We start from the raw sequence: 72,089 nt of genomic DNA, 5'->3' as shown, positions 1-72,089 counted from the left end.
AAAACTTTTTTTGCAAATAGAGAGATATTAATAAGACTAACAAAAATGTAATAAAATATCAAAACATTTTTCAAAAGTTTGGGCGTGGCAGTTTTGGGCGGTTTGTGGGCGTTAGAGTGGCGTGGCAACATGGGTCAACAAACTTATGCTGCGTCTATGTCTCTTAATCTCAACTTTCTAGCTTTTATAGTTCCTGAGATCATGACGTTCATACGGACAGACAGACAAACAGATTTACGCTACGAGTAACGGGAATAATAATATCGGATCACATGTCCCTCAATGGCGTCGAGAGCCCGTCGAGATCGTAAGGAATGATTTTGAAATTTCCAATGGGATGGGCCAGATAATTCTCGAGGCGGACGCATGTCAGAAAGGACGACAATACTACTTGAACTGGAGTGGGCGGAATTAGTTGTTGTTGCTGCGGCTGCTGCTGCTAAATCCTCCAGAAATTAAACTCACGGGATCGACTTCACTTCTGACCTTTATTATTACACTTGTATATTAAGACTAACTTAAAACTAACATTGGAAATACCGCGGGACCGCGGAGTGGTGACGGTCCATCCGAACACCGTGTTCTGCGCGACGGGCAACCCATCCTCAATTTTTAGGATCCCCGGTTGGATCAAATTGGCATATACATCTGATCCCAACACGAGGGAGATGGAGGCCGGCCGGTGGAAGCGCTCGTCCGCGAGACGAACACCGTCAAACTTGGCCCTGGCGGCGTCGCTCAGAGCTCGGATGGGTGTCCGGATCCTTAGGCTGGGTTCGATCTTCAGGACGACGTTGAGTCGGAAGGTGCTTGCTTGGGACCGGAGTGTCACCGAGCAGACCTCGTCGTCTCCCAGCCGGGTGATGGGCAGCCGGAACGCAGCCGCCAACGACCGGTCGATGCTGCTCACCGGCATGCATGGGTCGATCATGGCCCCGGTCTCGAAGGTCTTCGAGCCCGTGTCCAGCACGACGATGGCTGTAGGCTGGATGGGGACAGCCTTCTGCTGCCCCGTTGCCACCGCCGGAGACGCGACGGAGACCTTCGGACGCGGGCGATTGTTGGCGACTGGTGGCGGAGTGCGGGAAATCCGGACCGGACGAGGTGCAGCGGGATGGCGCTCTCTGCGCGTCGGAGCTGGTAGCGCTGCCGGGGTCGGAGCGGGGAGGACCTCGTGCATGTGGAGTAGAGTGTGGTGGTCTCCTCCACACTTCTTGCATCCCTCTTGGCTGCGGCAGTCTCCTCCTGAGTGCTGATGGGCGAGGCAGTTCGAGCAGTACTTATTAATAAGTACTGCCCGAAGGCGCTTTTCAGCGCTCAGTTTGTGGAACCTCTTGCACTTCCGAAGAGGATGGATTCCAGAGCAGACTCGGCAGCGGTAGGATTTAATACCTCGAGTACGTCTGCTCTCCAACGACTGGGTGGCACGAGGACGAGGAGCCATTTTTGTAGGAAGTGAATAGTAAGTCTGCCAATAAAAGAAATAAAAAGCTTAGTATGAGCCGACTACTATTTGGGCCCCGGAATGGGGGAAGTGCCCTAATCCCTAGGAACGGAGGACTCTTTGTCCTCCATCGGTAGAAGAATAACCTTGTGGATAGGGCGTTTTATGGTGCCGCGAGACGTACGGATCTCAACGACTCGAATGCGGTCGTCGGCTCCTGGAAAGGCAGAAACGATTCTGCCGAGCCGCCATTCGTTCGGTGGTAGATTGTCCTCCTTGACAACTACCATATCGTCGGCTTGGTCGGAAATTGCCATTTGTTACTCCTCTTTCCACCCTGCACTAAACTGCTGATGTTGTGCCTTGAGGTGTTGCCATCGATTTATTATCGACTTGGCTTCGCCCTTTATCTCGGGTTCCGCCGTGGAAAGCAACGGCCCTCCAATGAGGAAATGGCCTGGTGTGAGGGCCAGCAAATCTGAGGGATCTTCGGACATAGGGGAGAGGGGTCTAGAGATGAGGCAAGCCTCAATCTTAGCGAGAAGCGTCGCCAGCTCCTCAAATGTGTATTTGCGGGCTGACGTCGATTTAAGGAACAGGGTTTTGAAGCTTTTCACCCCTGCTTCCCACAAACCCCCCATATGTGGAGCCCCTGGTGGGATGAACCGCCATACGAGTCCCTGATGGCTATATGCATCAGTCACGGACTCTTTGGTAGCTTGGAGAAAGTCCCTGGAAATCAAAGTTGCCGCTCCCACAAAGGTCTTACCATTATCCGAATGGACCCGCTGAGGACAACCGCGCCTTGCTACGAAACGAGCAAAGGCCGCTAGAAATTTCTCGGTTGTTAGATCGGAAGTGGGTTCCAAATGGATAGCCTTCGTGGAAAAGCACACAAACACACAAACATATCCCTTCGTTATGAGACACGCTCTCCCTGTATAATTTTTTATTTCGAAAGGGCCGGCATAGTCGACCCCCGTGTAGGTGAACGCCCTCGAGAAGGAGACTCTATTTGTCGGGAAATCGCCCATCAGCTGTGTTTGGAGTCTCTTCTTGTAAATCGTGCAAATCTTACACGGATTGACCACAGCCCACAGACCACAGAATCTGGTGAATTCTTGATTTTAGGAATCTAATACTTCGATCGGATCAGGCGTACGATCAATTGACTACCGCCATGAAGAGTAATCTGGTGGGTAAATTGGACGATGAGGCGCGACAGTCTACAGTCATAGGGGTGAATAATCGGGTGACGTTCATCATATTGCAGGGTTTTGGAGGCAGTGAGACGGCCGCACGCCCTTAAAAGGCCGTGTTGGTCAATGAACGGGAACAAATTCACCAAAGGACTTGACACTGAAAGAGGTCTTTTCTCGGTCAGATACTAAAGCTCTTGGCCATATGCTCTGCGCTGCGCAATGGAGGTCAGAGTTCGTTCTGCCTCCCGGATCTCTTCACTTGTAGGCCGTGAATTGGGCAAGAACGAACCTTTGCGGCAGCGTTTAAGGAAGCGTTGAACACAGACCAGAACTCGCAGGGCCTTTTCCAACTTGGAGAAACGTTCGAGAAAGTCGATGGACGGGGCCTTGACAAAATGCACTTTGACCGCGCGCTGCTCTAGCTCTGTCACTGGAAGAGTGTCGCTTTGTGCTGGCCATAGCTCTCGTGGCCCTTGCAGCCACTCTGGTCCGTGTCACCAGAGATGGTTTTCTGCCAATTCATGAAGGGATACGCCTCGACTGGCTAGATCGGCGGAGTTTTGTTATGAGCGAACGTGTGCCCAACAGTCGACTGGCGTCGCCTGCGTGATCTTGGCAACTCTGTTGGCCACAAATGTGGTCCAGTTGCACGCAGGCTTTCGTAGCCAGGCTAAGACGATTGTGGAATCTGTCCAGCAGCGGATATCTGAACTGGCGGAGGGCATGTGCGGAAGGATTGCTGTCACCATTTCGGTTAACAGCACGGCACCACAGAGCTCTAGCCGAGGAAGGAAGACGGTTTTTACCGGGGCCACTCGTGTTTTGGCTGTAAGCAGGCGAGTCAGGATCTTTTGCCCCATCTCGGCGCGGATGTATATAGCCGCTCCATAGGCTCTCTGAGACGCGTCACAGAAACCGTGGTGCTCTATGATTACCTCAGGCTGGTACCAGATCCATCTCGGAACGCGGATCTGGTTGAGGTCGGAATACTCGTCTAAAAACGATTGCCACCGCTGACTCATTTCAGTGGGAAGCTTATCGTCCCAGCCTAAGTTTTGCAACCAAATCTCCTGCATAAACATTTTTGAACGGATTATGAACGGCGCGAGCCACCCGGCAGGATCGAACAACGTAGCGATTTGGGACAAAACTTCTCGCTTTGTATAGGAGGGTTCCACAACTATTTCGGGGGGAGCGAAATAGAATTCGTCGGACTTTGCCCTCCACCGAATACCGAGCGTCTTGGCCGTGCTTTCGGCATCGATGTCGAGGAACTCGCTATGAAGGAGGTGTTCGGCCGGGACGTCTTTAAGGACGCTTTTGTTGTTCAAGGTCCACTTTCTTAGCGGAAACCCGGAGGCACTTAGGGCTGCTTGCAACTCTCGAATCGAACTTTGGGCTTCGTTTACGGAATTCGCCCCTGCCAGAACGTCGTCGACGTACATGTGCTGCTGGATGATGCGGCTGGCATTTGGAAATAGCACTTGGATATCCTCTGCCAGCTGTTGCAAGACTCGAATGGCGAGGAAGGGGCGCAGTTGACCCCGAAGGTAACTGTTTTTAGTTCAAAGTCTCGGATGTCTCCTTCCTTGTTTCGGAACAGAATTCTTTGAAACGGGGTATGCTTTGGATCGACCCAGATCTGACGATACATTTTCGTAATGTCTGCACTGAAGACGTATTGAAAATAACGCCATTTCAGGACCTGGATCGTTAGATCGGATTGTAGGACTGGACCAGCATGAAGGATATCATTTAAGCTGGTCCCATTTGCCGACGGACTTGAAGCGTTGAATACAACGCGAAGCTTTGTAGTGGTGCTTTCGGGCTTAACTACCGCGTGATGAGGAAGATGTTACGAGGGAGAATTGTGAGTCGGCGAAACTTCTTTCATATGACCCAGATCCAGGTACTCCTGGATCACGCTGTCATATTGCTCTTTTAAGGGAAAGTCTCTTTTTAAACGATTTTCGTTTCTAAGAAACTGAGCTAACGCAATGGACCTTGAATATCCTAAATCGGATCCGGTATTCTCGGGGTCCCGGAACGGGAGCGTCACCATGTACCTCCCGCTTGCGTCTTTTGTTGTTGTTTGGAGGAAGTTCCTTTCACAATAGGAGTCCGACTCTTTTACCATCTTTACTGGTAGATCCTCCACCTCCCAGAACTTGCTGAGAAGCGTGTCGAGCGAATCAGGGTCGCCTATTTGGTGCACCTGGGTCGTGAAGGATGCGACCCGTTTCGGCTTACCCTTGGAAATCGGCCCCGTTAGCACCCACCCGAAAATAGTTTCTTGGCCCAGGAGCGAGCCGCAAATATTTTGTCGGGTGCCATCCATCATTATGGATGGTAGAATGTCAGCCCCGATCAGTACATCAATTTGAGAGCTCTCAAAAAAGTTAGGATCTGCCCAGCGGAGTGCGGGCAGGTCCTTCAACGAATTCCGAGGGATCGGATAGGAGGGCAGTTAGCCTGAGAGCTCCGGCTCAGTGTCTAACTGTAGACCTGGCTTAGTAGGAGAGCGAATCCCGAAGTGACACAGCTTCGAGGATTTTGCGGAGACCGAATGATTTAACCCGGAGACTTGGGTCTGGGTGTTGCGGAATGGCAACTTGATGAGGTTGAACAGGCGTTCTGAAATGAACGTCGCCTCGGATCCCGAGTCGATTAAGGCTCGGGCTCGGTAGTTCGTCCCCAAATGGCACACGTCAATGATCGCTGTGCTCAGTAGGACGGCTGAAGTGCCGGACGCGAAAAAAGTTTGCACCGCTGAGGTGCTTGCCGATGCATTTCTGCTGGAGGGTCTCGGAGGTTGCTGTGTAGGGGGCGAGGTTGAGGAACTCGCATTTTCGGAATTTGGGGGGGACATTTGAAGAAAACGCGGGCGCAATCTTACCGGCGCAAGGGGGGGGGGTAAATGTTCACGCCAGAAGGGCGCAAACAGTTGAACGGCAGTGTAAGCGACCAATGCTTGTACTCAAAGCTCCTCCACGGCTCGCAAGCACCGCTGCTCGCGCTCTCCTTCTCTCCTCTCGCTCTCCTTCCTCCCCGCAAGGTATTCACCACTCCGCGGTCCCGCGGTATTTCCAATGTTAGTTTTAAGTTAGTCTTAATTTACAAGTGTAATAATAAAGGTCAGAAGTGAAGTCGATCCCGTGAGTTTAATTTCTGGAGGATTTAGCAGCAGCAGCCGCAGCAACAACAACTAATTCCGCCCACTCCAGTTCATGGTCCTTCGAGTCCGCGACACATCCTGATCCTGCCAGCGCTCCTTGCGGAAAAATCAAGATAAGTACGGCTTTAAATCCTATTCCGTCCGTGGTCGCCATTTTCGTTTTTCCAACGGCGTTTATTCTTTCCGTCCATCCGTATCAAGTGAAAAGTGAAAATTAAGTGAAAATATATAAGTACATGCGCCCAGCCACCGTGATTACTTCTTTTTTTTAAGTGCATAAACAAGCACTTTGCCAATACCGGCCCCCTAATTCGTCTCACGGTGATCCGCTGGTATCCAAGCGCATATACATATATATATATACATTTTTTAAAACACTGTCCAAAATTCACTATTATCGTCTGCTGCTAAACTGCTGTTTTTTGCCTCAATTAAATACAAACCACAAATTCAACTAAATTAAATAAAATATACATATACATATATTCAGCAAAATTTTACATACACATAAAATTATACATACCCATAAATATACATACCCATACATATCCATTGACATACATATAGTCCAATAAAATTTACATCTACATACATATATAAGAATCACTCCATAGATTTAACCAATTTAATACAAAAATAAAATATATTACCAAAAATAATAAATAATATCGAACCCGAACTGAGAACAAATTTTATCTCTTGGCTCAAAATAAAACACAAATCTCGACATACAGAATAAAATAAAACCTGACTTTTTTCTTCCGAGATTACATTACATATATATGTTTCTCCATACATAAATACATATTGCAAGTCCCCTATTAAACTCCAAATAATACATACATACATACACACAGTCGCGACTTACATAGGCTTGCCAAGTGCAAGTTCTTTCGTCTCCTCTTTGTTCTTTATTGCCCTGGCAAAAACCGGCGCATAGCGACGAGAGAATACCCTAGAATCGAAACATAAAATAAAATAAATAAGTCCGACGACAAAATTTAAGAAAAAACTGACCCGATTATTTAATAATTATTTAAGCAAAATAATAATTTTTTACAAGCTATTTCTGGCTCCTATTTGTGGTTCCTAAATTAAAATTTATCAGCCTCCCAACTTGGCTTTTTGGCGTGTTTGTTGGTTTTTTTTGGTGTTTATGTTTCGCATCCGCTTGTCGCGATTTTTTCGATGTGGTCCTAAATCTGGTAGCTATTTTTTAGCTATTTTTCCATAAATTCAAATTTATAGCTATTTTCTATATATTAGCTATTTTTTTTTCGGGATTTCCAATCGGTAGCTAATTTTTATAAATCATTGGCTATTACCCAGACTCCATCTGGTAGCTATTTTTCCATAAATTCAAATTTATAGCTTTTTTCTATATATTACCTATTTTTTTTCGGGATTTCCAGTCGGTAGCGATTTTTTATAAATTATTGGCTATTACCCAGACTCCATCTGGTAGCTATTTTTTAGCTATTTTTCTATAAATTCAAATTTATAGCTATTTTCTATATATTATCTATTTTTTTCGGGATTTCCAGTCGGTAGCGATTTTTTATAAATTATTGGCTATTAACCAGACTCCATCAGGTAGCTATTATTTAGCTATTTTTCCACAAATTCAAATTTATAGCTATTTTCTATATATTAGCTATTTTTTTTCGGGATTTCCAGTCGGTAGCGATTTTTTATAAATCCTTGGCTATTATCCAGACTCCAGCTGGTAGCTTTTTTTTAGCTATTTTTCTAGAAATTGCAATTCATAGTTTTTTTTATAAATTTGAGCTATTGTTTCTCTAGACTCCAATATAGCTATATCTTCTTGTGGACTTCACTCTAGCTGTTTTTTTTTGTGAATCCTCCTAGCTATTTTTTCACACTGAATTTTAGCTATATTGTGCTTCATTTAAGCTTTTTTTCAGTTGATTGAAGATCTATTGGGGCCTTATTTCACAAAAATTGGGATTTTTTTTCCTTTCGTGCTCCAATCTCCAGATCCCAAATGCAACTTTCTCCCGAATTCTGACGGGATCCTTTGTCCATCCAGATTTGGGTGCCCTCTGTGTCTGGTTCTTTTTCAATTCCACATTTTTTGCGGCGTGCAGGCCTTCTTGACTTCCTTCTCCTAGGGCATAGCTGAGCATGCCCCAAAAGGGAGACAAGAAAAAGACACCCGCACCTGGAAAAGAACAAAAGTTCAACCCGCAATCTCCGCTATCCACTCGCGGTAAGCCAGCACCCAAGTCCGTTAGTCCCAGGGTCAAAGCCGAGACTCCCACTCCGAAAGCAAAGGTTTTGCCATCGACCAGTTCGAAGACAACTCCTAGGTTGGTCATTTCCCGACCAGTGACGCGAGCGTCTAGTGAGTCTTCTCTATCGAGAAAATCCGAGAGTCCCTCCGCTGTCGGGACTGATTTCCTCCGCTAAAGCTATAAATTTGAATTTATGGAAAAATAGCTACCAGATGGAGTCTGGGTAATAGCCAATGATTTATAAAAATTAGCGTCACACGCTCTACCACAAAGAAAATGGCATCCTCTGAGCAGCCAACGCCCGCAAACGCAGCGTTGCATAAATTCATCGCCGTCAGCGATCGCGTAAGCCTTTTCGAAGCGAAGATTAACACTCCTGATCAAGCCTCTCCGTCCCTACACACGTTACAAGTCCGTCTGCAACAGGTGCGAGCCTTATGGGACAAAGTGGAAAGAGAGTACGAAACATGCTCTGACCTAATGGCCCAAGAAGGATCCCTCGACACAGTGCCTATTCTCCAGGCCAAATATGACTACTGCTACTCAGTATACGAGTCATGGCAGCACAAATGGCGAAACAATCGACAGAGCAACGCCTCAAGTCGCGCAAGCACCCTCTCAGCCGCTAATTTCGTCCGGCTGCCGCTTACCTCCATGCGACACGGAAGTCTTCGATGGCGACTACCTCCGATGGCCCACTTTCCGGGACCTATTCACGGCAATTTACGTAAACAACCCCAGGCTGACTCCGGTCGAGAAGCTATTCCATCTCCTTATGAAAACAAGTGGCGAAGCAAAAGCCATCGTGGCGAAATCTCCTCTCACGAATGATGGTTTTGCTTCGGCGTGGGAGGCGCTGCGAGATCGGTTCCAAAACAAGCGACTTTTAGTTAACAGCCAGCTCAAGCTCCTTTTTAACTTGAGTTCAATTTCGCAAGAATCTGGTCAGGCTCTAAAAGAGCTACAATCCACGATTCAGGGGTGTTTAACACCACTAGCGCATTCCCAGGTATCCACAGAAAACTGGGATTGTCTCTTGGTTTTCCTTTGCGCGAGCAAACTGCCCAAGCAGACCCTGTCCTTATGGGAACAGTCGCTAACTGTCAAATCCGAGATCCCAGCTTGGGAAGAAATGAATGCCTTCCTGAGCGAAAGGTATCGGACATTGGAAGCCATCAAAGATATGAAACCGACTCAGGCAGTTCCAAAAAGGCTTTAATCCTTCGAGACAAAGGTCAGCACCAAACAGAAAGCTTGATAGCGTAAATGCGAAGAGAGGTGCCACTGTTTCTGCAGATTTATTTGGACTATCTGGCTTTATGATGCAATGGAAACTGTTTATACCGTTGAGGTGAAAAAGTGCGATTTGGCAAAGCACAAAAAAACGAGAGAGTAGAAGTGTGGAATTACCTGCGAAATTGTAACAGATGCATGAAGTACCAGCCAAATAAACTTCAGGAGAAATGGTTAACCAGGTTCTTTAGATCGAACACTGGAATTGGGTGCTGCTGGATCGCTTCTCAGAATAGACTGAGATTGTGCCGATGCGAAAGCTAAAAACTGAGACCTTAGAGAGGTTCGCCCGCGACAAAATGATGAGAATCAACAACGAAGTGCAGACTACGAGCTGCGTATTGATCAATGATACTGGGCTCGATCAAAGGACGTCAAACATGAAACTGGCAGTAAATATGAATGTGTGAGGGCTAAGAAAGCAAAGACTTCCGAACGCGTGTACGTGCAAAAATGGGCGTGGTTGCTAATATTTACGCCCACCGCAAAGCAAAAACAGCAGAAGAGCACCTAAAAGTATTCTTTAAGTATGTTTATATAAACGTTTATTATTGTTCTCCACTTGTTGCTTATATTCGTTGTACCCACAACTCCCGTCAAAACCCCATTTTTCTATAAGTTTAAGATTGTTCTCAGAAGCAGCTGCAAACGGCTGCAGATTAACACATAATCTATAAACATTGACGAATATTTTAAAATTAATTTTATCGTTACCTAAGATTGATTTCACATTTAAAAATCTACATAAAAGGTAGTTTGTTTAGTAAACTAAAGGATGAATGCCAGAAACTCATCAATATCAAAAAGCTATAATAAATACCTTAAATTACAATATTACTGTAACATTGCAACAATACTTTCTTTTTAACGTGTTCCAATATTTAAACTGCGACCACCACGTGCAAAACCAAATGAATTTTAAGTTATCTGTTTTGCACTCATTCTTTAGGAGAATGGTTACATTAAAGCAAAACCACTAATACATTTTAATGTTTTGATCAATTATGTTGAAGGGGAAAACTACCCCATTTATGATGGGATACCCAACTAACCACTGTGCATTGGGGAACAGCGCGCTGCAGCGTGAGGCGAAATGGAGTAGAGACTTCGATTTCTATCTCCAGCTTCTGCCGCCCTGGTGTTCCGCTTCCCATCTCCGGCGGGATCAGAAGAGGATCGCGAAAAGGTTCCAAACGGAGATCTCCGACGAGGAACTGGCAACGAAGCCGGAGGATCCGGTGGACTAGGTAGCCCGAGTGCTATAATGAGGACGGCGGAGAAACTGTTACCCTGGAGGTCTTGTATCTTGCGCAACCCAATCAGAAGTAGGCCAATAAAAAAACGAAATATATAAAAGACATGGATATTAACAAAGATTGTATAACACAATTGAAAAGGTGAATATTAGCAAAGATTGTATTACACAATTAATGTGGGGGTTGAGCGCAGTTAATTTTGTGCTAAAATAATTAAACAAATGATAACGCAGGTGGTTGTGACTAAGATCTTGGCAAAAATAATGTTGACGCCGCTCGGCCTATCACGAGGAGATGAATTCAAACATCCAAGAAAAACACCTCGTGTTCGATAACAAACAGAGTAGTTGGAGTTGTTTTATTCTGTAGAATATACATAGGTTGAAGTTAACCTGAAATACCGTCTTAATCTTACATACCGCAGTTTCCCTTCCTTCTCAATGTGATAGCAAAGTGAGTGGGGAGTGATTTAGCCCGCCGAAATTAAGCTTGGCGTCACCCGATTTAGTGTGCCCTAATACGTAAACTTCAAAATCCTAACACAAATATCTCCAAGTTCTAGCGGCTCTAAATTGAAACTTCACTAACTATCGATAGCCCTAAACCGTTCCGCGACATCCCCACCCCGGTGAAGCACTCGCATTCACCACGTCCAGGACAGCTAGCTTCGAAGCGGGACGCATTGTCGTCTTGGCTCGATCGTTAGTCCGCACCGCCGCTCGACGAGGGATTCCATCTCTCCCGGTGAACACCTCTTCCACGACGCCTCGTTTCCACTCTCTTCGTGGTATGGCCGGATCACATATGAACACCAGATCTCCTCGACGAAAGGGCTCGACGTGCTTGCACCATCTCTCCCTGCGCACAAGTGTTGGCAGGTACTCATGCACCCATCTCTTCCAGAATCGATCCCGCATCATTCTTGCTATGCGCCACTGCTTCCTGGTAACGCATCTGTTGGACTCTAGTCCATCATCTTTGGGAAGATCCGGAACATCGGATACTTCTTTCAATAAATCGTTGGGTGTCAGTGGAGCCTCCTGGTCCACCGTCACTGGTAGATTAGTGAGCGGACGAGAGTTCACTATGCTCTCCGCCTCAATCAACAGGTTCTCCAGTACGTGCTCCTTGGGCGCGATCTCCTTCATTGTGTGCGCCAGCACCTTCTTGACGCACTGCACCATCCTTTCCCAAGCGCCACCCTCAGCTGGGTTCGCTGGGCGATAAAAGATCCACTCAATTCCTTTGGACGACAGCTTGCCCTGGATCCGTGCAGGCTCAAACACCTCGCTGAACATCCTGGCCTCTCTATCGGCTCCAACGAAGTTCTTCCCATTGTCGCTCCTTATCCTGACTACCGGTCCACAGCGGCTCATGAAGTTCCTCATGGCGATTATACAGGAATCTGTAGACAAATCGTGGGCCATCTCCAAGTGGATAGCCCTTGTGGTTAGACACGTAAACAATGCCACCCACCTTTTCTCCGTGTGACGTCCAACAGTCACAAATAGCGGTCCAAAATAGGCCAGGCCGGTATACTTGAATGGCCATCCGTTGGCCTCCAGCCGGTCCTCTGGCAGGGGACCCATCTCCGGCTGCGCAGGTCGCGCCTTCCGTAGTTTGCATACATTTCAGTTACTCATCACCTTCCGTAGCAGCCTTCGTAAGTTCGTAATCCAGAACTTCTGCCGGATCGCTCCAATAGTCGCCTCCACATTTTGGTGGCACATCCTCTCGTGGTGATGCTGTACAATTATCTCCTCGTGAGACAGTATGATCGGCCGTCGCGCGCTGTGTGGCACACACGCCGCGTCGTCGATCCTCCCGCTGGCTCGCATTACTCCGTCCTCGTCGAAGTATGGTGACAACCCATTCAGTCGGCTGCCTTTGGCGGCCTTTCCTTGGCTGTATTCAGCAAACGCTTCTCCCTGCGATTGCCTTATCAGTGCGCGCTCGGCCTCCGCGCACTCAATCGACGTCAGTCCGTGATTATCCAGTGAAGCACAGTCTTAGAATCCGTCTATAGCACACTGGTGCTGATCTCCACACCGTGCTCTTGCCTGACGGTGTCCATCAGCCTCGTGCCCAATACTGCCGCTTGGAGTTCCATTCGCGGGATTGACATAGTCCTCATCGGAGCGCACTTCGTCTTCGAACATATGAAGTGCGCCTGTACATCTCCGCTTGCGGAGGTGGCCCGCCAATAGGCCGCTGCTGCGAACGCCGACTGGCTGGAGTCCACAAAGATGTGCAGTTGTAGTGTCCGCACTCGTCCAGCGCCGAAGTAGTAGCGTGGACATCGAAACTCCTCAATTCTGTTCATTCCTTGCCGCCAGCTTTCAAAGACTGCGGCTAACGTGTCTGGTAACGGCTCGTCCCAGCCGACTCCTATCCACCAAATCTCTCGCATTAGTATTTCAGCGGTCACCATGTAGCAGCTCAAAAACCCAATCGGGTCGAACGTAGACATGACCAGGCTCAGGAACTCCCTCTTCGTGGGGACGCGTTCCCCTGTCATCACGTTCCTTGGAACTCGATGGTATTTGACGCCGAACTTGAAGTCATCTGTAGCTGGCTGTCAGTACATTCCTAGTACCTTCTCCTCAGCTTCAGTCCATCTGACGCTAGCGATGGATTCAAGTGGGTTCAACGCTCTGACCACACTTGCCGAACTGGAAGTAAATCGACACAAATCAAACCCAGCTTCTGTATGTATCTCTCTCACCCGTGACGAAACGGCGATAGCTTCTTCTTCATTGGCGAAACTGTCGACGTAGTCATCCACGTAGTGATACTCGTTGATCGCCAGGACTGCTCGCGGATCCGTGCTGCTATACTGCGAAGCATTCACGGTCTTCACATAATCCGCCGAGCAGGGTGAGCAGGCCGCTCCGAACGTCATCACCTGCATCTCATATATGTCAGGCTCCCGACGATCTTCTCCATTCCTCCATAGGAACCTCTGGGCGCATCTATCTATTGGCTGCATCAATACCTGATGAAACATCTCCTTGATGACTGCACAAACCCCAACTGCTCCTTCCCGGAAATGGAAGAGTACCGCTGGGAGGGGCTTGTAGCGCTGTGGGCCTTTCATCAGTGCTGAATTCAGGGACACTCCGTTCACCTTGGCAGCCGCGTCGAAAACCAGCCGGATTTTTCCAGGCTTGTTCGGGTTCTCCACTCCGAAGTGCGGTAGGTACCACACCTTGTCTTCCTGGGACCTCTGGGCTTCCTGGGGCTACAGTCGTCGTGTGTAGCCCTTCTTGACGTAATCGTTCATAATTCCATTGTAGGCCCGCGCGAAGTCCACATCGCGCCTCATTTTCCGTTCAATGTTGACAAGTCTGTTGAGTGCCATACTGTAGCTCTCTGGCAGTCTCACCTCGTCGTCTCTCCATAGCTGCCCGGTCCCATATTGTCGACCTACTCGCTTGGTCGTCTCCTCCCAGCTGCGACTGGCTGTGCCGGCTTCACTCCGAAATTCTCGATCTCGAAATAATCGCTGACCATCTTCTCCAGAAGATTATCCTGTGGCACGGCTAGGAGGCACTATCTCTGAAGCGATGAACTTGACTTTCCTTTCACCGGTCCATATACCACCCATCAAAGTGCGGTGGCTGCCCTCCAGATCCATAGCTTCTGGTTCTGAGGGGTATTCCTAGGTGCGCATGATCCAATCCAATTAGGATCCTTGGCGTCGCATTGTTGTACGGCTTTAAAGGCAGGCGGGCACTCGCCCCCACCGCCTTTACATCTTCCCAACGTAAGCTCTGCATCGGCAGTTTCAAATTGGTTACTCCGTATACGTTGTTTAGCCCATGGCGCTTTGGCTTGCCCGCTGCACTGATCTGCAGGCTAACCATCCTCGTGCGCTCCTTGACGGACTTTCCGCCAAACCATTGCAGGTTCAGTTGTCGACTCTCACCTTTCAGGTTCAGGCTGCGGATAAGTTTGTCGTCGATGAGCGTAGCAGACGATCCTTCATCCAGCAATGCGTAGGTGTCGACCTGCGTGTTCTCCCCGTACAACGTAACGGGCAAAATCCGGAATAGCAGGTGCCCTCCATCCGAATCGACACAACTCAAGTTCCGATGCGATAATTCCTGGCGATCGCATGTCGATTGGCTGCTCCGCTGATCCCTCCTGCGGCCTTCATCTGCGACTGGCGGCCGTCTGGGATTTTCAGCTGGGTCATGGAGTAGGTAGTGGTGCCTCATCCGGCATCCATAGACGTTGCATTCGCGACCCTTCCTGTAGAGCCGAGACATATGTCCATGCTCCAGACACGAAAAACATAACCTCAACTTCTTTACGGACTCGATCCGCGTTGCCATAGAAGCGTGGTTGAATTCCTTGCAGTCCTTGATCTCGTGTTGTCCCTCACACAAGGGGCAACGTCTGGGGCGGTCTGCATACCGCTCCTCCTCTCGAGCACTACTCGCGTGCAATACCCTTCGCTTCGGGTGCTCCTTGATTCCGACGTCCGTGACAGTGCACACCAATTTAGGGAATTCATGAAGCCACTCGCTTAGGTGCACCATTGTCGGATACGGCTGTATCGTAGCCGCGTGCTTCGCCCAGTCCAATCTCTTACTCACAGGCATCTTGGCAATCAGCTCCTCCATTAGGGTTGGGTTCCCTAAGTGCTGGCTGCCACTCGTGGTTGACTGCAGGAACGCTGCCAGGTTGCTCACCCATGTGGCGAACGGCACGGTCCTTGCGATGTTGGCCTCCTGAATTGGCTGCACATCGCGCACGCTCTCCAGTTGGCTACGGATCAGTAGGTCCGGACGCCCATACCGAAATCGTAGCTGCTCCATAACAGCTTGCACGTTGCTGGGGTGGATGAGCAGCGACTTCACTGCTGCTCGGGCCTCGCCCTTCAGTGCTTTCACTAGCCTCTGATTGTTCTCCAATTCTGTACACTGGTAAGCTGCCGTTGTCTCCGTTAACGCGCACAGGAATATTGGCCATTCCTCTGGCTGACCCTCAAACTCGGGAAGATCAGGCAGTCTGCGTGGCGTCCACCCAGGTATGCTCGTCGTCGTCGTTCTATATGATTGGGGCGATGAAGTTGATAACTCCAAATTGTGTGTTGGCTCCCATGGCGGATGAACATAACCTCGTTTAAGCTCACTGTTGCTGTTGTATAACTTCGTGTGACAGGTTGCCCATTTCCCCAATGGCCGCCGAGCGTCGGCGCCAAAATTCCACTCAATTGTGGCGGCAGACTTGCACTTAATTGTGCCGGCAAATGCGCATCCAAAGATGGCGTCACTCCAAGTTTCGGTTGCAGGTTCTCACTCGAACCCTGCCGTGGTGCTGCTCTCAGACATGGCACCGTTTCACTCAAACATAGCGGTGTATTCGCCGCACCGCTCACTCCGACGCCGCGTGCCCCGATTCCAACGGGATCCCTGGCGGCCTCTGCGTTCTTCACTCGCCCTTGCCTTCACCAGCTCCGCCTTTCCATTAGGGCCGCCACTTGTACAGTCGTGGAGACATCCAGTCTGGGGCTCCGCCGGGGCGAATGTTTAGTAGGCATCATCTCGCAGAGTGCGAATAAAAGAAAATGACGTCGCTCGGCCTATCACGAGGAGATGCCTTCAAACATCCAAGAAAAACACCTCGTGTTCGATAACAAACAGAGAAGTTGGAGTTGTTTTATTCTGTAGAATATACATAGGTTGATGTTAACCTGAAATACCGTCTTAATCTTACATACCGCAGTTTCCCTTTCTTCGCAATGTGATAGCAAAAACGGAGTGATTTAGCCCGGCGAAATTAAGCTTGGCGTCACCCGATTTGGTGTGCCCTAATACGTAAACTTCAAAGTCCTAACACAAATATCTCCAAGTTCTGGCGGCTCTAAATTAAAACTTCACTAACTATCGATAGCCCTAAACCGTTCCGCGACAAATGATGAGCTAATAAGATGTTTTATTAGCTGTATCTTGAGAAATGATGTGTGTAGCGATTTCAAATAATTATGTTTCATTTGTTGGTTCGAACTAATTTTAACATCGATGCGCATAAGAATAAGTTACAAAACCGAGTCTTAATTGCAGAGCGAAGCCACTAGTAAAGTGCGTGAGCACAAGAAAGAGAGAGAGGGGAGAGCTTGAATGCTCACCCAGCTGCTCTTCATAGATATCGAAAGATTATCGCGCAGCTGAGGTGCCGTACAGTTTAATTGTGTGTCCAATGTTTGCATGTTTACACTTAACAAAGATAGAAACTGCTGTCTGCTACAAGAAGCGACAGATTAAAACTAGAAAACAAAGTGCATGGTGAAGGAAACAACGAAAATTGCGAAATGTAACTGGTCAAGGCGGGAAAATAATAGTAAAGTCGGCGAACGCATCGGTCCATGCGAATGAAAAATCGGAGAAGGCAAAAGAAATATCGAAGAGGAAGGCAGAGTGACCATTATGTGGAAAACGACAGATGATGGACAATGCTAGCAACAGCAATTAAATGGGAATTGGGAATGGAAATCCAATTGTTAAATAAATTTTTTGGACAGACGTAAATGTATAGATGTTATCAATATAACATAGTTTTAGGTTCCTATCATGGCATAAATAATAGTTATTTAAAACCACACGGAAGAATTTTATATAATGTTATGAAAAATTAAAAAAAAAAATACCTTTTTTATTTAGTTATTGTGCCTTTGTCGGGAATATTTTAATGCATGTAATCGACAACTGGAAGTTGGTTATTATTATCTGAAAATGCTACCTCTCCGCCGTTCTTAAATGCTGGCCAGCATATACAGCGGCTGATTCCGACAGGGGTACTTCCCGAAGGGTTGGAAACGACCAGAGGTTATAGTCTTCCTCAAGCATGGTAAGCCTGAAGCCAATCTAGCCTCCGATTAGCTTTCTGGCAATCCTCTCCAAAATACTCAACTTTTGCGCAGAGTTTTGCCTGTACTGCACGAGGCCAGACTGATCCCTGATCACCACTTTGGCTTTAGACGCAGCCACGGAACAACGGAGCAGTGCCACCGGTTTGTCGAACGCATCCTGGAGGCTTTCGAGCAGAAGAAATAATGCTGTGCTGTAGTGCAGGTTGTAGAGCAGGCATTCGACAGAGTATAGCATCCGGGACTCCTCCATAAACTAATAACCTGCCTCCCAAGCCGACACTTTACCCTCCTTAGATTGTCCACCGAGGAAAGAGCATTCGAAGTGAGATTCGGAAGTGCAATGAGTTCACCCAGACTGATCAAGGCAGCGTGATCGGACCAAACCTCTACACCCTATATACCGCAGACCTTGCCATCATTCTCTCCAGGAACTTAACGATAGCCACATATGCAGACGACACTGCTTTTCTCGCTTCATCCTCTGACCCGCAAGAAGCCGCTGACATTCTACAAAGGCAACAGGACGCGCTACATTCCTGGCTTAAAAGGTTGAACATCGAAGTGAACGCGGAGAAATTTACCCAAACCACCTTTTCACAAGAAGAGGAGAGTGCCTACCCGTCACGCTAAACGGAGCCAATATTCCCAACGTGCTCACGTCTAAGTACATAGGGCAGACCTTGGAACGCAAGTTGAAATGGCGCCCTCATGTAATCATAGGCCGATGTACGATTAAGGCAGATGCAATGGCTCATTGGTAGATGATCCAATCTGAGGCAGAACATCAAGCTCCTGGTGTACAAGGCAAGCCAACCCACTTGGAAAAAAAATGTGGATGAAATGATTCTGAATAATAAAAAGCAGATGCTATTAGTAATGTTATTGATATATAGTGATAGTTAGCGGGGTTATTAGTTATGTTAATGGGGTAAATTAGAAAGATAGTGTTGTTAGTAGTACTGTTGGGGCTACACATTAAATAGTTAGTGATGTTATAAGAAAATTTTTAGTAAAAATAGTAAAAATAGGCAGATTAAAAAAAATGTAATATTATACTAGTCCAAGTGAATCAGAGCATGCCCTTTAGTTACGTACCAATCAGGGACTTTAGACAATTCGTGGATTATCAAAAGCATAATAAGACAATAATTATTATTTTAATTAATGATTATTATCCTTCACCTCTAATTGACAACAAATTGGAAAGTAATAGTAAAACAATATTTTATAAACTATATTTCAAGAAATAAAATGTGGATGAAATGATTCTGAATAATAAAAAGCAGATGCTATTAGTAATGTTATTGATAAATAGTGATAGTTAGCGGGGTTATTAGTTATGTTAATGGGGTAAATTAGAAAGATAGTGTTGTTAGTAGTACTGTTGGGGCTACACATTAAATAGTTAGTGATGTTATAAGAAAATTTTTAGTAAAAATAGTAAAAATAGGCAGATTAAAAAAAATGTAATATTATACTAGTCCAAGTGAATCAGAGCATGCCCTTTAGTTACGTACCAATCAGGGACTTTAGACAATTCGTGGATTATCAAAAGCATAATAAGACAATAATTATTATTTTAATTAATGATTATTATCCTTCACCTCTAATTGACAACAAATTGGAAAGTAATAGTAAAACAATATTTTATAAACTATATTTCAAGCACGCGTACTCTCTTGTGACTCAATCATATGTGTTCAAGCCAGAAGGGCGCGATCTTCTGACCGGCAGTGTGAACGGCTTGCGTATGAGCTTTCGCTTCACTCTTTTCTCGCGGTCGCGCGGCACTCTTTTGTTAGATCTAAGATTAGTATTAATCCGACCACCGAAGTGAAATGAAGTGAAGTGTATAAACGACCCGACGTCATACTTCTTTCTTTGGAATTGGAACAACTCCGACAATAACAAAAGCGAAGCGACGGCGACCAAAGGCGTATTTATTGAAATTATCCACCCCCTCCAGCTCATGGTCCTTCGATTCCGGATCTATCCAGATCCAGATCCAGATATCCGGATCTATCCAGATCCACCGGCACCCCTTGCGGATAAAATCAAGATAAGTACGCTTTTATTTTCCATTCCGTTCGTGGTCGCCATACTCATGTTTTTCGACGGCGTTTATTCTTTTCTTGCATCCGATTCCTTAATTGTGATATATACATATATACATAAACATACGTACGTCCAGCCACAGGAAAGTATTTTTTTTTTTGTGGCATACATAAGCACTTTGCCAATATTGGCAAACTTCTCCAAACATACATATATGTATATTTGCAAGCTCCCGCGCTAGCCGGAAATTCCATATGGGTAATTCTCTGATGTTGCACGCAACATTTGTACGCATTCAAACGAAAAAAAAAAAACATGTGCCAAGACTTAATTTTAATTTTTAATAATTTTAAGCTTATAGCTCTTGGTTAGCACTATAATTGGTGTTATAGTCGATTTCGGGCAATTGTTCGTTTTCAAGATAATTACAAAAATGTAAGATATTCGCACGCGACACAGACAGAAGTAACTTTTTCGCTAACCAGTTCAAGCCCTAATTTCAGCGAAACTTAATGAAAGATTTTTATGCAATTAATTTTAATGTGTTATAGATCAATTCATCCTAATATAATATTTGAGTTGACTTAAAAATATAAAGTAGTTTTTTTTTTAAATTGAATTTTTATCACTGTCGCACGCGACATTTTCTTCCATCATATTTTAAAATTTTTTAATACTTTTTAACTTGGCCTCGAACGTCGGCGAGTGCAGACGTGTTTCTTTCAAGCTACGAATAGAAAGTTCTAAAAACTACAACAGTATAGTGAAAGTTAAACACAAAGTGTAAAGTGCAGTTTGCACAACTAACAATTATTGACTATAGTAATTATTTACTAAAATAAATAATTATTCCATATTGTTCTGGTAATTGTTATATGTGGACTTAGAACAATGAATCAAAACGACATACGTTCTCAGCGACAATGTGAACAAGACGAGCGCCGGCTCTCTTTACAACGCAACAATGCATACTTTTCTTTCGTCTCACCGCAAATCGGTGATCGAGCACCCTCACCTTCAACTAACTCGAAACTTTTGCCCTCAGAGAACGACAGACCGCGTTCTTGCTCTCCCTCTCTGCCTGCTTCGGCTCACAAGTCGTGGAGCGAAGAGACCGCCTCTCCTACCCCGCTCCTCTCGCAGCGCCAAACGACCGTCCCGGGTAACTGTAACACTGCAATAACGAGTGCAGTGACCTCACTGGCAACTGTCACTGCTACCACTACAACAACTTCGTCAGCGGCCCAACTAATTATCGCTGTGCCAGCTGTAAATAATTCAGCAGCACTGACCGTTTGCAACAACAATAATGCACGCAAAGAAGAATCAAAACAAAAGCAGAAGTCGATTTCGACTGTGCAGACTGGCATGGATCGCTACATCCAAATCAAGAGAAAGCTCAGCCCTCAAAACAATAAGGCAGGTAATCAACCCAAAATCAATCGAACCAACAACGGCAATGAAAACTCTGCAGTAAATAATTCAAACCGATATGCTATCTTGGCTGATTCTGCGACCGAACAACCCAACGAAAAAACGGTAGGGGAACCAAAAAAGACCAGGCCTCCACCAATTTTCATACGAGAACAAAGTACAAATGCACTTGTAAATAAACTCGTTGCTTTGATTGGTGACAGCAAATTCCACATTATCCCACTTAAAAAAGGAAATATTCATGAAATAAAACTACAGATCCAAACAGAAGCAGACCACCGTATAGTGACTAAATACCTAAATGATGCTGGTAAAAACTACTACACATACCAATTAAAAAGTTGCAAAGGGCTACAGGTAGTACTTAAGGGCATTGAAGCAACAGTGACACCAGCTGAGATAATTGAGGCTCTGAAGGCCAAAAACTTTTCTGCAAAGACAGCTATTAATATTTTAAACAAAGACAAAGTTCCGCAGCCACTATTCAAAATAGAACTCGAACCAGAGCTCCAGGCACTAAAGAAAAACGAAGTGCACCCAATATACAATTTACAGTACTTGCTACATCGGAGGATCACCGTGGAGGAGCCGCACAAACGTATCAATCCAGTTCAATGTACTAATTGCCAAGAATACGGCCACACCAAGGCATACTGCACCCTTAAGTCCGTATGTGTTGTCTGTAGCGAACCTCATACTACCGCAAACTGCCCCAAAAACAAGGACGATAAGTCTGTGAAAAAATGCAGTAACTGCGGGGAAAAACATACTGCAAACTACAGAGGCTGTGTGGTGTACAAAGAATTGAAGAGCCGCCTAAACAAACGTATTGCCACAGCACATACATACAACAAAGTCAATTTCTACTCTCCGCAACCGATTTTTCAACCACCCCTAACTGTCCCAAGCACTACTCCAACAATTTCTTTCGCTAGCGCCCTAAAATCCGGACTAGAAGTGCCCGCCCCACCGACAAGAACTGCTCATTCCGATCATACTCCGACAAACATCCAACAAACACAACAAAGTGGCATCGAAGCTATGATGCTATCCCTACAGCAAAGCATGAAAGACTTTATGACGTTCATGCAAAATACTTTGCAAGAGCTCATGAAAAACCAAAATATCCTGATTCAACTTCTTGTATCTTCAAAATCCCCATAATGGCTTCCCTACGGATATCTCTGTGGAACGCAAATGGCGTTTCACGGCATACACAAGAGCTCACACAGTTCATTTACGAAAAAAACATCGACGTAATGCTACTATCAGAAACGCACCTCACAAATAAAAACAATTTTCATATACCAGGATACTTGTTCTATGGTACAAATCATCCAGATGGTAAAGCTCATGGAGGCACTGGAATACTCATCAGAAATCGCATAAAACACCACCACTTAAACAATTTTGACAAAAACTACTTACAATCTACGTCCATAGCCTTACAACTCAACAATGGTTCAACGACTCTAGCCGCAGTCTACTGCCCACCGCGCTTTCCAATCTCTGAGGATCAATTCATGGAATTCTTTAACACACTAGGTGACAGGTTCATCGCAGCGGGTGACTATAACGCCAAGCACACCCATTGGGGATCTCGACTTGTGACGCCAAAGGGTAAGCAATTGTACAATGCGCTTACGAAGCCAGAAAACAAGCTAGACTATGTATCCCCGGGTAAGCCTCCATACTGGCCAGCAGACCCAAGAAAAATCCCAGACCTGATCGATTTTGCAATTACTAAACATGTCCCCCGCAACATGGTCACCGCCGAAGCACTAGCAGATTTATCATCAGATCACTCACCTGTTTTTCTAAATATGCTAACTCGCCCCCACATCGTCGACCCACCGTATAGACTCACAAATTTTAGAACAAACTGGCCAAGGTATCAAAAGTATGTCTGTTCACACATAGAACTAACGACGGCATTATCTACAAAGGAGGATATAGACAAGTCAACGGAAACTCTTGGAAACATTTTAGTTTCGGCTGCAAAGGCTTCAACCCCGCCAGTGACGTATGCAAAACCAAACTACATCAAAACTAATCGCGAAATCGAGCGGCTGGTATTAGATAAACGACGCCTACGAAGGGATTGGCAGTCTAATAGATCACCAATTACAAAGCACATGCTTAAGATAGCCACACGCAGGCTTACCAATGCTCTCAAACAAGAGGAAAAAAACAGCCAACGTTCATATATCGAGCAACTCTCTCCCACCAGCACTAAGTACCCTCTTTGGAGAGCTCACAGAAACCTAAAGACTCCAATAGCGCCAATTATGCCACTACGAAGTCCCTCTGGCACCTGGCTTCGAAGTGATGAAGAAAGAGCCAGTGCTTTCGCTGACCATTTACAAAATGTATTCCGACCAAATCCCTCTACCAACACATTTATTCTCCCTCCTTTAATAGCAGCCAATCTAGATCCTCAAGAACCCTTTGAATTCCGACCATGTGAACTAGCAAAGGTTATCAAAGAGCAACTGAACCCAAGAAAATCGCCTGGCTACGACCTAATAACTCCAAGAATGCTCATTGAACTCCCAAAGTGTGCTATTCTTCACATCTGCCTGTTGTTCAACGCAATCGCCAAGCTTGGATACTTCCCTCAAAAATGGAAAAAGTCGACCATAGTAATGATTCCAAAGCCAGGAAAAGATAAAACGCAGCCATCATCATATAGACCGATAAGCTTACTAACATGTCTTTCAAAGCTGTTTGAAAAAATGCTACTCCTTCGGATTAGCCCTCATCTTAGAATAAACAACACACTTCCAACACATCAATTTGGCTTTAGAGAAAAACATGGAACCATCGAACAGGTCAATCGAATCACGTCAGAAATTCGTACTGCTTTTGAACATCGAGAATACTGCACAGCCATTTTTCTAGACGTCGCGCAGGCATTTGACAGAGTGTGGCTCGATGGACTTTTGTTTAAAATAATCAAGCTGTTGCCCCAAAACACACATAAGCTACTGAAGTCATACCTATATAACAGAGTGTTTGCAATAAGATGCGATACAAGCACTTCACGCGATTGCGCAATCGAAGCTGGAGTGCCGCAAGGCAGTGTACTGGGTCCAATCTTATACACCCTGTATACGGCGGATTTCCCCATAGACTACAATCTAACAACCTCCACGTTCGCTGATGATACCGCGATACTCAGTCGCTCCAAATGCCCAATAAAAGCCACGGCACTCCTATCCCGACACTTAACATCTGTAGAACGATGGCTTGCCGACTGGAGAATTTCAATAAATGTTCAAAAATGCAAGCAGGTTACCTTTACCTTAAACAAACAAACATGCCCACCACTGGTCTTGAATAACATATGCATTCCACAAGCCGACGAGGTAACATATCTGGGTGTTCATCTGGACAGGCGGCTCACTTGGCGCAAACATATAGAAGCCAAATCGATACATCTTAAACTTAAAGCAAGGAACCTCCACTGGCTCATAAATGCTCGCTCTCCACTTAGTCTGGAGTTCAAAACTCTTCTATACAACTCCGTCTTAAAACCTATCTGGACTTATGGCTCCGAGCTGTGGGGCAACGCATCCAGAAGTAACATAGACATTATTCAGCGAGCACAGTCAAGAATTCTGAGAATTATCACTGGAGCGCCGTGGTACCTTCGGAACGAAAACATACACAGAGACCTAAAAATCAAATTAGTAATCGAAGTAATAGCTGAGAAAAAAACGAAGTATAACGAAAAGCTGACCACCCATACAAATCCCCTCGCAAGAAAACTAATCCGAGTATGCAGTCAAAGCCGGCTGCACCGCAACGACCTCCCAGCCCAGCAACAAACTTATTAGGGCATTAATGAAAAAACTATCACTAAGTGAAAGTTAATTAAGTTAGATTAAGATTTGAACACTTATTGTTAGTCTCTTAACACAAAGGGAAGATTCAATAAATAATAAAATAAGCAAAAAAAAAAAAAAAAAAAAAATACTTTTAAGTAAATTAGAAAAACATAGATTGCATTTTAAATTTTTTCTCTAATTTCAGCGAAACTTAATGAAAGATTTTTATGCAATTAATTTTAATGTGTTATAGATCAATTCATCCTAATATAATATTTGAGTTGACTTAAAAATATAAAGTAGTTTTTTTTTTTAAATTGAATTTTTATCACTGTCGCACGCGACATTTTCTTCCATCATATTTTAAAATTTTTTAATACTTTTAAGTAAATTAGAAAAACATAGATTGCATTTTAAATTTTTTTATAATATATTTAACATATTTTTTTATTTTTTTTTTTTTTAATTTCAAACATAACAAAATGTTTTCACTAAAATTTCAAAATGTAAATATTCTTCTTATATGAAAAACTTAATTACCTAACATAAATTATATAGTTGAAAAAGTCAAAAACCATTTTTAAATGAATATGCTATTCTAGCAGCTTTCGTCTGTTGCCCATTGCAACCAAACCAATGCATCTGGCTTACACCAGGTTTACTTTGCACATCCTTCCGTTTTTAATCTTACTTATAAGACAGTGACATATTGTCAATTTGGGCAGGTGATATAAAATAAATTTTAATTCCATTTATGTTTTACACGTAATTCTGGCCTTTCGCATTTCAATTTTTTCTTTCCAACGTTTGCAATTAAATTTGCCTCCTTGTCTTTATTCATCTAAATTAAATAAAAGTTTAACGAAAAAAAAAAATGTTTACTTACCATGTTGCACGCGACTCACTATAAAAAATTTTTAAAAACTTCGATTTGCGTATATTTAACAAAAATATATTTAATTAAATTTGATGTCCCAATATATGTTTGGACACAAGATTGGATGATCACTGGACAAGAACTTTAGGCGCACTGACAACAAATGTTATTTTTCCATGTCGCACGCGACATTAATAAAAACTAATAAGCCCACGAGAAATTTACCGTAACTAGCTTTCGCATCGTTTCTTTCATATTTTTTAAATATTCTATAACTATATACCTAGATGTAAAATAGGGAATATCGATTCATAGTGACTCTCTTTAAGAAAAAGAATCAAATCAAAAGTACCCTATAAATGTATTAAACAGAACTTTTGCACTTCTTTGGCTTTGCATCGAAATATTTCAAAATGTGTTACGATTAAATGTCAAAAATGCTTATATAACTTAAATTTACTTTATTATTTATCCATAAAAGTGAAAAAAAACCCACTTTTATAGACTTTCAAATTTTTGGCGGTACATACGCCATTTAACAAGGTTTGCCTTACTGCAAGTTCTCTCGTCTCCTCTTTGTTTTATAGCAGGTGCACGCGCACGCATATCGGCACACACAAATACAGACTGCACTGACAAAGACGATACCCGACGAGACGATACCCTCCACTCGAAATACAAAAAAATAAAATAAAACAATTCCGAAAACAAAATAATTTAAAACCTAACCAAATAATTATTTATTAATTGAAAAAATATATTTATTAATTAAATTTGACTATTTTTTGGCATTTTTGACGGTTTTCTCCCCGAATTGGTCTTTCATTTTTGTCTGGTTCCTAAAGATAAAATCCAACCAACCCAAATAATTTCCAATTATTAGTATTTCCCTCCGGATTTATCAGCTTTTCTAGCTAGGTTTTTTGGCGTGTTCGTTTTGTTTTATATGTGTAAATTCTAATTCAAATAAGTACGTTATTAATCGCTAGATCATGCTAATTTTTTTTATTACCCCCCCCAAAGAGGGGTTGTTTGGCCTTTCTTTTACTCCTCCACTTTTTTGCGACGAGCAAGCCTCCTTGCCTTCTTTTTTCCTCCTTTCATAACTGAGTATGCCCATAGAAGGAAAGAAAAAAATACATCTGCGCGAGGAAAAGAACCCAAACTAAACAAACAAGCCCACATCGGATAAGCCTCTTCGAAGCTAAGATCAACACTCCTGATCAAGCTTCTCCGTCTCCATATACATACGTTGCAAGTTCGTCTGCAAGAAGTACGAGTCTTATGAAACAAAGTGGAAAGAGAGTACGAAACATGCTCGGACCTCATTGCTCTAGAAGGATCCCTCGACAATTGCCTCATCTCCAGGCCAAATATGACTACTGCTACTTATACAAGTCATGCGCAGCACAAATTAGCGAAACTATTGAGAGAGCAATGCTTCAAGTCGCGCAAACACCCCCTAGCCACTAATTTCGTCCTCCTTTCGATTCGGAAGTGTTCGATGGCGACTACCTTCGATGGCCCACTTTCCGGGACCTATTCAATGCAGTTTATATTAACAAACCCAAGCTGACACCGGTCGAGAGGCTGTTTTATCTAATCATAAAGACAAGTGGCGAGGCAAAAGCAATCGTATCCAAATCCCCTCTTACCAATGAGGGGTTCGCTTCGGCGTGGGAAGCGCTTCAAGATCGGTTCCAAAACAAACGACAGCCAACACAAGCTCCTGTTCAACTTGAGTTCGATATCCCAAGAATCTGGTCATGCTCTAAAGGAATTGCACGTAGCTTCGTGTGGCTCTGCCGCTGTGGGCTCTGCCGTTAATGTCATGCTGCGGGGCTTGGCCGCTTATGATGCGGGCTGAGCCGGTGTTCCAGGCACCGTGTTGCGTGGCTTGGCCGCCGGTCTCTCTGTGTGTGTGTGGGGCGGGAAGCTTAGCCTAGGTGCCCTTCATGGGTCTTTCTTTGGTCTCTTATGCTAATTTTTATATAACCCTAAAACCAAAATTACCTTATCCATAAATCTAGACCCTATTCTAACTACCCTACTAATTAATCCCAAACCCTTACCTACTTATCCTACCAAGTAATCCCAAGCCCTAATCCTACCAATTATAATCCTACTAGATAAGACTACTACTAATTAAGCCTACCAATTAATCCTACCAATTAAACCTACCAATTAAGCCTACCAATTAATCCTACTAATTAAAGAGTGAGGGACCCAAAGAGGGGTCCACACAATACACATTTTATTAATTAATAAGACATCAATTAGACTAAGTACACAAGTGAATAACACACAACTCAAACTAGAAACATACTCGAAAATAGGACTAATACCACTCAGAGCAGTTAGGAGTAAGATAATAGGAGGATCAGTGTACAGTAAACAATTACAGTAAATAAGTAAACTGATTTAGTAAGACATTTATAAAAGATGGCATGAGAATTTATAGATTAGAATATATCGACAGAATTTCATGAACAATAGATATGCTAGGATTAAATCTGAATGATGTTGCCGAGAGCCTATTATTGGCTAAAATATGTGTAATTTAAAAATTAATATTTGACAGACAAGAAACGAACGAAAATGTATTCAGGAGTTAGAAGATCAGGTTATACACATAATTTCAGCGGAACACATGCACAAATTCTTAGACCTAAGAGTCAAATTGAACAGAACGGATATAATATTCTTAATTAGATTACCTATTTCTAAGAAGATAATGTTTTCCTTGCAAAGAGTGATCGCACTCCCCACAAATAACTGATACCCGTTACTCAGCTAGTGGAAGTGCGAAGGAGAAATTTCAGCACTAGCAGTTTTTGCCGGTTTGTGGGCGTGACAAAAAGATTTTTGGAAAATCGAGAAAAAAATTTACAAGACTTCCAAAAATGTGAAAAATTATAAAAAGAGTTTTCAAAAGTGTGGGCGTGGGAGTTTTGGGCGGTTTGTGGGCGTTAGAGCAAGCGTGGCAACATGTGTCAACAAACTTGCGCTGCGCATATGTCCCTGGAGGCTGCATGCTTAAACTCAACATACTATCTTTCATAGTTTCTGGGATCTCGACGTTCATACGGACAGACAGACGGACATGACCAGATCGACTCGGCTATTGATCCTGATCAAGAATACTCTACGAGTAACGAGTATAATAATGGTATGGACAATTCAAAAAATTTTATTCATTATCGGATGGGGAAAATAAATAGCACTATGCGAAAAATCAGTATTTCGTACTATGAAAAGGATAAATGTAGAATACTACCAGCATAAAGTCCGTAAATATGTCCATTTTGAAATTGTGGTCCGACCTAAAAAGGTCCGGAAAAAGGTAAATAACGTACTTATAAAAAACGAATACATAATAAAATAATAATAAAATAAAACAATAAATAAAAAAAATTACAAAAAATAATGAAATAATATTTTTTTAAATATGTAAGTAATTTATTTCCAAACATGGTTTTACATTGTAGATGTCTCAAGTTGGCTTAACTGAGTCCGTGAACAGTGATGCAAAACGATTTTAGTATCCCACAAGAGAGGACCTTTGGTCCGCTCCTTTTTATTCACTTTCCAATAACCTTAGTAATAAAACTTCGCATGTACTTATTATGTGGAGTATAAGGATCCGATCTACACAGTTTTAAAAAAAAGTGCCACAACATACCAAATTTAATTTGATTTTTAATAGTTTTATTACTGAAAATAGTGCTAAGTATAGCTTGGATAATGTAGTTTAGAATATAATACAAGTCTGAACAGATATTTTTCGTCGTAGTTTTTTTTACGTCTTCTCAGCGTCGTCTCTCGATTTCAACTCCTCGTCAATCTTCTTTCCTCGTCACTAATCTATGGTGTGTGCGGCTGAACAGTGATGCCAGACCCATTCCCACAACTCGGCCATCCTTGTAAACATTCGTCCCGAATGGATCACCGACGTCCTCGGAGGATATTTGAATCCATGGCTTGATGTATTCGGTGCAAGAGGTGGTATATCTCGGCCCTTCAGAAGATACTGACTCTTTTGCAACATCGTAGGTATCTCTTTATAATATAACTTTATATGGACCCAAATTCTTCGGCTTTAGCTTAAGTCCACCACCAAGTTGAGTGCGTTTGATAGCTACAAGATCGCCTACTTTGTATGTCAATGCCTATTTTCGTTCTGCATAACAAGGATCTGTTTTTTGGCAGTCTGACGTATCTCGTCATGCTGATCCTGGAACATTTGTATAAACTCTTGCTGGATTATTTCCTTAAGCTGGACGTCTATTTTAGTGCGCATCTTGACGCCTACAAGAAGCTCAAATCGAGTCGTATGTGTACTCCTGCATTACGTAGAATTGATTGAACATATTTCAATTTAATATGCAAGCTTTCTTCAGAGATCATCATTACAGGATAAAGCATGCATCAGCATGACGTATACGTGTGCCCGATCTGTGCTCGACGTCAAAGTCAAACTCTTTGAAATTCGAGAATCCAACGTGCCACATCGTTTTCGCAAAGGCGTTGCAATCGCTTATCAGCTTAAAGTGCATACCCAAAAGATAAACTCTAGACTTACGAAAATCTTCAACTACTGCCAGAATTTACAACTCATAGCTAGAAAACTTTCTTTCCGCGTCTGTCGTCTTTTTACTCATATAGTAAATAGGATAAATCTTTTTATCCTCAGGTGACTTCTGGAGTAGAACTGCTCCGAAACCATCTATCGATGCATCTGTGTGTAGTTCTGTTTCGTGCTGCGGATGAAAAATCTTGAGGACTGGCTTCTCGGTAATCAAGGTCTTAAGCATTTTAAAAGCGGCAATCTCTCTATCAGTAAAGGAAAACTTGGCGCCGTGTTTCATCAGATCTGTCAAAGGCTTGGCGATGATTAAAAAGTTCAATATAAACTTTCGAAAATATCCAACCAGACCCAGGCAGCTTTGCAGTTGCTTGTGGTTTGTCGGAGTAGGGAACTTCGTAACAGATTTCGTCTTTTCGTCTAAGATACTGATCTTTTGATTCTCTATTACATGGCCTAGAAACTCGATTTTCTTCTTCAAGAAACACCATTTTTTTTTTTGATTGATCGACAAGCTATACTCTTCGCAGCGCCTAATGACTATATTGAGATTGGATACTGCTTCACGTTCGTCTTTCCCTGGAACTATGATGTCGTCGACATATGGAATCGCAATACCAGAACGTGTCAAATCACGAAAGATTGCGTTTACGTGCCTTTGAAATCCGCCTGGAGATTAATCCTTACCTTACCTTATTATTCCTTCTATAATCGATGCAAAGTCTTATTGTATTATTTCGTTTCTTTACTAATACGAGCGGACTGCTGTACTCAGACTCGGACTGCTCGATTACTCCGTCTGTCAGCCATTGTTCGATTTGATCGTCGATAATGCATTTTTCGGAAAATGCCATTCTACGCGGACGCGAATGCACAGGAGTGTCGCCTTTAAAAACGATACGTATTTCGACATTGGTAGGTTTCGTCTTCGTAGGGGTATAGTTTCGGTTTGAGCGTCATGATTTTCCGGATTTGTAATTATTATACCGTCGCAATTAATTTGAATTTCAGCGGAACCTCGGAAACTTTACGCGTATTGCTCGAATCTGCAACCGTTTCGTTCTTGCTTGCAGGACAGTCTTTCGATATATGTCCAAAATTATTACAACTGAAACACTTTCGACCACTACTCCGATTAATGCACACTGATTAGAGGTATGTCCCACCTCACCACAATTGTAGCAATGTACATTTTTTTGCATGACTAAGTCTTTCTGAGCAGCATTTTTAGATTCTCCGCATATGGAACGTATTTTCTCGTAACACTTCAATTTTTCCTTGAACTCTTTCATGTCCTTAGCATTGTACAATATAGATTTGTTCACACTCAAATCATTAATGCCATCGATCACGTATTGCATAAGTGCACTGTTGTCTACACTGCCACGAGAGGCAACTTCTTTCATTTTTAGCAGATATTCTTGGGCGTTTTCATTGTTTTTCGATTTTCTTTCGGGCAACAATTTACATACATACATATTCACTTCGGCTTTGAACTCTTCGATCAAGGCTTTCTTCAACATTTGCTAACTCTTAATACCACGTTCACTCATTATGTACATTTTAGCGAGACCCTTAAGAGACCTATTCGCGAAAATGAATTTTTGCAGGTCATCACAATACATGATAGAAGCCATATATTCAAAATCGCCAACCCAAACGTCAACTGAAAGGTTTTCGTCTCCACTAAATGGTCTGATTGATTCTTTAATATCTCGAAAGTTCCCTGAAAATCGTGCCGCATTCATCCCGAAACCATTGCCAGGAGCGTAATCGTTATTTTCTTACGCCACTGTAGAATTCTCCATGGTGTTGTTTCTCACATTCGTTTGTTTGCGTATTTCGCTTTGCACTGATCGAAACTGGCTGGACATTCTTTTTCTTTTCATCTTCATCTTCGTAAATTTCGTCGTCTTCGTCGTCCTCTTTATCAGCGTCCTTAAGCAAATTTCCGTTGCGCAAATTTCGTTATATATGTAGCATCAAATCGTTCTTGTCATGTTGCAATCCCAATATGTTGCAAATTACAGCCAAATCGTTCTTAGTCAAATTTTTCGCGACATACGAATCTTTCTCATGAAAGGGTCGACTTCTCTCCGAAAATTCAAAACCCTCAAAAGAGCTTTCAGTTATCTCGATCGCCGTCGTATTCGTAAACAAACTTATGTAATAGTCGAACACTTTTCGTTTTTTCCGTTTTTAATGCCTGTAGATCAAAATCAAAATCAGCTAGACGCGACATGTTTCTTTTTACTCTTTGTACTCGTTGATCCTGTCGTTACACACTTCTTCTGTTAGTACACACACTCGTCGTTTACACACACATACGCGTTGTCATAAATGTATAAATGCGGTTTACTTGGTATTTGTAGCGTCATATCCTTCTGCCTATAGCAAATCATGATTTTATTGACGGCTTGCTCGACTTATCGTTGTCGCAGGTTAATTATATTCGAAATTCTCTTGATCGATTATTGGATCTATGCCTTGAATCAAGTCATGGAAGTGTGTTTCTGACTAGAGTAGTACCTCTTAGTCAACCAGAAGATCCATATAATCCTACTTTCGAGGTGACAATCAACACAGGTACCGTAATAAAAAAGAAACCAGATAAGTCAATCAAACGAATTTATTGTTTTCTTAGGCTAAATAATTTTATATCTTGCTTTAATCGGATCGATCTTTATACTCTCAACTTAATGGCGGATGCCATAAATATTTTTTATACTGCAATTAAATCCTTTTTTAACTCTTGTGCCGTCCTTCTCTAACAAACCTCCTTGGTTTAGTAAAGACTTAACACATCTAAGAAATTTTAAGTCCAGACATTATACAAAATTTCAAAATACCTGTTCTCAGTCTATATTTTCTAAATATGTAAGTGCTCGGCTAAATTTTTCCGTGCTTAATGCTCAGTGCTGTAAGAACTATTTAAACCGTTGTAAGTTCCAGTTCGCACAGGATCCCAAACAGTTTTATAATTTCGTTAACACGAAGCGCAAAACAATCTCCTACCTCCTTCCTCTCTATTTTTTAAAAATACTACGGTAACATCGGATCAGGCAATAGCCGATTTATTTGACAAGTTTTTTAAAACAATATATTGTACTTTACCTTATTCCTCTTATGCGGTATCAAAGTCGAATTTAATATTTTGTCCCACTTTAAACGAAAGCTCACTGCCTAATGATCTTCAGTTAGTTCAGCCTGTCTATCCGTCAGATCCCGACGAAATTCCTGGCTGTGTGCTTACATTCTGTGCGGAAGCCTTGTGCAAGCCTCTACTGCAACTGTTTAACGTATCTCTGCAATCTTTACAGTTCCCCGATATATGTATGTATATATGTATCGTCTTGCCGTAAGACTCGCTCGAAAAAAAAGAAACGCTTAGTTCTGCCTCCTAAATACTTTTACTCTACGAGTAACGAGTATAAATATACAAAGTGTCTATGCAATGAAAACAATTCACGTTGTATTGTATACCATCGAAATCCCAAGCGGGCGATCTTGTTCCCGAAAAAAATGTAAACAAAAGGGCAGTACAAGTAAAATTTTTGTCTCTAAGATGTAGTCTTAAGATCAAAGATCCTTAGTCAACTAACGGGACATTAGTTCGACTTAATAAAACTTACACATTTCACTATATATAAACATACGCAGCGGGAATACAGTAAAAACAAATAATGAGCCATTTTCAGCTGATCAACTAAAGAATATTTAATGTGTCTTGGCGTGCTTTAAATTGCCGATGTAATGATATTCCTTAAGTAAATACAAACACAAATTGAAACTTTATGGTTTTAATTTTTACTGTCTTTCTATTTTAAATGTATTCGTTTTTAATAAATCCTTGATGAACACTTGATCGGTTCCATAAAAGTTTCTGTGGTCCAGTCTTCTGCATCAATACCTGTAGACATAATCCAAATAAAAATTTTAATTTTTATAGAATCCAAAGGTTTTATAGCAAGCTAATAAAATTGTTACGAAATGGGGAAAGAGTCTTAATCAAGGAAGCTTTTGATATATTTTTACAAATCTTTAATCTGGGTGCTGTGTTTTCTTAGATGAACCATGGAAAGGTTCGACCTATCGCCACAAATGTTTTTTTTTTATTTTACATAGATGGGGCTGATAGTTTTGTGCGGTTAGTGGGCGTAAGAAGGTGTGGTAACGGCGTAGGACGGACGGACAGACGGGTATGGCCAGTTCGACTCGGCTATTGATCCTAATCAATATATGTACTCTATATGTTCGGAAACGCTTACATCCTTTTTAACGAATCAAGAATACCCATGTGATCTTCGAGTAATGTGTATAACAAAAAACGCTATGGTCGAGTTCCCCGACTATCTGATACCCGTTACTCAGCTAGTAAAAGTCCGAAGTAGAAACTTCAACACTGACAGTTTTTTGCGGTTTGTGGGCGTGGCATAAAACTTGCACTGTGTCTATGTCTCAGGAGTCTGTATGCTTAATCGACGTGCATACGGACGCACAGACGGGCATGGCCAGATCGACTCGGCTATTGATCATGATCAAGAATATATATACTTTATATGGTTGGAAACGCTTCCTTCTGCCTGTTACATACTTTTCAACGAATCTAGTATACCCTTTTTCTCTACGACTAACGGGTATAAATATATCAAAAGTGTGAGCGTGGCAGCATCAAAGTCCAAGGTTTAGCTTTGTGGCTATGCTCTCTGACCTCCTGTCGTCTCGGCCAAACCGTGCTGTCTCGGTCTCTCTAACCTCGCCCTCTCCACGTTCCCTCTCTTCAAATTCTTTTTTTCTGTAAATTATTGTTCTCAAAACTGGATTTTTTCCTATTATTTTTCTGCATTTGCAGTCGTTTCTGAGCTCTGATTTATTACGTTACTGGGAACATTCAGTAATCACTAGCGCAGTTGATTTCTGCATTTGTAAAGAACTATATACATGGCTCCCCACCAGGTGAAAGCGAGCGTTTTTGACCCTAAATAGTAAATGTACAGAATTCAGCATGCAGATTTCGGAGACGTAGATAAAGCTCAAGCTTGTTTTAAAAGATAGAAGCGTCCCCTCCGACGTCCTCACGTCCACCTTAAAAAAATATGTTGTTTTTTTAATTTTAGTATTGGCGGTATTTTGAGAATTTATAAATTAAAAAGATTCATAAAGGGTAATAAAGGTTGTTTCCTGTTGTATTAAGATGAAATAAAAATATTTTAGGACTTTGAATGTTCTGGGGTAGGTGCAAGCATAGAATAAATGTTTTTTCAATAGAAATTTAATATATTTTTTGTGCGAATGGCGCTTTGCGAGCAGACAGCGATATGGGAAATAAAAGCTGAGAACGAGGAAAAATTCAATAACTAGGTGCTTTAAGCAGCAGAAAGTCGGAATTTAACATAATTGATAGATATTGATTTAAAATTAGGTGAAAGTATTTTCTAGTTAGGTGCACAGAAGAGTTTGGCCCATGCTGAAACTGTCAACTTTTTCCAGGAATGGCTTGGGACGTAAAGTTAATTAACAGTAGTCAACTAAAATAAGGAGGTAATATACGGGTTGCATCCCGATTAGGGCGGACAAGGGAAATGAATAAGATTTTAGTTATGTAAGGATTGACAAATTACCACCTTTTTTCTTTTCATTCAGGACTTCATATAGATCGGAAAACAAAGGTATTGGGTCCAAAAGAACATCAAGATAGTTGACACCCGCCATTCTATTCTAGGGATAAAGTAATCAATTTCAGAGCGGCTCGTACAAGCCTTCAGCGAAGTACATAAGAACACAGAAACAATAATTCGGTCGGGAACAGTCGAAGGGACAGATTTAACACCCTGAAGATCTTAAATAGGGAGCTCTCGTTTAAGGTGGATCAGAATAATCAATTCGACTTAGATTTAGCGCAAAAAATGCAGTTTAGAATAAGGTAACGGAGAATATGTTATTTGAAACACTGGGTAAATGGATCTGCTATTGCTTGAACTAATGACAACGCTGTATTTTTAAAAAAGAGTGAGGAAGGGAAAGAAATGGTTTTACGCTTAGACACAGCCAAATAAGTGAAACTATTTTATAACACCTTGGTGGAACTTGCTAGATGCCTACAAATCAATAATAAACAAATATCTTTCTGGCCACCGCCAGGTATAACAAATCTATTTATACCGTCATCAAAAAGAAACCGGCCGATTTTATGCGGGCACAGCCAGATGACCCGCATTACGAAATTCAAGAAAAAATAAAAAACGGACAACCTCTAATAACTCATGTTATTTTGTCCGTTGCATCCGTAGAGGTTTTACACCCCCTAACATTTTCCACTTCATTATCTAATTCTCTAAAGTTAAGACAGCTTGTAATAAGGTTACCATCCTTCCCGTGGCCCACCATGATACGATGTTGAGGTTAGTAGATAGACAACAATTAAGATGAAGTAGGCAACAATAATCTGAACACGAATTAAATAAGGTACAACATGAGGTACATTTCATTGATGACAGTGACAAACATTTAATAGAGAGCATACTGTTTAAAATACTTTTTACAGAATAGGATTTGACGCTTTGGTTCGAAAGATACTATAACTTATGTAAGGGAGGAAAGACTTAACGTAGATCGTTGTTCGTAACAGGATCGTAAAACGGTTTTAATGGTTATAATATATATATCTTACGGACATGGCAAGATTAACTAAGAAAAATGAATTTGTTTTGAGTTAAATATAAGTAATAGCTCGTATAACTTACCGGGTTACTTGTTTCACCTTCATCAAAGTCTGAACAATCTGAGCTCCAACTGCTATTTCCATGTTGCTCCTTAACCGATAGTCCATTTACAATATTTTTATCAGAAAAACACGTTTTCTCGCTTATGCTATTCGAGTTTCGATTGGAATAATTAAAAGGGCGTTGTAAGCTTTTCTTTCGCTTAGATGGACAGCGGGTAAAGTTGGGGGCTTCGATATAAGTTTTCTGCCATAGACTTTGATGTCTTAGGTTGTACTTCGCTATTTGATCGCCTTTGAGCTTCACAAGTTGGTTAAATAACACCCTTTTAATTTCGGCAACCCACATCTGCTTTACACCGATTGTCGGTGCTTGCAACGTGTAAACTTCCTGGCGTCCTTTCAGCCAAACTTCAAATCGTTTTGCATCACTGTTCACGGTTTCAGTTAAGCCAACTTGAGACATCTACAATGTAAAATACCATGTTTGGAATTAAATTTTGAAATTTTCGGAAATATCCTTTTATTATTTATTCTTTATTATTTATTCTTTATTAATAAGTTATTTATCTTTTATCGGGACCTTTTTAGGTCGGACCACAATTTCAAAATAGACGATTGTAACACATTTAAGGACTTTATGATGGTAGAATTCTATATTTATCATTTCCATTATTATACCCGTAACTAATAGAGTATAGAGGTATACTACATTCGTTGAGATGTATGATGTATAGGCCGAAGGATGCATTTCCGACCATATAAAGTATATATATTCTTGATAAGGATCATTAACCGAGTCGATCTGTCCATGTCCGTCTGTCAGTCCGTCGAGATCCCAGGAACTATAAAAGCTAGAGAGTAATGAGTAACGGATATCTAATAGTTGGGAAAGCCGACTTTCTCAATTTCTACCGCTATTCCAGTATACTTTGACATTTTTCGTTCGTACTTCCATTAGCTGAGTAACGGGTATCTGATAGTCGGGGAACTAGGCTATATCATTCTCTTTTGGTTTTTTTAATATATTATAAATGATATAAATTTCTATTGATTTGCTAAAAAAAACTGTTTGCCACGCCCAATTAAACGTCTACAAACCGCCCATCGGTATACCAACATTATTTTGGATACGCCCCTTGTAACGCCTGCAAATAGTTCAAAACTTTCAATCCCATACCTTTAAAAAAACTAGAAATAGTTTTTCATTTTCAATAACAACTAACAAAGCAAACGATGACGAACCAAAATAAACAATGTTTACACATTAAGGAGCCATTCACCAAAAAATTAACTCAATAAGGCGCCTATTAAAACCAACAAGTTTTGCCATACAGTGTTCTCTGTTTACATGTATCTATTAAATATGTGAACTTAACCTGCGCTGTAATTATATCTTAAAAATGTAGATTGTACTTATTACGTCTACATGCCTTATCTTTGTTCAAGATCAATATCCTAATCGTTATTTCCTTTTCCTATTCCTTTTGATCAGACGGGACAGACAAATTTGTTTACCCTGCTCTGTAAGAATTGACATTTAACACAGTAGATTCACAGCCCGTACTGCTTCGCACTCTTATCAGCGTTTACAAACCGTCTAATTCGTTTTTACTTTGAATTATAATGCCAAAATGGAAATCTCGATTGGTTAAGTTTAATCTTGTGAAAATGTTGTCGTTTAACTTGCGATAGTCGCAGCACCTCTTTTCTCTTCCCATCTGTTTCGCTCCAAGTCTGATTGGTGTAATGTACTGGGCTTGATATCCCATTTTGGCCCAGCCACTCGTGAACCTGATCAGTGTAAGGGAATACGACGAGCACGCTGAAACACTGGTGTTTCTTTAACCAATAGGATTTTCATCTCGACCGGAAATTTTGTTTCCTTTCGGCTCAGGCACTTTTATTTGCTCTATAGATATTTTATACATGAACTTCAGTCCTGTTCTTCATATTGAACCCGCTGTTTCAGTCATGTGTTACGTACACTCTATTTGTAAGATCATTAGACTTTGAAGAGGTGTCAGTGGAAGTGTTTAAGGAAGGGCCTACCTGGGGCTCCAGGAAAAACGCCCAAATTTCCGCGTGAAGCCACCGTTGAAGACAAATTTCCGAAAGTCCATGGACCGGCAGCCGACTGATATCGGTTCATGGGATAGGTCAGGGTAAGATAATTTTCGGAGCTTTCTCGTCTTTTTTTTTGTGCTGGAAAACCAGTGTTGGTAAATGGATTAAGCTACCGGTCTGGTAGCGCTGCACAGTCGCAGGCATTGCTTCTGGGCAATTGCTTTCGCTACCTGTCAAAATCTAGTTGCTACGCAATTCGACAAACAATTTTGTCGCTGGTTGTAGCATACTTCCTTGGACTGCTGACGAGAATCCTTACTAGCAACTCATGGGATCACAGTGAAAATAGCACCACAAGCTGGGGCTAGAAAATATATGTGTCAAAGTTCAAGCCAACAGCCAACCCCTTCACTCATGCTGCACACCGCGGAAAACAGGGCTCTGAAGACCGAGCATGCTCGAGCAGTAGCGGTATAACACCGATAAAAACCCTTCCCCCTCTTCACAGCCACACACGGAAATCCACGGAGTGTCTGACCCATAGAGGGCGCTACGCGGTCTGCGTCTCCACCACACAGGCCGACAGAAATCTAAAACTCGCAGAAGGAATAATCTGCTAAATAAACTTGGCAGAAGGTAAAAAATGTTTTTGAGTAAGGAATGTCGGTTAAAAACAGTACTACCACAACCATTTAATTGGAAATCCACTCTTTGAAAACTCCACGGCATTGGAGGATTCCACGGAGTCTGGAAGCGGTGGCAAGCTTGGCCGCCTTGACAGTGAACGCAACAAGCAAAATCGAGAGAGAAATGGACAACGCGGGAGCTTTCCTATGTAGCAGGAAAATCTTGCGTTCGCTGATCTTGCCAAAGACTCCTGCGCCACTACAGATTGGCGGGTCAAACCTTCCTGAGACGGGAGATGAGCAGGACACGACAAAGCGGGAAAGGACCCCAAGCAGCCCCCGGGTTATGCCGCAAAACACCTCCAAAAAGGAGAAAGGCCGATAGGCAGCTCCTTGGTGCCGATAAGCTGTCGGAAATTGGACTGGATTAAAATCCTAACCAACGTCAAGCAGGTGCGAAACATCAACGTCCACATGAAAGCAATGTTGGCTAGGATGAAGGCTTTCCAGGAACTCGGCAGCAGGGAGTTGGATATGGCGGACGAACGTTGAAACACGAACACTAATGCCCTCCCAGGGTGCCCCAAGTGCAGAGGAAAAAAGTAAAAGTCGTGAGCAAATCTCAGCAGACCATCCCCAGCCCAAAAAGGGACAGCTACGCACAAACGGACGTTCCTAACCCCGTTAGTGAACCAATTATCACAATGGAAGAACCTTCTGCTCGATCTTAACGGTGTTGGAGACGGGAGCGCATCGCTGACAAAGAGCGATCTGGAAGCGGTGCTGGAGGGAGTCGCATTTTTTGAGCGCTGTCAAAAGTCACGAGGATGCAGTTCCTTACGAATAACGACTAGAACCCGCTAGTCGCTGTAAAGGACCTTTTAAAGAATATCAAAACATTTTTCAAAAGTGTGGGCGTGGCAACTTTGGGTGGTTTGTGGGCGTAAGAGTGGGCGTGGCAAAAAGTTTTTTTTGCAAATTTACAAAACTAATACAAACTTAAAAAAATATCAAAACATTTTTCAAAAGTGTGGGCGTGGCGGTTTGTGAGCGTTATAATGGGCGTAAGAACGTGAATCGACAAACTTGCGCTGCAAGTCCTTAGATCTCCTGAGATCTCGACGTTCATACGGACAGACAGACAGACAGACAGACAGACGGGCGGACAGACAGACGGACGGACGGACAGACGGACATGGCCAGATCGACTCGGCTATATCAAAAACATATGTACTTTATATGGTCGGAAACGCTTCCTTCTGCCGGTTACATACTTTTCAACTAATCTAGTATTTAAAAGTGCAGGGCTGAAGCAGTCTGGGTTCAGAAGACTATGGGGAAGTACAACGACTTTATTTAATTTGTAAGTACAAGTAAGTATAACCGCTATCGTCGAGTTCCTCGACTATCAGATACCAGTTACTCAACTAGCACGGGAGATATGTAGAAGAATTCTTCTGTTGAGACTCACCATTAATCACTAGTAGTGACCACATTTATTGTAGCCATTAAAGAGTTAGAACGGGCGTATCCTAAAAGACTATGCTATATTCAATAAAACGTATGTAACTGGCAAAAGCACATGTTTCCAACCATATAGAACGTAGTAGTTGATCCACTAGCTGATAATCGGGTATCCGAGTGTAAAGGAACTCGGCTATTGTATTAATTAATTTATTTATTGTATACATTTAATTTGCTTACGTAAGCTCTGTCATTCGTTTGCGAAGCAACAGACGGATAAAGAGCCAGATGGACTACTTTGCAAAACTAAAATCGATATGCCGCTTTGCCATACAAATGAATTAAAAAACTATATTTAAAAATCTGATAAATAAATTTGTATAATATGACTCACCTTAACATCGCCTTTAAATTGATAGCTGCTTTTGTTATATTCCGGTTTTGAAGTTTGCTTACAAAGCAGCAAAGACTTTTGATATAAAAAGATATGTCGCCGTTTTGGCTTTATTCGAAGACGAATGTCCTTTTTAGACTGTATCCATACCTGGAATGAGTCTTGCATCAAAAGCTCACCCTGTTGTGCTAAATCACTCTTTAAAAAACACAATTAATGTCCGATTAATGATCTTTTATATATTTGGAAAATTACTACTTACCGGAAACCCTGTTATTGAAATTTGGTGCATCGAATCGTTTACGCACTTCAAAACAATTAACATACAGTCCAATGCATTTTTAAGTTCATATCTGCAGCTATCATTGTCACTGAAGAGCAGCAAGTCCTTCAAGAGAAGCTGGTATTTTGTTATTCTTTGAACTGGCTTAAGCAAATATGCAGCCAGAGGAAGTTTATGTCCAAGTCTTATTTGACATTCTTGAAAAAACATATGAGTATCCACTAAGGTTTCACGCAATTTCTCTGAGCGTTGGATATTTTGACAATAAAATGAGTATAATTGATAAAATGTGTCGCGCTGTAAAAGAAACTGAATTAAAAACTCGTTGCTTAATTTTAATAAACGTACCCTTTCAACAAAGCATAGTGCGACGCGTTCAGTGACTGATATACAGTTTTCAAGATCCTTAAGAAAAACATCATTATGAAATGAGTAGAGCTCATGAAGGTTCCCAAAAAGCACATTTGCTTTGCCTTGCAGACTGGCAGGAGCTCTTTCGTCAGAGTTTAAGCGATTATAGTAGCCCTAAAAGTCATATGTAATTTTAATATATTGTAACTTATATGAACTATGACTAATAAATTTAGAAACAAATATAATTTAAATGCATTGATTTGGTTTAATCATTTCGGAAAAACAAGTAAGAGTGTGAGAGTTTTGGGTGGTTTGTGGGCGTTAGGGTGGGCGTGGCAGCATCAGTAAACAAACTTGCGCTGCGTCTATCTCTGGAAATTGCTTGTCACTGTCGGAGCAACAGTCGGATCGAATTGGGACTCTATAGAACACAGTAAAAATGTTGTAGTTTTTGATCATAACTTCCTATTTTGTAGACACCAGACCTTTATACCTTTTACGTATATACTAGATTCGTTAAAAAAAAATGTACCAGAATGTACCGTTTTCGACTTTGGAGACACAATTAGGCAGAGGAGCCTCGGAAGCATCTAAGCTTGTCTTTCTGGCTCTATTTCTCACTGGCCATGCCTGTTCTTTTGGCTTAGCGTTCTACTGTTCGCTATGCCATTAAGTCTCTCTTCTCATTCGCTTTTGTAACCTATGCATATGACCATCGTCGTACATTTAAATCGTCGTCTAATTAATAATAATAGCCAAAAGAAAAGGGTATTCGCTAAACTTTTAATGACCCCATTAACAATTGATAGTGCAAGTCAAACAACATTGTTTAAAGCTTAAAATTTGATTAAATCGCAACCAACAATTGCTTTCAACATTAAATAAAAAATTAAATGCAGTGAACATTAAAATGTCTTTCCGTTGAAATTTAATGACATTTTTGAATCTTCAGTTCAAGGGGAGATGGCAAAGCGCGCCCCGCAAAGGCATCCCCGCTCAACCTTTGCCGACATCACTTCTTTGTATGATTGTGGCCATCAGTAGCGTCACCCCGATATAGGGCAAAGCCGCTGTCCGTGTAAAGCTCTCTAATGTTAATTGGTGCTGCAAGCGTAGAGGAGCTAAAGACAATTAAGTCTGAAGTTCTTCTCGGATTCTGAGTCAAAAAAGGCGTCAGGAATGTCGTGGTTGCCTAGCGAAGATGCCTTCAAGTTCTAAATTGACATGTCATGGACATGTCTCTGAGCGACAATACGAAACATACTAATACTGACATAAAAGCTGTTTGACCCTCTCAGCCTATTAAGTCCCATCGTCATTAAAGAAAAGATTCTATTGCTGGAACTGTAGCTTAATAAGAGTCGATGCCTATGCATTCCTATTTGGAAACAGCTTAAAATTTGTTTAAAATCACTCGTGTTTCAACTGGATAAGATATATATTCCTCGGTTCGTGCATACCGACACGATGTCACCGGTGCAGTGTTACATGCCTTTGCCGACGAATCCATGATAACTTAAGAAGCTTTCGTCTATATTCGTAGAAAAACTACCGAAGGTTATAAATTATTGTTGTTCATTTCAAAGTCGAAAGTAGCGTCGCTAAAGACCAAAATCCCACTTAACCTTTAAAGGCGGCATTTTTTCACAATCCCGACCTCACGAATATAGAAAAGCTACAGCATCTACGATCATGTCTGAGAGACACTGCGTTGAACACCATCCGAGGATGGAAACTATACTATAGCACTGTTCTTCAGGCACACTGAGACTCCGGGGCTTAGGGCAGGGAAGAGTAGTTTCCCTTCATTGTTTTGTGAACTGTCGGATATATTTAAGGCTCATGTTTGCGCTCTTAATGGAATCGGCACAACGGGACAACTCGATAGTTGCATCATCGTCTAAGTACTTCTTTAATAGTTGGATCCGGTGAGTGATTGGCGTTTGGAAAACACAACCTTCAAAAAATTAATTCCAACGTGGGAATCCATGACATCCATGACTATGGATTTTTTCATGTCAAGCTATTCGCCATGCAAACAGGTGGGAAGTACATCAAAATCTAATAAGCTCTCCTTTTTCACTCACATACACCAAAGACATTATAATAATAAGATGCGTAACGGCCATACAATGGTTTTGCACTATGCAGCCACTTTTTTGGTGACGACCAAAATTGCTCTCTTTTCGCTCACCTAAAATCGTGAGCGTTAAAATCTAAAAATAGAATTGTCTTGCTTGTATGAGTAAAAACAATAAAGGAGATCGTGTGCATGTGTGCGTGCTTATGCTAGAAGACGATTTTAGGGCCGAAATCAATTTTGATCTAAGAAACAAATTTGATTAATGTTTTGGTTTGAAAGAAGTTTTTTATACCCGTTACTCGTAGAGCATTTCTTACCACCCATAATTGCGCGCTTCTTTTAAAATTTAAGTGAATCTTATTTGCATTTTAAATACTGAAAATTGGTCATTTTTATACTAGTAATTTGACTAAATAACTATAGTAAATAAGTAAAATGTATATAAAGTAAATTATTAAAACTACTGTAATTTAAAACAAAGAATTTTCAAAAAAAAAAGAAATTACATTTAAAATATTTCATAAAAATAATTCATAAACTAAAATATTAATTATAAAATAAATAAAAATATGGAAACTCTTTATTGCAAAATTGATTTCATTAATGCACGAAGTGCGGACATAAGCACCGAAGAATCATTGACGTCTTATATTTTTTACACGTCGCACGCTGAATACTCTAATGAAAACTATTCTAATATAAAATCATATTTGAAAATTATTATTGCATTATTAGGTACATAGATTGTGCTATTATTATTTCTATGTTGAATTTAAATAATTGTTATGTTAAGGCAATGCAAAACTAGAGTTTTTAAGTGGTGGCAATTTATAAAAAATAATATAGATTTAAAGTCTAAGAACTTCTAAAATGAAGGGCATATTTTGTCATTTTTACAATGCATGTGCATACGTGTGCACCAATACAGTGGTCAGCTGTCGCTGTATGCGTACAAGAAAGCTGGCTCTAGAGCTCTCCGCTCACTGGCTTTTGAACAAAATTTCGAGAGAGCCTGGAGCCACTTGAAAAGCCACCACGAAAAAATCGTGTGCAAAAAAATCGTATGGCGTTACGCATCTTGTTATTCTAATGTCTTTGCATACACCATTGACTAGCCGTTCTGCTGTTTGATTTGCAATCAATTATGCGAGCGCGCATCGCTTCCAAACTTCACAAAAGAAATTAAACAAAAATCGTTTGAATTCGCTACAAAATAAAACAAGAGAGAACGCTATAGGCGAGTTTCCCGATTATCTGAAACCCCTTACTCAGCTAGTGAAAGTGCGAAGGAGAAATTTCAACAATGACATGTTTTGGCGGTTTATGGGCGTCAGACTGGGCATGGCAAAAAGTTTTTTTCAAATCGGTAGAAATTTGCAAGACCAATACAAAAATGAAAAAATATCAAAACATTTATGAAAAGTGTGGGCGTGACAGTTTTGGGCGGTTTGTGAGCGTTAGAGTGGGCGTGGCAACATGAAACTTGAGCTGCGTATATGTCTTTGGAGTCTGAATGCTTAATCTTAACTTTCTAGCTTTTATAGTTCCTGAGATCTCGACGTTTATACGGACATACGGACAGACGGACGGACAGACGGACATGACCAGATCGACTCGGCTATTGATCCTGATCAAGAATATATATACTTTACATGGTCGGAAACGCTTCCTTCTGCCTGTCACATACTTTTAACCGAATCTAGTTTACCCTTTTATTCTACGAGTAACGGGTGTAACCATCTTTTAAACAACTAAGAATACAAATAAATAAATAAATTATTTTGAAAACAAGAACATCAGCAAAATGACAAACGTGCCACCCCTGGCGGATAGCAATACGACCCAAGTTGTCTACCAGACTGGCATCGTGGGGAAATTCAACGGTGATACGGACACGCTATACACCTTTGTCAGCCGAATTGACTACATACTACCGGAAATGAACACAGCAGATCTTATTTGGGCATTTCGAACACAGCCAACGACATAACCATCTTTTAAACAACTAAGAATACAAATAAATAAATAAATTATTTTGAAAACAAGAACATCAGCAAAATGACAAACGTGCCACCCCTGGCGGATAGCAATACGACCCAAGTCGTCTACCAGACTGGCATCGTGGGGAAATTCAACGGTGATACGGACACGCTATACACCTTTGTCAGCCGAATTGACTACATAGTACCGGAAATGAACACAGCAGATCTTATTTGGGCATTTCGAACACAGCCAACGACATGACCACCTGGCCCCAGCTTCAATGACAATTGGTACTCAACTATAAGCCCCAGACCGCTAACCACGTTTTTTTTGAAGGCATTTCGAAAGATCCCACTTAGAGGCAGTGTCCGGCAGCATTTCTGGAGGATGTAGAAAACCGCAGACAAACACTTACCAGTAAGCTTGAATTAGAAGAAAACCTTAAAGAAAAACTCTATATTTAAGACTAATTAAAACCCTTTTTGAAAAATTAGCTACACACAGATACTTAAGAATAAATAACCAAAACATTCCAGAATTGCGATCACTTATAAACCTTTCAGAAGAGAAAAACATGTATAAACAAATAAATCATACAAGTACAACTACCCAAACACAAAATATCTCTGATAAGCCACAAATGTCTTTTAATCACAATACTAATCTAGTTAGTTAGTTAATAACAACATCAGAAGATACCCACAACCTTTCCTACATTATAACTCACCAGTACCATACCAAGACCCAAAAATGTATCAAACGCCACTAATTAATAATCCATATCCAGACCCACAAAATAACACCACTAATTAATAATCGTCATTCAACACCCTTTTGCTCCAATACAAACCATAATTTTCAACCAAGCCGACATTCAAACTTTAGATTAACAATCAGTACCTAATTCGAGTTTCCATGTGCCGAACCAACCAGTAAAGCGATGAAGATAATCTAACCGTGGACAGACTAGTATTAGTATGGATGAATCGTTTAATCAAGAGATGTAACTTATTGCTTATCAGAAATATATTCCTCATGACCGTTTTTACTATCCAAATTACGACCATACGGACTATGGTCCGGAGTATCACTATCAAACTGACGAAAGTAAACGAAGTTTACAAACAACCCAACTGCCACAGCAGATCAATACAAACAAGACATACAATGAAAACCAATGTCGAACAAGCTGTTACGTCGGTGTATTCGTGCCTGTGTCCTGGAAAAGCTGTAGCTTGATCGTAAAACGATCGGGCAATATTTCGGCCACGTTCCCTCCCCTTCATGCGTCCGCATGCCTGATGGATCGTCGCAGGCCGCGCAATACGGTCCCCTTTTGTCAAGGTTGTCCGTCAAACGTTATGTCATCGTTTTTTACCTATTCCACTTCGCGCGTCAGAAATGTTTACCTACTCATTTTGTTTTAGTTGCAATAGCATAATCGTTGGCTAGTGCCATGTAATACAAAAAAGAATTAAAAAGCTAGCATACAAATTTGATAAGTTGGCTATAATTGTTTTTAGCTTGTCACCAAGCAAAGGTGCTCACGCCAACAAAAATTTTTGGCTATTCACAACCACAAACGTCGCTCTAAGGGCTCTTGTCTTTGCATAACAGAAACAAGGCGGATACTCGTCGCTGAAAAGTAATTTTTATTTAAAACAATATCGAACACAAAATATTTAACTTATATTAATAAAATAAATTGCCTGGAAGAGGCTAACAATAAGATATTTTTCTTTAAACCTGACACAATATACTTATATTTACTAATGGTGTAGAAATACAAATGAGCACGAGAATATATGTACATATATGAATATAGAGACAACTTGGGAACAGGGTTCCGTCAAACTTACCCCACTTTATTCCGGAGCAATGAGATCTCGACGCGTTGGATCCTGGGTGTTGCTATATATATATTGATGGAGTTATACATACATATACCTTCGTGCACCAATTAATTGTAAAGGAACAATAATAAGATATAGACAGACACAAAATAAAAAAAAAAATACACTAAGTATATACACTGCCTATATATATATATATATAAATGTATGAATGAGTTGGGTTTCTTTTCTTTTGTAGCACGTTTTGGCTGCCATTCGGCTCTCAGGTTACTTGGAGCGAGCACTTGCTGTTGTTTGTTTTTGCTGATGTTCACATTAACGGCCATGCACCGGTTCACTTGTTCTTTTAATTGTTTTGCCGTTAGTATTTTTAATTAAGCACTTTGTGGGAAACCGGATGCAATCCTGTCCAGGGTATGGTGATGGTCCCTCCTCCGCTGTACGGATCTCTTGTACATTTTCACGATTTTTAACAGAGCCAGGAAGATCAGTATAGCAGCGATGAATTCCAGGGTATGCTGCACTCCTTCTATTTTCTGCTTGTGGTCGACAACCTCCACGGTGTTTTTCACATTTGCTGTGCTGTCGGAGGCCTTAGACTCCTTGCCGCTCATCCTGAGAGTTTCGTGGAACTATGGTCTTCCTTCAAAGTGTGTTCCTTGTTAGTCCTGTTATTTCTTTTAAAGGATACTAGTTTCCTTGCTCCTTGACATTTTTTCTTCGTGACTGGAGTTATCCTTGAGTCTTCCCGGCGATAGACTGAAGGATAATTGCCCGGGTATTTGATGTACGGATGATTACCTCTGGGTATTGACTACGGATGTTTTCCCGGGTACCGACGGACTACGGGTGCTTACCCGGGTACTGACTGACTTTTCATTGGTCTTTTTATACCGGCATAGAGCTTTTTCTGATCTATTGGTCTTCTATGCCAAGTGTTCCCACCTAGGAATCATATTTCTCGCTTTTCCCTATTTTAGGAACTGGTGTTGATTTTCTTTACTTTCTGCAATCTATTGCGGCCGCTGACCGGGTCATCGGAGACTTGTTTATTGTCGACTTGCATTTTCTTTGTCGCAATCCAACTGAGTCAACGGGGTGATGGTACCCCTTCCCCTGCTTTTAGATTCTGGTTTTGAATCTTCAAAGTCTTACGATCTCCCAAAAAGGGTGTACGCAACAGCTTTCAGCTTTTCAGCCAAAAGCCTTGGAAAACCCCAATATATAACAATTAAATGCACAAAAAATAATTTCAAATGTCCTATTGATACCGGTTTCGCAGTTAACATGAAAACATTTTTGACATACCAGTCCAGAATTGCAATATTCTCATTCATAACAGCAATGGACCACTCATTATTAATAAAAGTATATGCCTACCCCAGCGAAATTTTTATTGGACCCATTCTCTGAAAACTATGACCTCTTATTAAGAAAAAATGTTTGGGCAGAGGCAAGAGCAACAATAAGTCACCTTTAAAATGTTAGCATGGCACCTGACACCATGCTCAGACAACCAAGAAATAATTTAGTCATTAGAATCAGATCTTTAAGATTGGACCAGTATCAGGCAAACAGAAATTCAGAATTGTAATAGACTACCGACAATTAAATTATTACAGTAGGAGACAGATACCCAATCCCAAACATGGACAAAATTTTTGGAAAACTAGGCCGATGCAACTACTTCACAACTATAAACCTAGCAAAGGGTTTCCACCGGATCGAAATGGACCCAGATTCAGTTTCAAAGCAGTCTTTTCCACCGAGCACGGTCATTATGAATACTTACGCATGGCATTCGGATTAAAAAACTCACCTGCCACTTTTTAGCGGTACATGAATAATATTTTGCGACCACTCTTAAATAAGTATCGACATAATTATATTCTCGACATCCCAGGCAGAATACTACCGTAAGTTAATTCAAACTTTGCAGACATCGGTAAACCCATGAGAAAAACCCAAGTGTTAAAAAGAGCACGAGAATTGACATTACCAGCCCAGAATATGACTGGCATTCAAAAAATTAAAATATTTAATATCAGACGACCTAATTCTTATAGTACCCGACTTTTCAAAGAAATTTACATTAACCAAGTAATGTCGGTTTGGGTGCAGTACTCTCAGAAGAGCGACATCCGCATAGTTATATTAGCTGAACGCTTAATAAACACGAAAGGAACTACAGCACAATTGAAAAGGAACTTTTAGGAATTGTGTGGGCGACAAAGACTTGGAAGACACTTTCAAATATCTAGTGACCATCAGCCACCAAGCTAGTTACCACCGTAAGTAATAAATAAATGCAATATTTGTAATCTAGCAAAAACATTACACTGTAACACAGACATGCTCAAGAAAACCACACCCAAACCTGAACATTGCCGCAAAAAATTGATGATCGACATTTACTCATCCGAAGGCAAACATTACATTATGGACATTTATTCGAAATTCACCAAATTATAAGAAATAAGAACAAAAGACTTAATTAATTGCAAAAATGCGCATATGCGCATATTCAACCGGCTTGACAAGCCAAAGTTATTAAAGGCGGACAAAGACAGCGCATTTTCCACTTTGGTGGACATAGAAAGACTACATAAAACAATTAATGAAAAGTTTCCCATAATTCAACGACGACGAAACAAAACTAAGCAAAATAGAAACCATACTTAACATATACAATTCCAAGTCTAAATATGATACCACAGGCCGCACCCCTGCACACATCTTTCTCTACGGAACCAACCACGGCTATCTACTTTTGAATTATCTACTAAAGTTGGAATTAAGTATACAGTTTCACACTTCAAAAAATACGTAGATATTTTTTCTTTTTTATTAGTCTATTTCTATCGATTTGCAGAAAAACTATTTCCCACTCCCACCCTACCGCCCACAAACGCCCACACTTTTAAAAAATATTTTTATATATTAGCATTTTTTTATTAGTCTTGTAAATTTCTATTGATTTGCAGACATACTTTTTGCCACGCCCACTTTAACGTCCAGCGTTCTCTTTTCTGTTTTACTTTAAAGGCATTTTCAACCACAATAATATTTCCTACCTTTAAGATTGACTGTATTTCATTAACGTAGATTTTCTCTGTTTCAAAAAGTTCCTTTAAAACATGACCACGTCTGTGTCGTTGCAGTTCTGTGTCCTAAAAAAAAATATAATTTAAAAAAATTTTAATTAAGACATACATATGTATTCTAAAGGTATTGAACTTATTTTTTTGGCATGGCAAGTTTACCGTTCGCCCATTGTTTATAATGTGAATTCATATATTATTATATTATAAAAATATCTCCTATTAAAAATATCTCGTATATCTTTCCACCGGGTCAGTCCGTGCCATTGAGTATCAAAATAGATTCTTTGACGGTTTCAAGGATCTCCCTAATACATTTGTCAGCTGTGTGTTCATTAGTTTGTCAGTTATAGCATTTTGAATAAAGCTACTTTTGTTATTGTGAAGAAAATGAATAGAACAAATTTCGAGTGTTGATAAAATACTAATTTATAAGGGGGGAAAAAATTCCAGTTAATGAAAAAATTGATTTTACATACACTGCCCCAGAAAAAGCATCCTTTAAAAATTGGTATGCTATGTTTAGTCGTATTGAAATGAGCACCGAGGACGGTGAGAGCAGTGGAAAGAGGTTGTTATTAAGGAAAAGATATTAACCTTTAACTTTTGAAAAGTGGTTTGATATTTTTTTACATTTTTCTTTGTCTTGTAAATTTTCTTTCGAGTTGCCAAAAATCTTTTTGCCACGCCCACCCTAACGGCCACAAGCCGCCCAAAAAAAAGTTTTGATATTTTTTCATATTTTTGTTATTCTTGAAAATTTTGCTCGATCTGCCTATAATCTTTTTGCCACTGTCAGTGCTGATTTCTCCTTCCCACTTCCACTAGCTGAGTAATAGGTATCAGATAGTCGACTATAGGGTTCTCATTTGTTAAAATTGTATTCACTCTCCATTTGCTTCTCTTTCTTGTATTTTCAGATTCACCTCCAGCATTACACAACGAAGTAACCATGGTCCGCTCCTTTTTACCTAATTTCTTAATGAGCTACCCTTAGTAATAAGACATTCACGTGTCCCTATGTACGTAGACAATGTTAAATTATGTCTGCTGTATAAGGACACTTCTTCCCATCCAGACTTACAATCCGATCTAGACACCTTACAAATATGGTGCCGTGCTAACGTACTAAACTTAAATGGTTCCAAGTGTAAAGTAATGAACTTTTATCGTGTCAACCCAATAAACGCGACTTACACCAAAAGTTAATACTCTTTAGTCAGAAGTTTGTCAACCCGGTCTTAATGTTCTTCTGGACTAAAAACTTTAAAGGTTTAATGATTCCCGCAACGTAAAATTAATATGCGTAAAGTTGTCATATTCTGATAGCTCTGTTTATACTACATGCTCTAACATCCCGCCTTCTCCTGATTTCCCAGCATATCTAAATCATTTGTCTGATAGTTCCCCGATTACCGTAACTCAGCTAGTTGAAGTGCGAACAAGAAATTTTCACATTTTTCTGGCAGACTGATAGAAATAGAAAATTAAATTTAAAAAAATGTCGTGGAAGTTTGGAGCATTAGAGTGGAAACAAGTTTTTTTTTATTAAATCGATAGGAAAAATACAAGACTAATAAAAATATGAATTAATATCAAAACATTTTTCAAAAGTTGGTAAGCGTTAGATTGGGCGTGACAACATGGCTCAACAATCTTGCGCTGCGTTTAACATGTCAATCGAAATGTTCCCGGCCTACCATAGTAAAAAATATTTTTTTTGGCAAAATAGTTTTTTTTTATTCAACATAGTTATGCAGGGTAATACACTGAGTATGTAGTACAATTTCTCTTTTACTTCAAAGTAGACCTTAGTTTCGGTGATCACCTCTTTATTCGATTAAAATTTCTTCCCAGCGAGTATTCTTTTGAGTTCTGAGAAGAGGAAGAATACGCTGACGCGGAAGCAAATCGAAGCCCAATTCATGAATTTTTGGCATCGTTCTCACAGACTTTTTATTTGTTATGTTATTTTTTTGCATTGTCTTGGTGGAACCCCACTATCTTTTTATTCAAATGCGGCCTTTTCTTTGCGCCTTCGTCCTTCAAACGGTAAAACAACTCCATACTAGTACTAACAGTTGCTTGTCCTTCTTTTTTCAATGTAATCAATGAAAATATTCCACGCGTATCCCGCTCGCTTTGGATGACTGGCGATTGGACTTCGGAGTGAAATGATGGAACCATGTTTCATCCATTTTCACATCAACAAAAAAACTCGTGCTTATCACGCTTAAACATCTTCAAACACTGCTCCGAGTCATCAACTCGTCATCCAATATAATTTTGGTGTTTTCGTCAATAACAACCTCTTTTGAGCGTTTACTGCGTTTCCTTTCCCGGTGCTCATTTCACCACGTCTAAACAAGGATTGGTATCCTTGATGGTTGATTTTGAAAAGAAATGGATATGGATAGGGCACGCTCTCAGGAGAAACCCTACTAGCATAGTAAGGATGGCACTGGACTGGAACCCCCAAGGAAGCAGGAGGATAGGAAGGCCAAGAGCAACATGAAAAGAAACTGCTCAACAAAAACTTGCCCAAATAAACATCACATGGGAAAATGCTAAACAGACAGCACAAAACAGAGTTAGATGGAAGGCTCTCGTATTAGCCCTATGTTCCCGTAAAGAATAGCAAGGAATTAAAAAAAAAAAAAATCTTGTAAATCTGCTTGGAACAGTGAAGTTCTACGGTTAGCTAAGGAGGGTAAGTAAATTAAGATAAGTCTACTTAAATAAGGACGTAATCTAAGGTTTGCATCTCAATTAAGGAGCTGTAAGGCAAAAAGTAAGAAGTTCTTTTGAACCGATTCAATGCGGTCTAAGTAAACTTCGTATTGTGGACTTCACACAGGTGATCCATACTCAAGAATCGGACGGACTAGAGAAATAAATAAGGTTTTGGTCATGTAAGGATCATCAAATTCTTTTGACCACCGTTTTAATAATGCTTTATTATTAAGGGAAGGTCGTTAATAAATAAGGTAAAACGGAGCGGACCTAGGTGGCTCCCTTGTAGGACACCGGATGTGACTCGGAGAATACAAGAAAGAGAATTTTTAAAGAAGACCCGTTGCGTCCTGCCATTCAGATTTTTAGAATCCAATTTAGAAGATCAACAGGGAAACCTAAAAAATTAATTTTTTTTTAATAAAGGTGAATGATTAACAGAGTCGAATGCTTTACTAAAATCCGTATAGATGACATATGTTTGAAGATTATTTTTGAAGCCCTTTACTACAAAGGAGGTTAGCTCCAGAAGGTCAGTAGGTGTTGATCTGCGTTTCATGAACCCATGCTGACATGGTGACCTACAAAGGTGCTGCAAATGAAAGTCATGCAAAAAAAGTCATGCTGTGCTGTAGGCAGAGGAATATTCGACTGTTCTTCTGTGGACCACTTAGTGCCTGGTATATTAAAGTCACCTAGAACAACTAGTTGGTCCCTATTGGACAGTCTATTTGAAACGGATTGGATAGCGGACAAATGGTTTATATATTCAGGAAATTCAGAAGACGGCGGAATGTAAGAGCTCGTAATATAAACATAGCTGTCAGAAAATGACAGCTTTACGCATAAGAATTCTAAGTTACGGAACTTGTCAAAAAGTACCTCCTCTTACGTGAGGGTAGACCTAACAGCAATTAGGACTCCACCTCCCCTCCTGGAGGGACGATCATGCCTGTATACTGTGTACATACCTGGGAAAACTTCAGATTTAAGTATCTCCGGTTTTAACCAAGTCTCTGTAAACACAATCATATGGGATGCAAAGGAAAGGCTATCTGAATACAAATTAGTTAGCTTACTACACAAGCCTCTTACATTTTGATAACAGATAGTGAGACTAGATTTTAGTTTTTTGAAGATAAAGAAGTAGAAGTAGTAGAGGGGGGTGGGGCAGTGATCTGGCCACGTGAGCAGAGAGCTGCAACGAGTCAAACATATTTGTTCATACTCGAGTACTGATTTGGACTCTCAACGATTCTTTCGGTTTGATGCATATGAATCGAACCATTTGCCTTCGACCAGCAACAATCAACACACTTAAAGTATTTACCAATCACCTCATACTTGATTTGCTTTTGCACGTTCACTATTGTAGGATACAACCGAAAATAATTCGCACTAATATGTGTATGATTGAAGCGTTTGAAAGAGTTCATTCGAGAGCATTTACTCGAGTCATTGCACCTGGCACAGTCGATAGCCTAATATTTTTAAATTCAATTTATAAAAATTTCCTGCCATAAAGTAAAGACATATATGTAAATAAATAAATAAATATATTCCTGAAGTTACTTTCTTTTTATAAGAATCGTTCAGTTTGTGCTTCATACCTACAGTTCATACATTTTTACTCGAGTATACTTCAAATGATTTGAATCAAAACAAATCAATCAAAACGTTCAATGCTATGGAACGTCGTACGGCTTTAGCCGATCCACTTTGATTGCAACCGAAGTAGCCCATACCGTATAGCCGAGTCTGATTCCCTACTTCGTGCACAGTTCACTCTAATTCAAATCAGTTTGACGCTGGGCATACTTATATTGAATGGACAAGGTCGTGTTGATTGGTACCGATTTGATTATCTTTTTGAACAGAGTATTTGTTCATACTTAATCATACTCGTTGCAGTTCTCTGCACGTGAGGAAAGTTTAATTCCCAGGGGCCCTTTTTTTCTATTTTTAATCTTAGCTTCGAACTCTTTCACAACCATACTATCCGGCCAAAAATCACCAGAACATATGGTCGAGAATAGCTCATTGAGGACAGTTATCTTGAAAGATTAAGTTAAATTTGTCCACTTTTATGTTGTCGGCTTTTGTTTTTTCTTGTATATAAGACAATACATCAGATGGGGAAGGCCGAGAAACGAAAATTTGTTTCTTTAGTGGAACCACCGAGAGGGCTTTTGGTACTGCAGGTTGTATTTCTGAAGTGCCAACTTGTGCTGGACGACTGGACTTAATATTCCTTTGTGGTGGTAAGCTATTGAGTTTAGAAACCAGTGCGGACAAAACGGAATCTGTAGCAATCTCAGGCTGGACTCCCTCCACAACGGATTGATCGGATTGCTCCGAATCTTTTTTACCGGCCGATCTAAGCAACATTTGAGGGTTGGCTGCGATCAACTGATCAGCTGTGGAGTCCTGTTGATCGCTTGCCTGAGGTTGCGGGAGAATTCCCCTTAGGCGGCCTACCATTAGCGGCTTTCTTGCACTTTTGAGATTCCTCTAATAGCTTGAGGCTATTAAATTGTGAATCTAGCGCGGAAAGAAGATCATCAGCTCGACGAAAACTATCTTAAGCCACGCCAAAACTGCTGATCAGTCCTTTCAAGCCACCTTTAGTTTGGCGCATAAAAAGTTTCATTTCATTCGCAACTCCTAGGCAAGATTAGATTAGATTATATAAGGGCCTTTAGCTAGGTCATCACTTGTTCGGCCGTTAAAGCCAGCGCACTTAGTGTGCACCATTCTATCACTTAGCCAACAGGTAATTTTTGACTGCTCAGGCTTTACTAAGGTTTTGGAAGCAGACAACATTGGTTTCCATATTTAAGTGTGTTTTGACCACTGCAGTGGTATATTGACCGAAACCTTCACTAAAGCCTTTTATGAGCTTTTAAAAGTGCAGTGTTGAAAAGCTGATTGCGAGAAGGCAATTCGAGCTAAATTATTTGCTTACTTTTGCACGTGAAACATTGTTAATACACATCCATGTATTATAGTAGAATATGGAAAATAAAGGTCAACGTATGTAGTAGTATGTAATAAATGTGTAGTTGTACTGTTTTTGTGTTGCTTAACATCCAATTTATGTGTAATTTAATAGAAAATTCTTACGTGTCCAAGTCTTTGTGGAGTATAACTCATTTTCTGACAATTTCTGACAAAAGTTTAAAACGTCAGTTTGTACCTTTAACTATTGTCTGACGGCGAAGTAATATGTTTTGCCCATTTTAGTTCGGAACGGAACTTTAACTAGTACTGATTACGAAATTGAATTATTCAAGAATTTATTAAAATCCACCGCTGGATTTGGCAAAACAAAAATAAATTCGGAGCGCAGAAAAAAAAACACGACCGTTCGCTTTGAAGCTAGAAGACGATTTTAGACGGTTGTTCCTGATCAGGAATATAAATATTTTATATGGTCGAAAACGCTTCCTTCAGCCTGTTACATACTTTTAAACAAATCTAGTATTCCATTTTACTCGACGAGTAACATTTAAAAAATAAAATAAAAAGTGGGAAATTTTAAGTCGTTTTCAGCAAAGATGAGTCCGTTCCGTCTGTTCCTATGAACGCCCCGATCTCCGGAACTATGAAAAGCATGCATGTTCCAGAGACATAACGCCCACAAACCGCGAAAAAGTGCTCACAATTTTGGAAAATGTTTTAATACTTTTTTGAGAAATGTTTATAATTTTTTTGTTTTAATTTTTGTTTTGCCTATTTAGGCTGCAATTAAGGCCAACACAAATACACATTTGAGATGTAAGACGAAATCCCGCGGGTAGTTTTAAGTGCAACTTAACAAATATAAACGTTGGCTTTATTTGCAATCTCCCTAACTGAGCTAATTCGTATAAATAATGTACTTATTATAGTTAAATTATAAAAATTATCTAAACAAAAAAAGGTTAATTACCTGTGGATTTTTTGGAAGATGGTTTAAAGAGTCGTTCAAATATGTGGGGCCACCGCTGCTTCCTTGTGTTAAATCATGGATATCCTTAGCATGCAAAATAAAATAAAAATTAAACTCAAAGAAAAGCAAGCTTATATAAGCAAATATATAACTTTATACATAAATTATGATTATTTTATATATTAAAAACAAGAAAGAACACTATATTCGAGTTCCTTGACTATCAAATACCCGTTTCTCAGATAGTGGGAGTGCGAGGGAGACATTTTAAAAATTCTTTTGGCATACCTACTATAATTGCCAGTACAATACTAAAAAAAAAAAGAACAGATATTGCTGTAATCGAGGTACCCGACTATTTCAACATTTTCTGGAATACCGGTAAAAATAGAAAAATAAATAAATACAAATGCAGAAAAACAAAGAATTTTTTCAAAATTGATGTTTGTGGGGGCTAGAATTTTTGTCAAATTGATAAAAATTTAGAAGACTTACAAAACAATAATTTTTTAAAATTGTGAGCGTGGTAGTTTTAGGCGGTTTGTGGGCGTAGCAAACAACTTTTTGGCACATCAATGGAAATTTACGAGACTAATAAAAAACAAAACATAAAAAACAAGAGAGAACGCTATAGTCGAGTTCCCCGACTATCTGATACCCGTTACTCAGCTAGTGGAAGTGCGAAGGAAAGTCTTAACACTGACAGTTTTTGGCGGTTTGTGGGCGTTTGAGTGGGCGTGGCAAATAATTTTTCCAAATCGATAAAAATTTACAAAACTTATAAAAAAATTAAAAAATATCAAAACAATTTCAAAAGTGTGGGCGTGGCAGTGTTGGGCGGTTTGTAGGCGTTAGAGTGGGCGTGCTAGATTTGTTGAAAAGTATAGAGGGACGCGTTTCCGACCATATAAAGTATACATACATATATTCTTATTCAGGGTTTATACCCGATACCCATATTAGCTTTAAAACGGAGAGGCTTGTAGGCGTAGAATATTTCTACTTGGCTTTTGATAACTGTAACTCAGAATAAAAATTTTCAAATTTTTTTTCGTTTGTGCGGCTTATCAATCAAAATAAACAATACAAATACTAGTGAAAACAGAATAAAAACATTTTTTTAAAGTGTAGGCGTGACGAATTTGGGAGGTTTCTAGCGTAGCAAGCTTGCACATCTACATGATTAACTTTCTAGTTTTGGACATACAGACTAGGTAATACATGGAAAATAAGTCATAGCTCTGTTCTTTTCGTCATAAAGTCCTTTTATTCGGCATACACCAGTTTTTTGACAAAATATAATTTCGAATTTAATTTTATTGAAATCGGACGACTATAACATATAAATTCCATATAAAAGGTCAGAAATGGTACACTCGATGTTTTTAATCATAAACTTTTCTAATAATAGAAAAGAAAACCCAGCTTCGTTGTTTTCAGTCTTAAAGTGTGCCCTCTTTTATTTTAATAATTAAACTTTATATATATATATAAGCCGAAGCTCTCTTTCTTGTTTTATTTAATTTCAATTTCCTATTGCAATGCTGAAAAAATTGTATTAGCCCGCAAAACAAAAACAAACGGTAATCCTCATAACTTTTGTTGGATTGACTGAGACTGCAATTAAAACGCAAGCAAACAGAAACAGAAAGCGTAATCAAAGTTTCTCTTCTTTTGACTTCAATTTCGTTTTCTCAATAATGTTAAACAATAAAAATGTATATAACATGTATATAACATAAATGTATATAACATTTTAAAAAAATATCTTAGAACACTTTTTTAAAAATTAGGAGAAGTGTCTTTTCTATTCACCAAAATTAATTTACACTCCCATAAATATTAAGAAGATTTCATTTATGGTGTGTTTTTAATTTGTTCGTACAAAACTTTGCACTTCGTACTTTACTTTGCAAAACTTGCTTTACAGATTTATATGACTCACCTTTACCAAAAGAATTGTTTTCCGTGAAAGTGCATCTACGTCGCTCTCGTGTAGGCTTTGTACGTTTTCAGATTTTATGTCAACGCTTAAGCTTTCATCAAAGTATGAGCAACCATCAGTATTACAAAAAGACGCGCTGCAGCAACAGCTTGATGATATGTTTTCTTGAAAATCGTCATACGCTGTGTTCCAAAAAACACCTTCCACTGCATTTAGGCAATCCTTGGAAAGGTCGTTAAACGGAGTTCCGATACATTGGTATTCATTACATTCGCAGCAATCTTCTTCGGAATCGCACACAGAAACTTGGTTTAAGCAACTAGACAATGAAACAGAAGCGCTTGATAATAAGTCACTTGATTGTGGCCCTATCTTCCTAAATTCTTTTAGGTCGCTGCGTTCGCCAATAGGAAATATAGTTTTACAATCCTTATTATATGATCTAATAAATTTAAAAGAATTTATCTTGGTCATGGATACTAGATAAGGATCGTTACTGTAAGAGTTTGTGCTGTCATTGGATTTGTGATCCTCTTCTCTCATATTCAGATCAATTAATTTGCGCTCTAAGTCAATGTTACACTTTTTTGTGTTTTGTGCGGCAACTTTAAGCAATTCATTGGTTGTAGCTTTAATTAAATTCTTCTTTAAAAAGTTCTGCAAATCGTTAGGGTCCCCATTGTCCCTTATTTGTCTTTCATTTTCCTTAATCAATTTAAGTTTTTGAATATTATCATAATAATCAGAATCCGCGTTGTAGAAAGGTTTGCATTGCTGGTTACAAGAATCTTTATTGTGTACTGCTTTATTCTGATGTAAGCCTTGGGTATTTGAACAAGTATTGTAGTCGTTCTTTATATCGCTATAATTGGTCTGAAAAAGTTCTGCTTCTTTAATGGACATTTTGCTCTCAGTGGTTATCACTGGTAGCCGATTTTTTATATACGCACGATCTAACTTTGTAGTCTGTTGGAGAACATAGCCCTTATATTCTTCGGGAGGCCACTCGAAGTTAAAAGCTTTTAATTTACTGATGTCCCCAATTCTTGCGTTCTTAAAAATCCAGTCTGGTGGATGTTGATCGAAGCGGGTTTCATTAAGCTCCGTTACGGGCCTAAGAATTTGGGACTCTGGTTTTAGATGGGTGCTGCTCTCAATGCGTGCGATGCGGTCTGCTCGCGATTGAATTCCACCAGCCGCAGTCAGAAAATCCGAATAGTCACATTGGCCTTTCAAGCTATACGCCTGATTACCACCATTTAGTTTAGCACCAGCCTCTGTGTTGGCAATGGTTAGATTTTGGCAAACGCAAGAGGATTTTAAAAGAGCGTCCTGCTCCTTATGCATTGGTATATACTCATTTTCTTCACTTTTTGTCAAGACCAGTCGCAAAGATTGAACTTTTGGTTCAGTCTTAGCGGTATTCGGGCAGAGACTTCGACCGGTTTTATGGCTATGCTCGGCTTGAGAAAGATTTCTTAGTGCCCGGCGGTTTCCTATAAAACGAGTATTTTTACGCTCGCTCGACCTGTACATCACAGCGTTCTTGCTTTGTTGTATATAATTAGTCTGGGGCAGTTCCATTTTGGGTAGATAGGCACTGTTACGCGAGTCTAAATCTTCTTCCATCTCTCTGAGATGCATTTGCCACTTGGGAACAGACATTTCTTCTCAAATGGTTTATGATTAATGAAAAAGTTTTTTCCACCTGGCGTTATACTAATTATTTTGTTGTAACATTTTTACAAATCGGGTACGCTTGTTTTTGATAAATAGAGAAGCTGGGTTTAATTGCACATTTATTTAACAAAATCAAAAACGTTTTTTTTTGTTTAAGCCCGGCACTTGTCTTTGAGCCTAAAAACATTCCGACTGCGACGCAACGTAGTTGATACATCTAAAGATCAAATTACACTGTGGCTGCGAAAGTCAGTAACAGAGGTTGTTTGATTCGATGAAACTGAGAGGTTTTAACGCGCTGTTAAAAACTACTGTTACAGTCCGGTCTGTTCTCTAAACCGCTAATCGGGATGGATTGTTAGAAAAGAGAGAGTTCTTTAAAAAGACCCAATTTCGTTTGATGTTAGGGTATTAATTTTAAGAAAATGTTAAACGAAAGTCTATTTTAATTGTTAGATTTTGAAATTTTCAGAACTTGATTTCAAAATATGATAGTCGGTCTATACTTTTCGAGAGAATATTTTCTTGGTTTTAGGTGAAATTGTTCCTATGGTAACTAATTTTTACTTAAGAATTTTTTTTTTATGTTCAAAAAAAAAAAATGTTATAAATTGAGAAAAATTAAATTTGTATGTGGATTTCTTTAAATAGTATACCTTATTGAGTTTGAAATTTAGTTAATTAATTATTTCTATTGGAATTCAGTAAATTGTCTGCCTTGCATTCTTGTAACAATACTTTTAAAATCGCATGCAAGGGTTTTGGTGATAACCCATCGGTAAAAGTACATAGCTATTCAAGTTTTAGTTTTGTGTACCATTATGGTGTTTAAGATAAGCACGCTTAGTTACACGCAAGCTGTTTGGTTTTACAGCTCTGTTAGGAGCAAGAAACTTTACAGACTGTTCCGCAGGTTTGATACAACTTGTTGGCTTTCTCTGCAAGTTTTTGCTCGAGGCCAAGATTAAACTGTATGTTGGCCGTAATATCATTTATTATTGTTCTATATATACATATGTACATATGTATTCTATATCGCATAAGCTTTAAGTTGCCTATTTTCGTGATGTGCAAATGTCTTTTTGTATATTATACGGTTTAATGACAGAAGCAACTTTAAATTAAGACTTTGGAAACCATTTTAGTTTTGTTGCGTTACGTTGAGACTGAACATTTATTACAAAATATTATATTTATACACTTTACTCGTTAACTAATTGGCATATGTACATGATTTGATAAGAAGTATGTAACATGTAAAAGGAAGCTTTTGCGATCTTTTTGTGCTGGCTCTAGAGCTGGCTCCAGACTCTATCGAAATTTTGTTCAAAAGCCAGAGAGCGGAGAGCTCTAGAGCCAGCAGCTCTGCACACGTATGCTCATGCATTGTAAAAATTACAAAATATGCCCTTCATTTTAGACTTCAAATCCCAATGCCACCACGTAAGAACTCTAGTTTTGCATCACGTTAATATAACATTTATTCGAATTCAACATAGAAATAATAGCCCAATCTATGTACATACATAATAACTTTCAAATATGACCTTATTTTAGAATAATTGTCATTAGAGTATTCAGCTTGCGACGTGTGAAAAATAGACAAAGTTTCTTCGGTGGTTATGTACGCACTTCGTGCTTCAAGAAATCATTTTTGCAATAAACAGTTTACATATATTTATTTATTTTATAAATATTAATTTCTTACAATGTATTATGAAATATTTATTTATTTATTAAATGTAATTTTTTTTTGTTGGAATTTTTTTCAAATTACATTAGTAATTTTCTTTGTATATTTTTTATTTATTTACTATATTTATTTAGTCAAATTACTAGTATGAAAACAAGAGGGAACGCAATAATCGAGTTCCCCGACTATCTGATACCCGTTACTCAGCTAGTGAAAGTGCGAAGAAGAAATTTCAACAATGACAGGTTGTGGCGGTGTGTGGGCGTTAGAGTGGGAGTGGCAAAAACTTTTTTGGCAAATCGATAGAAATTCATGATCCAATCAACCTCGACCAGAAGCTTTTCTTTTGAAACTTCTTGAACTTTCAATTATTTCTCTGCGTTGAGAAATTCAATTATGCAATTATGCAGTTTGATTGAAGCGGAATAAGTTGACCATGGTGTAACGAACTGATTTCTCAGTTTCTGCTCGCTACGAATTGCAACTGCTAGCTCAGAGAGTTTGTTTGTTCGTCCCACCAAATTTATGATTTGTGTGATTGCCCGACCAAAGAGATTTAAACCACCTTTATTCAGTAACTTGATAAAGAGAATTCTGTGATCCTCGCCGACAAACGCGCGTCGTCGCTCTTTCGTCGTCCTTCTTCGCTGGTCCCGCGTCGCTCTCGACGGCGTATCCGTGCGGGACGACTGGACTTAGGATGTTATGGGGCAGGGTGTATCGTGCGTAAGATCAGCTAGAGCTTCTCCCCGAACCACCTTTGCGACCACTGACTCCACCGTCCCTTCTTGCGTAAGCCAGGCACTCGTTGCCCTTGCCAAAGGACCAACCTGCGGGCTTGGCCGGGGCTTAGGATGTTATGGGGCAGGGTGTATCGTTCGTAAGATCAGCTAGAGCTTCTCCCCGAATCACCTTTGCGACCACTGACTCCACCGTCCCTTTCTGACCACGCCAGGTCCTGGTGTTTGCTTGTCCTTCGCTGATCCTTCCTTGCGGAGAACCTCTTTGGATGCTCGCTTCGACGCACTTGTACTTTCACTTGGTCGCGTCACTGTGTAGCTCTCCCCGCACTATTCCGGATCGGCTGTCTGCCCGAGTGGCGTACTTTTCCTGATCGACTGTGTGGCTGTATGGCTCTCCGCGCACTTCTCATTGATTGTCTGTTTGTATGGCACTTTCTTCACTGACTGTCTGCCCGTATGGCACTCCGCGTACTCTCCTGATCGACCGTGTCCGCATCTTTTGCGTCTGCTCCGACCGTCCGGCCGCACGCCTATGTCCTGAATGCGCGACTCGCGCTCGCACTCTCCGCTTGCTCGTATGACCTACGCGTGTTAGTTTGACCGACTCCCACGAGCTCCGCCTGCGTCGCCTTATTATAGGCCGCGAGGATCCCGCTATTTCCCTTTTGCGCACGGCTCGCTCGGGTTCAAGGTCCAACTCGTGTCCCGTTAGCTCACGCTGTGTCCTCTTTGCGCTTGTTCAACGTCCGTACCAGTACCGTACGACCTCAGCGCCCTTGGCCGGTTCGAGTTCAACGTCCAGCGCGGTAACGTTAGTTCACGGTCTCTCCGCTTTGCCGGGATCCAAAGTCCATTATTTCCCCTTTGACCTGACCGCCCTTGACTCCTCTCACATTCCAGCCGTCTTCTCCGTTGCTATGCCGATCTCCTGCACCCGGATTTGTGGGAAGTTTTAAGACTCCTCACAATGGTTTGGTCTCCAAGCGCTGGCAAAGGCAATGACAAAAACAAAGACAAAGGAAATGACTCCAAGATTGAAATTTAAAATTTGTTTATACAATGGGATAGAGTGCTATGTTTACGGGTTGAATAGCTTGCTCGTGTTTCAAACGGTAAGTTTTAAATTTAAATATATTATTCCTTATACTAATCAATCTCAAGTTTTGCAGCATAAAATAGAAGAAATATCAGGAAAAATTATGCATTTATTAAAGAGTTCTTACAGAATTAGTGAACTTGCTGGGCGGCTTTTGACGGAGGCACTTCTTTAGGAAGTGAATTGGTTTCTATCAAAGCCAAGGGTTGCGGAGAAAATAAAACCACTAAACTTATAATGCCGCAGGAGCCCTAATAGTGGAGCCCACTAAAAGACTCCAATATTTTCTCAAAACTTGCAAGTTTATTAAACATAATATATTAAATTGAAAGAAAAACTACCAGGATATATATTTATTAACAGGTCAACGACAAATCGTTGACCTATGTGGGGAGAAATAATATGATAAATTCATCCGTCAATGTTGGCGGGAATTGCTAGCGGATGAAGTGGCGCGACAATGCTCCTTGCGTGGGACTGAGGCTAAATGATGTATTCGTGGGTTGCTTATAACGTCATCCGTCAGAGGTATATTTTTTATTATTAATAATTATTTACTTATAATAATTTGTATTCTTACAGTCTCTTTCAAGAATAAATTTGCATTGGAGGACTTCGATTTCGACCGCATTACCCAAAAATATTTTCAATATGCGCGTGGCAGCTTTGGGCGGATTGAGGGCGTTAGAATGGGCGTGACAAAAAGTTATTTTGCAAATCGATAGAAATTTACAAGACCAGTACAAAAATGAAAAAATATCAAAACATTTTTTAAAAGTGTGGACGTGGCAGCTTTGGGCGGTTTGTGGGTGTTAGAGAGAGCGTGGCAACATGAATCGACAAACTTGCGCTGCGTCTATGTCTCTGGAGTCAGTATGCTTAATCTGAACTTTCTAGCTTTTGTAGTTCCTGAGATCTCGACATGCATACGGACGGACAGACGGACGGACATGGCCAGATCGACGGCCATTGATCCTGATCAAGAATACATATACTTTATATGGTCGCAAACGCTTCCTTCTGCCTGTTACATACTTTTCAAAGAATCTAGTATACCCTTTTACTCTACGAGTAACGGGTATAAAAAGTATTTGGAATGATACAAATATATATATATATTATTATATTATAAAAGTATTGCGAACGATAGGGGAATCGATCCGCATTTGATTTCGTAAAAGGTCCGCAAACTCAACATTTTGCGTTCCGAAAATGATAGCTCTTGCTGCCACAAGACCCCTAACAAATGATTAACTTAAAGTAAAAAGTATATATATTCTTGATCAGGATCAATAGTCGAGTCGATATGTCCCTCTGTCTGTCCGTCCTTATGAACGCTGAGAACTACATAAGCTAGGAAGTTGAGACTAAGCATATAGACTCCAGAGATATAGACGCAGCATAATTTTTTTGATTCATGTTGCCACGCACACTCTAACGCCCACAAACCAACCAAAGCTTCCACGCCCACAATTTTGAAAATATTTCGATATTTTTTTTATTTTTGTATTAGTCTTGTAAATTTCTATCGATTTGCCGAAAAACTTTTTGCCACCCCACGCTAACGCCCAAAAACCGCCATAAACTGTCAGTGTTGAAGACTCTCCTTCGCCCTTCCACTAGCTGAGTAATGGGTATCGGATAGTCGGGGAACTTGACTATAGCGTTCTCTCTTGTTGGATCTGAAATCGGACGTTTTGTCCGCCTAAAGTTCGCAAAACTATCGTTTGTAATGTCATAAACGAAGTTTTTGTCTGCTGGGAATTATTGTTTTTACTCACACAAGCAAGAAAAGTATATCTTTAGATTTTTACGCTCTCAATTTTAGGCGAGCGAAAAGAGAGCAATTTTGGTCGTCACCAAAATAGTGGCTGCATAGTGCAATACCAATGTATGGCCGTTACGCATCTTGTTATTTAAATGATCTTGGTATAAATATTCTTGTTTAGGACCAATAACCGAATCGATAGGCCATATGTGCCTATCTGAATGAGCGACTAGATCTAGGAAACTATACGAACTAGAATCTGCCACAGCTCTTAAAAATGTTAACATGTTTTTTAATTTAATATTGTAGCAGAGTAAAACACGTCCTTCAGTTGGAGATCACTCGCAAGACTGAATACCTTTATTTTGTTCCTTCGTTCGATCGATCGTATTACACACATATATATCAAAGGGTTGCTTAGGGCTGCTAGTGTGCTAGAGTGTGTATTTATACAAAACAGAAATGGGCTACTAAAAAAAAGTGTGTATATATATAAAACATACATATATGCTTAGGGCTACTACGATTCGGCCATTCTGACCAATTCTGGCTTAATTAATGTTAAATTCTTTTCTTTTGCTTTTACTTCTAGTATTATACACTTTGACTATTCTATTATTACAGTGACGATCCCACTTATGCCTATTTTCCTTTAAAATTTTTCTTTCATTTATGTCTATACTTGAATTTTCTGCTGCTGCCCAAACTCCAGAGTAGGTGATTCTAGATTGCTGAAATCCGTCGACATCTTTAGCTACGTAACGATCGTTTCCTAAACATTTAACTACTTTAAAAGGTCCTTTAAACTTTGGGACAAGTTTTTTGAAGCTCATGTGTGACAATCGAAATTTTTTACTACAACATAGTCTCCCTGTTAATATAGAGTCGCTTTCAGTCGGTTGCTATTCTTGTTCGACTCATTACAATTATACCCGTTACTCGTAGAGTAAAAGGGTATACTAGATTCGTTGAAAAGTATGTAACAGGCAGAAGGAAGCGTTTCCGACTATATAAAGTATATATATTCTTGAGTCGATCTGGCCATGTCCGTCCGTCTGTCCGTCTGTCTGTCCGTATGAACGTCGAGATCTCAGGAACTACAAAAGCTAGAAAGTTGAGATTAGGCATACAGACTCCAGGGACATAGACGCAGCGCAAGTTTGTCGAATCATGCTGCCACGCCCACTCTAACGCCCACAAACCGCCCAAAACTGCGACGCCCACACTTTTGAAAAATGTTTTAATATTTTTTCATTTTTGTATTGGTCTTGTAAATTTCTATCGATTTGCAAAAAAACTTTTTGCCACGCCTACTCTAACGCCCACAAACCGCCCAAAACGGCCACGCCCACACTTTTGAAAAATGTTTTAATATTTTTTCATTTTTGTATTAGTCTTGTAAATTTCTATCTATTTGCCAAAAAACTTTTGGCCACGCCCACTCTAACGCCCACAAACCGCCAAAAACTGTCCTTCGCACTTACACTAGCTGAGTAACGGGTATCAGATAGTCGGGGAACTCGACTATAGCGTTCTCTCTTGTTTTGTAATTGAATTTCCCTTTCTCAAGCATTGTCCCTGATACTTTTAATAGTTCTTCCTTCCTTTTGTCCTTCGTCTAAATTTTCTCTAAGGCAGTCAACCAAACTACCTCTTTGGCCGACTCCTAATAACATTACACTTGGATGTTCACTAATCTTTCTATGAACTGTATTATTTATCGCAAGCTCAATTTCTCCTAGTATTTTTTCAAAACTCCAACTCGGTTCTGAACTGAGTAATTTTTCTAGCATTGGGCCTATACTACGATTTATCCGCTCTACCTGTCCATTCGCCTCGGGCGAACCTGTCGCTATTAGTGCTACGTTACGAGTCTTTAGAAAGTTTAAAAATTCTGAGGAAGTAGAACAGGAACCTCGATCTGACACTATACATTTGGGGGTGCTATATGATCTGCAATAATTTTCCAGCGCTGCTAGCGCTTCAGTTGACTTTGTGGTTTTTGTAGAATATAATCTTACGAGCTTTGTACAGCTATCAACAATTACTAAAATATGCCTCGATTTCTTTTCTTTTGTATTAACTGGTCCTAAATGATCAATATGTACCTGTTCAAAAGGTTTTGTTAGCTTTGGAATATTGTGTAAATAGCCTTCGTGCTTGCTTTTCGCCGTAAATGCAATGCATTCTAAGCAATTTTTAATATGTTGTCCTATCTTTTGTTTCAAATTAGGAAACCAATAGGTCTTTAGAATCACCTCAAGAACTTTGTCGACACCAAAGTGTCCCAGGCCATTCTGGTACTTGAAAAGTACATTCGTTTCCATATCTTTTGGAACGTAAAACAATAAAGAATCATGATATTGATCAGTTTGATCAGTTTGTGTTCGTTCTTTTCTAATAGATTTTTTAGGTTCACTATACTCTCATCCTTATTTTAATATATGACCAAATTTTCTTCGAACGAATTTGAATTTACTACCATAATGTCTGCTGAGGGCATCCACGTGTTGCATTCTAATACCTGATCTATGTTACAGTTTATAATCATAGTTCTCTAGCTCTAGAGCCCATCGCGCAATTCTAGGGCTTATTTCTTTTTTAGTTAACGTTATTCGGTTAATGTAATTCGGTTTCATCTGTTAGGTTATACAAAGCAAGTATAGGGGAGTCTATTAACTTTTTCTTTAGAACTTCAAACGTCTTTAACTCTAATGGTCGTCTTTCTAGTGACATCGTATAAAGGTTTTGCCACGATGGAGTTAAAAGTCGTTAAAAATTTTATTTTTAAACCTCTGAAACGTAGACGGCGCGTTTTTCAGCCCGAAAGGCATCCTTAGGAATTCAAATTGGCCAATAGGTGTCGTAAAAGAAGATAACTTTACTGATTCCTCATGCATAAAAACGTGGTAGAATCCATTCTTTAAATCTAACTTAGTAAACCATTTCTTGTCTGTCATTTGATGTGAATTGAATAACTGTATTTCGCTGTTAATTTATTTAATTTTCTAAAGTCAATACACATTTTAATTCCGCCCGACGCTTTTTTTTTACTAAAACAATCGGTGACACAAACTCAGACTCACTTGGTCTAATATACCCCTGTGTAATATATTTTTCCAACATTTTTTGCAAATCGTTCTTTTCAGCATAGGAAAGGCGTCTGGGCCTACAGCGGTTTAACGTCACTAACCGTAATTTTCATTTCGCACTTACTTTCTGGTATCGTTGGTCAAACAGCTTTGACATAACATTTGTGAAACAAATTCTCAAAACGAATTTTATCATTAAAATTCAGATTTACCTTTACTGTTGCACTTTCATTATCAGGTTCATATTCAAACATACAAATTTTCGCTATAAAATGCTTCATCATCATTTAAAAAATTCGGACCAAACACAACTTTCCCATATATTAAATCATCCTGAACAACTAGCATTTCAAGTTTTATTCTTTTATTTTTCATCGTAATAAACACAAAAATTTTTCCAATAACAATTAATTTGATGGAGTTTAAACCAAAATACGCGGCTGGGGGCGCTGGCTTTAAGTTAAAGCTAGCCGGAACGCAATTCTTTTTCATAAAACTAATTGGGCTGCCTGAGTTTAGCAGGCATTCTATAAAAAAAGATTCACTAACGCTACCCTCTATTTCGAAACTTAAATATCTTACATAATCCTTGTTGCGGGTTGCTGGGGCTGATGTCTTCTTATTTTGGTCACAGGCTGCAGCGAGATGACCCATCTTTCCGCACACAAAACAGGCTTTGACTTCTCTTTTGGGTTTGCGCCAATCTGGGGCAATATGCCCCTAACAGTTGCAATTATAGCAGCGAAAAACAGACTTCTCAGTTTTCCAGAATCTATAGGAGCTCCCCAAGATTTTGAAGCTACTAAATCAATATGCAGAACAGCCGACAGCATCTCGTCTTTCGTCTTGAAACACATCATATTAGCGCTTGTGCGTATTTGACGATCTGGTATTCCATAAATTATATTAACCCGCCTTCTGACATTCCTAATCCATTTGACATTGTTACTTTCGAGTTGAAATAGGAAGTAAACGATTCATTTGCTCGCCATTTGCGCTCTTCAAGCTTCTTGCGCAATGTAATGGCACTTTCTTTTGGGAGAAAGGCCTTCTCCATCGATGTCAACAAATTTTCAATTTTTATACCCGTTACTCGTAGAGTAAAAAGGTATACTAGATTCGTTGAAAAGTATGTAACAGAAGGAAGCGACCATATAAAGTATATATATTCTTGATCAGGATCAATAGCCGAGTCGATCTGGCCATGTCCGTCTGTCCGTCCGTCCGTCTGTCCGTCCGTATGAACGTCGAGATATCAGGAACTACAAAAACTGGAATTTTGAGATTAAGCATACAGACTCCAGAGACATAGAAGCAGCGAAAGGTTGTCGATTCATGTTGCCACGCCCACTCTAACGCCCACAAACCGCACAAAACTGCCCCGCCACACTTTTGAAAGGTGTTTTAATATTTTTTCATTTTTGTATTGGTCTTGTAAATTTCTATCGATTGGCCAAAAAACTTTTTGCCACGCCCATTCTAACGCCCACAAACCGCCCAAACCTGCCACGCCCACACTTTTGAAAAGTGTTTTTATATTTTTCAATTTTTGAATTAGTCTTGTAAATTGCATTGCCAAAAAACTTTTTTCCACACCCACAAACCGCCAAAAACTGTCAGTGTTAAAGACTCTCCTTCGCACTTCCACTGGCTGAGTAACGGGTATCAGATAGTCGGGGAACTCGACTATAGCGTTCTCTCTTGTTTAATTTGCAAACTCAGCCTTTGAGTAAATCCAGGCCTGTGCATCATCTTTGACTTTGCTAAATATGAGAGACCGTAACATATATTCCGTTAATCCATAAGTTGAACTCAGTACGTTTATATGTGAGCGCCAAACACTAACACTTGTTTGGCCGTCGAAGTCTGGTAGCATTTCTTTTTTTCCCTGAAAAGGAATTTCATCACCTTTCGAAACATTGCCCATTGTCTCTTTCTCGCTCGCTCCCTCAGACTATTCTCCCTTCGCAGTAGCTCTCTTTTGAAGTTCATCAACTCCAACTCTCTGGTCAGTAATGTTAGTTTCTCCCTTTGAACTTCGTTCTCAAACGCCCATTTCTGTTGCATGTCTTTTAAATCATAAAGCTGCTTCTCTGTATTTGCATGTTCTTCTTTGCCTTCTTTCTCTCGCTTGTTCTGCTTGTCCACCGTCATTTCTTTAATCCTGTTCGTTCTTGTTCATCATTTGACTCGTCG

The 72,089-nt window shown here is 40.4% G+C and overlaps 2 protein-coding genes across 3 annotated transcripts; both read right to left on the bottom strand.

Moving 5' to 3' along the window:
• Positions 1-11,224: 11,224 nt before the first annotated feature.
• On the bottom strand, positions 11,225-12,214 carry LOC122319449. Its single transcript, XM_043206765.1, has one exon. The coding sequence runs from the start codon at positions 12,212-12,214 to the stop codon at positions 11,225-11,227; it is 990 nt and encodes a 329-aa protein (XP_043062700.1).
• Positions 12,215-33,974: 21,760 nt separating this feature from the next.
• LOC6539116 lies at positions 33,975-61,742 on the bottom strand. Of its 2 annotated transcripts, XM_002085976.3 has the most exons (8): positions 59,822-61,741; positions 57,877-57,960; positions 51,186-51,281; positions 42,187-42,363; positions 41,818-42,135; positions 41,556-41,753; positions 37,027-37,470; positions 33,975-34,193 (listed from the first exon to the last, which is right to left on the bottom strand). In XM_002085976.3, the coding sequence occupies exons 1-8, from the start codon at positions 61,484-61,486 to the stop codon at positions 34,107-34,109; spliced, it is 3,069 nt and encodes a 1,022-aa protein (XP_002086012.2). In that variant the 5' UTR covers positions 61,487-61,741; the 3' UTR covers positions 33,975-34,106. The 2 variants fall into 2 exon arrangements, with proteins under 2 accessions (XP_002086012.2, XP_039226690.1); XM_039370756.1 differs by lacking the exon at positions 51,186-51,281 and having other exon boundaries at positions 59,822-61,742.
• Between the last annotated feature and the right edge of the window lie 10,347 nt (positions 61,743-72,089).

This window comes from Drosophila yakuba, chromosome 2L (genome assembly GCF_016746365.2).
Source record: "Drosophila yakuba strain Tai18E2 chromosome 2L, Prin_Dyak_Tai18E2_2.1, whole genome shotgun sequence".
NCBI lineage: Eukaryota > Metazoa > Arthropoda > Insecta > Diptera > Drosophilidae > Drosophila > Drosophila yakuba.
This window is presented reverse-complemented; position numbering and strand designations above follow the sequence as displayed.

Bases quoted from the DNA above. Each gene is read 5' to 3' on its own strand.
- LOC122319449 (XM_043206765.1), bottom strand. From the start codon at position 12,214: ATGGGTCCCCTGCCAGAGGACCGGCTGGAGGCCAACGGATGGCCATTC.
- LOC6539116 (XM_002085976.3), bottom strand. From the start codon at position 61,486: ATGTCTGTTCCCAAGTGGCAAATGCATCTCAGAGAGATGGAAGAAGAT. The intron at 57,961-59,821 runs GTGAGTCATATA...TTGCATGCTAAG, and splicing joins AAACAATTCTTTTGGTAAAG to GATATCCATGATTTAACACA. The intron at 41,754-41,817 runs GTAAGTAGTAAT...TGTTTTTTAAAG, and splicing joins TTTCAATAACAGGGTTTCCG to AGTGATTTAGCACAACAGGG.